General features: G+C 38.5%; 1 protein-coding gene across 2 annotated transcripts; it reads left to right on the top strand.

Moving 5' to 3' along the window:
* Positions 1-35,533: 35,533 nt before the first annotated feature.
* On the top strand, positions 35,534-38,292 carry LOC104226076 (heavy metal-associated isoprenylated plant protein 39-like). 2 transcript variants are annotated; one of them, XM_009777960.2, is made up of 3 exons: positions 35,534-35,893; positions 36,304-36,379; positions 37,527-38,292. In XM_009777960.2, exons 1-3 carry the CDS (start codon positions 35,888-35,890, stop codon positions 38,066-38,068), a joined length of 624 nt encoding a protein of 207 aa, XP_009776262.1. In that variant the 5' UTR covers positions 35,534-35,887; the 3' UTR covers positions 38,069-38,292. The 2 variants fall into 2 exon arrangements, with proteins under 2 accessions (XP_009776262.1, XP_009776263.1); XM_009777961.2 differs by having other exon boundaries at positions 35,684-35,893; positions 36,290-36,379.
* Positions 38,293-72,089: the final 33,797 nt, after the last annotated feature.

The raw sequence follows: 72,089 nt of genomic DNA, 5'->3' as shown, positions 1-72,089 counted from the left end.
TAAGTGGTAAGGGGGATTTGAAAACAGTAGTAATAAAACTCAAACTACACAGAATCAACAGTTACACAAAGGGGTCAGGGGTTTTGGGATTACATTGCATGAAGTATATGACCCCAGAAAGGGTCAGGTTTGGTCATGTACATCAATAGATGATGTTGGCTTGCCCACAAACCAGCCAGAGAACACAAACACATAGGGGGATATGGGGGTCTGGGATTCATATGTCAGCAAATCACATAACAAGTGACTGACAGAGTACATACATAAGGGAAAACATTAATTTAGAAGAGGAGGGAGCAGATTACAGCATGCTTAGTAATGTAACTTGATTGCATAAACATAAATAGAAGCATGCAAGAGTGAAGGAAACTGAAACAGCTAAAGAAACATGTTGTTATTGATGCTTGAAAATTAACTAGGACATACCAGTAGAGAAGCAAAGTGCGAAAAGAAAGAATAAGCAAGATTCCACAGTCTACCTTTGGCTTTCAGCTGGCTAGACAAAACAGTAGCACAAGTAGTAGTAGAGAAAAGAGAGAAAGTTTTGAGTGTAAGTGTGTGTTCTTGAACTCAATTGTTCGCGTCCTTGAAAGAAGAGGGGGTGCAGGGTATTTATAGCTTTTGAAAATGAGTGAAAAATAAGGTAATAAGTAAAGTCTTAACACAAACAAGGAGACAATCACAAGTCAGAATCAATTACCACAAGTGATTCCCTTTAATTAAGGAATCACTGTTCAACAAGTAGTAGCAGGTTTAATTAAGGAAAGAAATCAATTTGGAGACAGATTGATTATTGCCATATAAGGGGGCAATAAAAGTATGAAATAAACAATCAAGTCTAAGTACAAAATAGGCTTATTTTGGGAAAGGATTCAGCAATGTAAAACAACAGAGTAAAGGAAAGGAATCAATTAATTTAAACAAGTGAGTGAAATTAAGGTTCCTAAAAGAAAAGCATTTACAATCAGTCACAAGATCAAAATCAATCAAGGAAGAAACATGATTCTGTACTTTAGTATATAAATAGAGTGAACAGAAGCATCAGACATGCGAGGCCAAACACATTGGCAAAAGAGATAACACAAACATACAACAGTGACAAAAATAAGTTAGGATTCAGTAGTAAGGAAAATATTCGAAGCACAGTAGTCAAGTAGTCACATAAAATCAACAGTGAAGAAGATCATAGTAACAGGTAAAGAGGGTTAGAAAAAGGTAAAGGTCTCACAGTAGTAATAGGTGAGAAAACCCCTTTTAAAAAATTAGGGCTTCGATAGTAGTCGAGTTTAAGAGATGGTACGAACTCAAAATCAAACAAGTCAGACAAGGAAAAGAGAGTCAGAAACAAAGAACAAGTACACATTTAGGCAAACAATTTTAGAACTTGGATAAGACTAAGAGGAACTAGGTTTTTTTTAACATGCTGAAATAGATAGAATAACAACATGAGCAAATCGTTTCAAACATAGCAAAATCACAAACAATAATAAAATCAGAGAAGGGATCTTTTTTTAAAAAACTTAAAGGAAAACCCTAATCGTTGAAAAGTGAAGAGTCGCTTTGAAAGAAAATCGGAGAATCTTTGAGAAAAACACTTAAGAAGTTCATAGTAAGCACAAATCTAAGGTAGATCTGAAGAAAAATGAAAGATCTTAAAGATTAGGGTTTCGGAAAACCCAGAAAAGGTGAGAAAGACCTTGAAAGTTACCGATCTAACTAGGAAAGTCAAGGATCTGCCTTGAAAGGCCATGAATGGTCGGAGAAAGGTCATGGATGGCCGGAGAAAGGCCATGAACAGAAATCGAGCAAGGACTGGACCAGATTCCCTCGAGGTCTGGCCATGAAACCACATAAACAAACACACAGGAGCCCTAGGAAGCCAATACACATCTCCAATGGCCATGAGGGGCCATGGATTAGGCAGGGGTTGAGGTAGATTGGGGTAGAGTTAGATGTCAACAGTTAGGGTTCATGTGAGGTTTCAGAAAGAATAAAGAGAAGAAAGATTCAAGGGCGGCATTTGGTGAAGAATGAGGTAGGGTAAGGGGTCGTTTAAGGTTAAAAATGGTAAGGGCGAATATTGGCCGTTGATCTGAATGATCAACGACCTGGATTAAAGAGGGTAGGTAGGGGAATCTGGGTTGGGTCATTTAATTGGGTTAGGGGTCGGGTTTGAATGGAAATTGGGCCGGGAAAATTTAGTTAATTTGGGGTCAGATTTAGGCTACAACTGAAATGTAATTGGGCTATTATTTAAATAACTAATTTTTCCCTTTTAAAATTATAAAAAATAGTAAATTAATTTTTGGAAATAAATTGAAAGTACTAAAATAATTTATAACATATGATTAACAATTTAAAAATATAGAACTTAATTTTATGAATATAAAACACAACTGAATCTTAAAGGGGCTAATATTGCAATTATATGCAATTTAGCTTAAAAATACTAAATAGATTTGTAAAAAATATGCAAAAAATTACATTAGCTATATCCTATCATAAATATAAAAGTCCAACAAATGAATTACCAAAATAATAAATTTGGAAATACTTATTGGGTTTTTTGTGGATAAAAGAGGAAAATAAATTAATTTTAAAACCTTTAAAAATTATGAAAAATAATAAAATACTTGTATATGCTTACATATGCATATATATACTATTTTGAAGTTATTTTGCATATTGAAAATATATAGGGAAAAATTGGGTATCAACACCGGGCATGCCGCCGGATAGGGATATTGATTTTGGTATTGATCTGGTGCCGGGCACTCAGACTATTTCTATTCCACCGTATTGTATGACACTAGCGGAGTTAAAGGAGCAGCTTCAGGAACTCCTTTATAAGGGGTTCATACGGCCTAATGTGTCGCCTTGGGGTGCACCAATTCTATTTGTGAAGAAGAAGGATGGCACTATGAGGATGTGCATTGATTACATCAGTTGAACAAAGTAACAATCAAGAACACGTATCCTTTGACTCGTATCGATTATTTTTTTGACCAGCTTCAGGGAGAGAGAGTGTTCTCCAAGATTGATCTCCGTTCAGGTTATCACCAGTTGAAGATCAGCGACTCGGATATTCTTAAGACAACTTTCAAGACCCGATATAGTCATTATGAGTTCTTGGTGATGTCTTTTGGGCTGACCAATACCCCAGCAACATTCATGCATTTGATGAACAGCGTGTTCCGGCCTTATCTCGACTCGTTTGTCATAGTTTTCATTGATGATATCCTGGTATACTCGAGTAGTCAAGAGGAGCACGCGGAGCATTTGAGAGTTGTGTTGCAGAGGTTGAGGGAGGAGAAACTTTAAGCAAAGTTCTCCAGGTGTGAGTTTTGGCTCAGTTCGGTGGCTTTCTTGGGGCACGTGGTGTCCAATGAGGGTATTCAAGTTGATTCGAAGAAGATAGAGGCAGTTCAAAGTTAGCCCAGACCGTCCTCAACCACAGAGATTCGCAGCTTTCTTGGTTTGGCAGGTTATTACCGCCGGTTTGTTCAGAGATTCTTATCTATCGCATCGCTCTTGACCAAGTTGACTCAAAAGGGTGCTCCTTTCATGTGGTCGGATGAGTGTGAGGAAAGTTTCAGAAGCTCAAGACTGCCTTGACCACAACTCTAATGTTAGTATTGCCATCAACTTTTGGTTTATATACCATATATTGTGAAGCTTCGAGAGTTGGTATTGGGTGTGTATTGATGCAGGAGGGTAGAGTTATTGCTTATGCTTCTCGTCAGTTGAAGCCCCATGAGAAGAACTACCTTGTTGATGATTTGGAGTTGGCTGCCATTATTCACGCGTTGAAGATTTGGAGGCATTATTTGTATGGTATGTCTTGTGAGGTGTTTACTGATCATCGTAGCCTCCAGCACTTATTCAAGCTGAAAGATCTCAATCTGAGGCAGCAGAGATGGTTGGAGTTGCTAAAAGACTATGATATTACTATTTTATACCATCCGGGAAGGCCAATATGGTGGCCGATTCCTTGAGTAGGAAGACGGTGAGTATGGAGAGTTTGACATATATTCTAGTTGGGGAGAGACCTCTTGTAGTTGATGTTCAGGCCTTGGCCAATCAGTTCGTGAGGTTGGATATTTCGGAGCCCAGTCAGGTATTGGCTTGTGTAATTTCTCGGTCTTCCTTATATGATCGCATCAAAGAGTGACAGTATGATGATCCTCATTTGCTTGTCCTTAAGGACAGAGTTCAACACGATAATGCCAGAGATGTGACTATTGGTGATGATGGGGTGTTAAAGATGCAAGGCCAGATATGTGTACCCAATATAGATGGGCTTCGAGAGTTGATTCTGGAGGAGGCCCATGGCTCGCGGTATTCCATTCATCCGGGTGCCACGAAGATGTATCAGGATCTGAGACAACATTATTGGCGGAGGAGAATGAAGAAGGACATTGTAGGATTTGTAGCTCGGTGTCTCAATTGTTAGCAGGTGAAATATGAGCATCAGACACCAGGTGGCTTGCTTCAGCAGATGGATATTCCAGAGTGGAAGTGGGAACGGATCACCATGGACTTTGTAGTTGGGCTCCCGCGGACTTTGAAGAAGTTCGATGCTATTTGAGTGATTGTGGATTGGCTGACCAAGTCCGCGCACTTCATTCCTGTGTGTACTACCAATTCTTCAGAGCGGTTGGCAGAGATCTATACCGGGTGATTGTTCGCATGCATGGTGTCCCAGTTTCCATCATTTCAGATAGGCGCGCTCAGTTTACTTCGTAGTTTTAGAGGTCTGTGCAGAGAGAGTTGGGTACTCAGATTGAGTTGAGCACAACTTTTCACCCTCAGACGGACGGGCAGTCCGAGTATACTATTCAGATATTGGAGGACATATTGCGTGCATGTGCCATTGATTTCGAAGGGTCATGGGATCAGTTTCTACCGCTCGCAGAGTTTGCTTATAACAACAGATACCAGTCGAGTATTTAGATGGCTCCATATGAGGCTTTGTATGGGAGGCGGTGTAGATCTCCAGTCGGTTGGTTTGAGTTGGGTGAGGCTAGGCTATTGGGGACAGACTTGGTGCAGGATGCTTTAGAAAAGGTAAAGGTAATTCAGTAGGGACTTTCGTACAACGCAGTCGAGACAAAAGAGTTATGCTGACAAGAAGGTTCAGGATGTGTCATACATGGTTGGTGAGAAGGTTATGTTAAAGGTTTCACTAATGAGGGGTGTTATGATATTTGGGAAGAAAGGTAAATTGAGTCCTCAGTTCATTGGGCTTTTTGAGGTGCTTCGGAGGATTGGGGAGATGGCTTTTGAGTTTGCTTGCCACCCAACTTGTCGAGTGTACATCCAGTATTTCATGTTTCTATGCTCCGGAAGTATACTGGGGATCCGTGTCATGTTCTAGATTTCATCACGGTTCATTTAGATGGTGATTTGACCTATGATGTAGAGCCAACAACTATTTTGGAACGTCAGGTTTGAAAGTTAAAATCAAAGGATACAGCTTCAGTGAAAGAGCAGTGGAGAGGTCGGCCCGTAGAGGAGGCTACCTGGGAGACTGGGAGGGAGATGCGGAGCAGATATCCTCACCTATTTGAGGCTTCATGTATGTTTCTTGACTTGTTAAAAGACGGGCATTTATTTAGGAGGGGGATGATGTAATGATCTGGCCGGTCATTTCATGAGTTACCGCTTCGTTTCCCGCATTTTTGCTTCTTATTGCCTTGTTCAGCTGTATTGTGTGTTATCGGGTTGGTTGGCTCGGGTTCGGAGAGGTTTTGGTAAGGTTTGAGACACTTAGTCTCTTTTGAGTAAGCTTAAGTTGGAAAAGTCAACTGGATGTTGACTTATATGTTAAAGGGTTCAGATGTGAGTTCCGATAGTTCTGATAGCTTTGGTAGGTGATTTGGGACTTAAGAGCGTGATTGAAATGTGTTTTGGAGGTCCGGAGTAGATTTAGGCTTGAACTGGCGAAATTGGAATTTTGGCATTTTCCGGTTGATAGGTGAGATTTTGATATAGGGGTCGAAATAGAATTTTAAAAGTTGCAGTAGGTCTGTTCTGTCTTTTGGGATGTGTGTGCAAAATGTCAGGTCATTCGGACATGGTTTGATAGACTTTTTGATCGAAAGTGGAATTTGAAAGATTTTGGAATTCTTAGGCTTGAATCTGATGCAAATTTGGTGTTTTGATGTTATTTTGAGCGCTTCGAAGGTTGGAACAAGTTTGAATGACGTTATGGGATATGTTGGCATGTTTGGTTGAGGTCCTGAGGGTCTCGGGTGAGTTTCGGGTGGTGAAACGGACCAAAATGCATAGTTGAGAAGTTGCAGATTTTTTGGCTTTAGTTGTTGCAGGCTTTTGGCCTTCGCATTTGCAAGTGGTCCCTCGCGTTCGCGAAGGGTCAATTTTTGAGGTAGGATTCTTGGCCTTCGGGCTCGCGAAGGAGGTCCCACGTTTGCGAAGGGCTAGGGTCTTTGAGCATCGCGTTCGCGAGATAGCAGACGTGTTCGCAATGGTTTGAGCTGCGGAGTCATCACGTTCGCGAGGTGGTCATCGTGTTCGCGTAAGAGGGATTTTTGTCAACTTAAGTTTGTGCTTCGCGAACGTGAGGCATTGACCGCGTTCGCGAAGAAGGATCTGAAATGACTGGGCAGAATGTTTAAAAGGCCTATTCTAGAATTTTAAGCCTAAGTTCCTCCATTTTTGGGCGATTTTGAAGCTTTTTAAAGAGGATTGAAGAGGGAATCAAGGGGGTGTCACACCTCTTTTTTCTACCCGCGGAAGGGGTATACGAGAGTTTTTTCCAATTTAAGTGACAATCAAAATGGGATTATTTATTTAAAATTCAGAGTCGCCACTTGGGATAATTTATGGTGTCCCAAGGCACCGGTTTAAAATTCCGAATCGAGTAAGTTGACTCTATTTACGGTTTGTGAACACAGAAATCCGGTAAGGAATTCTGTTAACCCGGGAGAAGGTGTTAGGCACTCCCAGGTTTCGTGGTTCTAGCACGGTCGCTTTGATCACACTTGGCTTAAACAAATTATCTAATTACTTATTTTAAAACCTATGTGCATTTGCCCCTTTTTATTATTAAGGAATTATCTTAAAACATGTCATGCATACGTGTACCCATTTGTTTGGCGCGTCAAAAATCATGTCACGCGAACATGTCCACAATTAATAACGCTTTATTATTAAGAAAGTTTGGCCGAAGTTGCGCGAAAGCATACTCTTGTTTGTGTTTAGAAATCGTAATAATGTCACGTGAACGTATCCATAATCACAATGATATATTAAACAGGCCTAAAGCAACTAGGAGAATTTGTCATTTTTATCTCTAGGTTATGAAATTAATACAAGGGTAGTGTATGGTTAAATCGGGGATGGCACACCTCGGACTAAATTAAATTAGTAGCCTATGAAATCCAATTTTATTATTAAGGAAGTTTGATCGAAGTTGCGCGAACGCATACTCCGAATTAATTTTTAGAATCGTAATTATGTCACGCGAATGTGTACACAATCACAATAACAACCTTTTGTTACTATTAAGATTGTTTGGCCGAAGTTGTGCGAACGCATACTTCGGTTTACATTGTCACTGAGAGAGCCCCACAACTATATTTAAGAAAGTATTTAACCTATATTGTGCGTATATAAAGTGACAATGTAAAAGAAAATTGACTCTATTATTGTCTGTATTACCACATCAATTGCAATTTACCAAGTTATACCCAAAAATGGTCACTTGTACAGTTTTGTTCCTTGATATAGGATAATGCACATATTCAATCAAATATATTGCTAATTTAGCTCCTAGTCTCCAGAATAGAGCACAACAATCCACTAGAGAACTAAATCAGTGCATCAGTGCAAAGCATTAACAAAGAATCATTGTAAATATATACTGCTCACTATAAAAATATTTTTACCTAAAAGCGTGTGAGAAATTAGCTTCATAATTATCAAATAACTACTGCTTTTCCAACAATACTTTTCAAGCTCAATCAGATTTCTTATGGATGCAAACAAACATTTTGTTATGCCATAAGGAAAGAAGAAAAAAAACGTCAGCAAATACTTTTAGGGAGTCATAGCCTATTTGGAAGAAAAATGAAGTACCTCAACCTAAATTGAATATAATTCATCTTTATGACCGATTCAGCCAAGTAACAATGTCAACAAAATAAAGGTCAACTGAAAAAATTGAAAACCGGTTTTCGAAGATCGATGTCAAGATAATTAGTACATTAAACTATGCACACATCAATGAAAAGGAGATCTGAAATAACAAATTTTCAAAGTTGGAATATAACTTTAAATAAAGCAAGGAAATCTGAAACATGGACCACAAACCAGAAAAACAACTCACCAGTGATGAATATCATCAGGATTCATTTGTGAAGATTCAATTAAAATCATAGCCATTATAGGAATCAAACAAAGAGTCAATAAATTAGAGATCAAATAATGGTAACCTAATTTAACGTACTTCAAGTTTACACTCTGAAGGAAATTCGGCAACCTCCGACTCTGCTGGATCTGAACTCCGACTGGTTCAGCAGCGGATTGCCTCCCAGGTTTCCTAGGCGTTACCCATTTAGGTTTTAGCTACCCCTTTCTAGACTTAGGCATTTTTTCCTGAAGAAGATGAAATCTGATGAGGGTCTGCCTGATTTTTTTGTTCTTCGTCGCTGCTCTCTGTTCGCCTGGGTGTGTGTGTGTGTGGTCATTTAGAGGTGAGCAGTGGTGCTATGTTACAGGGGTGGTCGTTTGGTGGTGTAAGGACGGAGAAGAAAACTGGCGCGAGGGGGGGCCTTTGCTTGTGCCTTAGCAATGAAGAAGATCAAGGAGCAGGGGTCCGTTTTTTCTCTTCTTCTCCAAGTGAAGAAGATGAAGTTTCGAGGGGGGGTCTTGTGTTATCAGCGGCAGATCTGATTTTGAGGAGTCTAGGGTCTTAGAGTCTAGGTTATTTTTAGACTAGTTTTTGGTTGTATAGACAGATTTTTAGGTTAAAGGGGGTATGAGTTTGGTATTATTGGGCCTTAAAATTGGGCCAAAAACTAAGAAAAATGGACTAAAAGATTAAGATGGGATAAACTAACCCAAAACTAACTCTTCCTTCTAAATATACAATAAAAATATAAAACTAATCTTAATTAATTGAATTAAACTATATTAAAACATGAAACTACTTTTGTGTTTTCAAGATTATATAAAAATAAGAATAAGGTACTATTTCTTGTATATTTTTTATTTAAATTTATAAAAGATATATAAACTAAAAGCAACTAAAAAGAAGAAATATTTTTGTAATTTTTCTCTTTGTGACGAAATAAAGTAAAAGAGTCAAAATTAGTTGAAATAGCTATATTAGACCTAAACTAAATATTTTATACTAAAATGGGCAAAATCTCGGTTAGGGTCAAAAATTACATGTCTACAGCTGCCTCTCTTTGACTAAAAATATAAAGTATTTTCAGACAAAGAACGACTAGACAGGTTTTTTTTACCCGACCCTTATTTAGGGAGACCAAGAACTAAGAGAAAAGAGAATGTGACCGAGCCTTGATATCTGAGCTGCCTACATATCCTTGGATATAAAGGAATCAGACCACGTGTAGTTTAAAAGTGAGTGAGATGATGGAGTATACCGAGGTAGAGAGCCGGTCGAGGTGTCGTTCCGTCGTGGTTCTGGTATGCGGTCCTGTTATTACATCAAAAATAAAAAAATAAAAAAGACTAACTATGCCTGTCAACTATGAGTTATAAGATTCCTATCTATAAGTATTCTGAAGCTTGATCTTGAGTCTTGAATGGTTCTTTATGCAGACTTTGGATTTGAACCTGGACGCTTGCTAGTTGCAGGTGTTAATTCATTCTTCTTCAGCTTTTCGGATCAAGATCGGACATGTGGTGCTTGTGACTTCAACCACATCTTGAGCAGTTCACATCTTTCTCTGCTTCTGTATTTTGGATTCACTTCTCTTTTTTTTCTTCTTTTTCCCCTTCTTTTTATATTTTGGATTGAGACTACTTCTGTTGGTTATCTCGAACTGTTGGCTCGCATTCTTGCCGCGAGCTTCTTTTGTTGCTGACTTGAATTGCATTCTGAAGTGAATTCCCTTATTTTTCAGGTGGGTGCCTGATTGCCAAAACTTGAACTGTCTTCCTTCGAAACTTGAACTACCTTCCCTTGTTCTCCAGGCGGGCGCCCGATTGCTGAAACTCCAATTGCTTTCCTTGACACTTAAGCTGTTTTCCCTTGTTCTCCAGATGGGTGCCTGATTGCTGAACTTTATTCTGTCTTCCTTCGAAACTTAAGCTATTTTTCCCTTGTTCTCCAGGTGGGCGCCTGACTGCTGAACTTGAACCGTTTTTCCCTGAAACTTGAGTTGTTTTCCCTTGTTCTCTAGGTGGGCGCCTGATTGTTGAAGTTGAACCGCTTTCCTTTGAAACTGCTCTCCTTCGAAACTTGAACTGTCTCCCCTTGTTCTCTAGGTGGGTGCTTGATTGCTGAAACTTGAACGGTTTTCCCTTGTTCTCCAGGTGGACGCCTGATTGCTGAACTTGACCTGCTTTTCCTTGAAACTCGAATCATTTTCCCTTGTTTTCCAGGTGGGCGCCTGACTGTTGTACTTAACCCATCTCCTTTTGTTACTTGAAACTATTTTTCCTTGAAGCTTGAACCATTTTCCCTTTTTCTCCAGCTGGGCGCCTGATTGCTGAGCTTGACCCGCTTTCCTTTGAACTTGTGCCATCTTCCCTTGTTCTCCAGGTGGGCTCCTGATTGCAACAAAACAGACAAAACAAAAGAAATTTTTCTTCCTAGTTTGATATTGGGAACATCTGTGAGTGTTAACAAATTCTTGTTTTCAAAATAAATTCTAAGCTAAATTCCCTTATCCTGAAAAACTTCAAACAAAGTCTCATCTCAAAAGTGAAAAACTTAAATGCTAAATTATACTTCCCAAAAGTTAAACTCTAGTCTATAACGACCCGATCGGTCGTTTTGAGCTTTTGCATCTTTGATCGCCAGTTCTCGGGCATGACTTGCCCCGTATGGTGTATTATGACTTATGTAAATCGTGGTTTTGGTTTTCAGAGTAATCAGAATGAAATTGGAAGAACAACTCTCAGTTTAAAACTTAATATTTGAAATGTTTGACCAACATTTGACTTGTTTGTATATGATCTCGGATCGGAATTTTTATGATTTGGTTAGCCCCGTTAGGTGATTTGGGACTTAAGAGTGTGATCGGAATGCATTTTGGAAGTCCGTGGAAGGTTTAGGCTTGAATTGGCAAAATTGAGATTTCAGCATTTTCCGGTTGGTAGGTGAGATTTTGATATAGAGGTCGGAATGAAATTCCGAGAGTTGCAGTAGCTTCGTGGTGTCATTTTGGATGTGTGTGTAAAATTTCAGGTCATTCGGACGTGGTTTGGTTGGGTTTTTGATCAAAAGCGTAATTCGGAAGATTTTAGAAACTTAGGCTTGAATCCGATGTGATTTGGTAGATTTGATATTGTTTGAGGCGTTTTGATGATTTGAACAAGTTTAAATAAAGTATTGGGTTATGTTTGTGCTTTTGGTTGAGGTTTCGGGGGCCTTGGGGTGATTTCAGATGGTTAACGGAGAAATTGAAATTGTGTTGCAGCTTCAGATTTGCTGCTTCTGGTATTTTTCGTATCTGCAGTTTATGGACCGTAGATGTGGCGCCGCAGATGCGGGTGATTCATCGAAGAAGCGAAAAAGGGTCAGATGGGCAGAGACCGTAGAAGCGGTATGGTGATCGTATCTGCGATGTCGCAGGTGCGGGAGTTTAGTCGCAGAAGCGACTTTGGTCCCTTAAGTGATTCCGCAGAAGTGGAGATTTAGACCGCAATGCGGTACCGCAAAAGCGGATTTTTTAACCGCAGATGCGGAAATGGATGGACAGAGCATATATGTTATTTCATTTCGCGAGTTTGAGTTATTCCACCATTTTTGACTTCGACTTGAGAGCTTTTGGACGATTTGGAAGAGGGATTTCAAGGGAACTTCGTTAAGGTAAGAATTTTGGACCTAAAACATATTTCTATGGTAGTATTTCATGGATTAATACTGAAATTAAAGGAATTAAAGGGCTAAAATTGAAGAATTAGGGTTTGAGAAATTGGACTTTTGATTTGGGATTTGGAGGACCATTTGGGGTCGGATTTGAGAACTTTTGATATGTATGAACTCGTGGAGAGATAAGGAATCTATTGATGTGAAAATTTCTGATTTTTGAGAAGTGGGCTCGGGGATCGGGTTTGCTAATTTCGGGATTTGTGCTCTTTATTGATTGTTTTCGCTTGGGCTTCGTTCCTTTAACATATTTTGATGTTCTCGTTCTGATTTTGGATAGATCTGATGCGCGTGGAGGCCGATTTGAGGGGCAAAGGCATTGCGAGCTAGAGATTTAGCCGGTTCGAGGTGAGTAATGATTGTAAATGATGCTCTGAGGGTTTGAAACCCCGGATTGCACATCATAGTGCTATATTGAGGTGAGACACACGCTTGATGACGAGCGTGAGGTTGTGTACTATTGGAGATTGTGACTTGGTCCGCCCTGATTGATGATTTTACCGCGTATTTGATTGAGAAACTATTTTCTATCATCATTAATTGGACTGAATGCCATATTTGGGCCTAGTGCCAGCTATTTGAACCATTTGGGATTTTTTTTTGATATTTTCCCACTGTTTTGACTTTATACTTGAACCCAGTCATGTATTTTTCCATATTTTCAAAACTCAGCCAAGTTCATTTTGCTTTAACACTTGAAATGATATTTCAAATAATATTTGGGTTGAGCATTATGTTTTATTGTTGCCCGAGTGGCTTATGTGATTTTGACTGAGTAAGGCCGAGGGCCTATATGGTGAGGATACTTTTAGATGGGGCTGTACGTCGCAGCGGTGAGATACTAATTTGATTATGAGGCCGAGGGCCTGAGATATGTACGCCACGAGGTGGCTTGTTGATATTGATATGAGGCCGAGGGCCTGTTTATGATGCCACGAGGTGGCTTGATATTGCACTTGGGCCGTAAAGGGGACCTCCCGGAGTCTGTACACCCCCAATGAGCGCGGGTACTCATTGTGATGTGAGACTGAGCCCGAGGGGCAGATATTGTCCTATGTGATAGCCCGAGGGACTGGTATTGTTCTATGTGATTTGCCCGAGGGACTGGTACCGTTCTATGTGATTGCTCGAGGGGTTGTTATTATTCTAAGATATTGCCCTAGGGGCGGATTTGTTGACATTGTGCTGAGAGGCGAACCTTTATGTGTTTATCTTTCATATTTACTTGTCATTTACCTGTTAAACTATGGGATTTTTGTCCGAGGGGCGGATTTTTGTGCTTATCTGCACTAAATATTTTGCATTCATTTGCGTAACTGTTGAAAAAGTCATTTTCAAAGAAGTTTAAACTAAGCTAAGATGTTTTAGAGATTTTTACAGCTTCAGTGCTTTCTTACTGTTTATTGAACTGCTTCTATACGGCACCTTGATATGCTTTACGTGATTTCTTACCATTCAGACTTTAGTTATAATTATTACTCATTGTGTTGGAGTACTCACTTTACTCCCTGCACCTTGTGTGCAGATTCAGGTATCTATACACCCGATAGCGGGTTTTGGCTAATCGGAGGCAGAGTCATCGGAGTTTAGCAAGGTAGCTGCTGGTGTTTGCATCACTACTTCTCTCTCTCTCTCTCTCTCTCTCTTCAGTCATTAGTCTATATTTGTACACTTTAGACTTTCAGTTGTATTTATACCTTAGTAGATGCTCGTGACTTGTGACACCCCAGTTAGGGCTATGTTGGGTTGTATTTCCGCACTTTATTGGCATTATTCGCTACTTGGTATTGTTATATCATGTTTTAGACTGTTTTTATGTCATTTAACTGTTTTTAAAATGAGAATTTAGGTCAATTGGCTGGCTTTGTCTTCACGAGAGGCGCCATCACGACCGGGTTCAGGGTTAGGGTCGTGACATCGTCAGACCTTGTCACTTGCGAGGGTCTCAGAACTTACTAATCCCATTGTCTAGGAGGGTACTAGAAACTTACTGCCGAGCCTGTCTGGCACCTGCTTTCCTCACGGAGGGTTTCTCCGGAACAAACAAAATTTCTTGTCCCTATTTCAATCAAAGAAAACTTGTGAGTTTAAATATGGTAGTCGGTTTGTGGCCTTGACTTTGAGGGCGATTTCTCCTTCACTTCCCATGATAACTGCAATTTCAACTCGAAAGACCTTGCCTGTTTATTGACTGACCACTTTCTTTGTCACTCTTATCACGGAAAATACCTCTGATCCGTTCAAACCCAATACCATTCATCTGTTGCATTGTGCTTATGCATTGACATATACTGAACCTTTGTGTTTCATATGAATCCCAAAGTATGTCAATTGCCACCCACTCAGTGCGCATGCTATTCTTTCCTGACTTAACCCACTGGACTTGGCCTTGAGGTCTATTGCTCATTCACTTGCCATGATAACTTTGATTTCCGCTTGGAAGACCTTGCTTGTCATTGGTTAACCACTTTCTCTGTCAACCTTATCACAGAAAATATCTTTGATCTGTTCATCCAACATCCTTTATCTGTTACATTGTTCATGAATTGACATATACAAACCTTTGTATTTCACATGAATCCCAAAGCACGTTGATTGTTACCAACTCAGTGCGCACACTGTTCTTTCCTGACTTGTGCCACCTTGATGTGCTAGCCAGATCCCATTTGTGCAATTGGAAAGCTGCTGGAAAATTTTGAAGTCATTTCTCACTTGTTCTGACCAAACAGACTCAGGAAGGGAAAGTAAACAAGACAAAAGGAACAGAGTAAAGGACAATGGAAAGAGATGATTCCTAACAAGAAAACTACAAAGTAGAACTTATTAGATGTGGATACCAACTCTAATGACCATGACATGCACCTTTGAATTAAGTGGCCTAATCTATCAAGCAAGTCTGATATTCACCTCTTGTTATACCCCAAATCGTGAAACTGGGCTTCAATGCTCCGATTATCCTATCTGATTCGTGGTCCTTATTCGACTTATATTGCCCGAAGGGTTTTCACCATCAAGCTCCTCTCATTTTGTTCTTTCTCTCAACTCACCATCGCCTTATGGTGCCTGTGAAAGTTTTCACCGATAAGACTCTCTCATTTTGTTCTTTTTTCTTCCTATTTCCTTTGATTCTACAGATGACAAGGCATTAACCATGGTAAAAAACATCATATACTCTTGGCATGTCTAAACTCAACACTCTCAAAGATTATCTGGGAGGTCTTTTTTGGACTGTAATATAGGCTTTTGGATAGGATTAGAAACAAAGAGTATCATAAAGGCTCAAAAACAGCTTAAAATGGCTCAAAATTACAAGTTTTTGGAATCAGATCTCTTACAACAACCACAAGTTCTACCCCAATTTCTTTGCTTGGGGACTTTTGAAATTTTATTTTGATAGGACTGAACCGTGAAGCTGCCTATGTATCCTTAAAAGGAATCAGGTCGAACGTAGTTCATGAGACTACTTTTGTTACTATTTTCCTTTTTCTTTTTTCTTGTTTTTTTCTTTTTTTCTTTTTTCCTTTTTTTTTCTTTTTTTAATCTCTATTTTTCTCTTCTTTTTTTGAATTTTCCTTTTGGAATGAACTTTCTAAAATAAACCTATGGCGACATGATAATTTTTTTTGGCTCTAACTTGATTCTAAAAAAGGGGAGGTCAAAGAAATCAGTACAGACTCAAAATGGTATCAAATGGTATAAGTGTTTGGGTAGCTGAAGAGGGCCTCCCAATCCCTGAAAATGCCAAGTACAACACATGCAACTTGAAATGAAAAAGGAAGAGCACACACAACATTTCTTTTACAATTTCGACATTGATATAACTGGTATGATTTCCACTTTTCTTTAGCGCCTTGTCAAGTACAGAACCCTCGTTGGGTGATTCCTTCTTCACAATGGATATCCTTCGTCAATTCGGAGAAAACTTTCTTGACTTTATCTTGTAATTTGAGATGCGCTTGAACTCAAAGTTGCTTGCTTCAAATTGTGTGGGTTGCACTCCCTTGTAAGAAATTCTTGTCATCCTATTAACTTCCCAAATCATCTGCCCCAGTTTCACACAATTCGGGCTTTAAATAATCTCAAAACATCTAAATCTTTACTTATTTCCCTCAAGTGCCCTTATCATCTTCAAAATTACTTCATTGCTTCATGACTAAACAAAATTTTAAGACCAGGCCTAGAATTATGCGCACATGTCATGCCACTAGAACCAGCATAAAAAGAACTATAAAAGGAGAAGAGAACTAAACAAAAATGACTACAAATAACAAAAAATAGAAAATTGCATTAGACCAACGGTGAAAGGGTTTGAACAACAAAACAAGCAAAATAAACCGGGGTACATCCCTGGAACAAACCTAGATAACACTAAATGATTTACTACGACTAAAGGAACTAGGCAAAATAAAAGGATAAAAGTGTTTGAATCACAAGATAATACCCGGATTACAACCCTGAAATAACCCGGACAACAGAAATGACAACAAAATGAACCACTAAGACTCCTTCCTGGCTAGCCAAGAAAGGAGCGTCTTTCCAATTACGAGGCTCGACATCTTAGTCACTGAGTTCCACATCATATTACCAAAACCATTACCAATTTCAATATCATTAACTTCACCAAATGGCTCATTGACTCCTTTGACCAACCCTTCTGCATTGCAAACCATACCAACAATCTGTGTGTTATCATGTACCTGTAGAGGATTATGTGTGACACTTGGGGTATTACTGCCTTGGACCACAATTATTCCTTCTTGAATCATTATTTTTATTTCCCTTTTCAAAGCACGACAATCTTCAATGCTATAACCTTGGACATTAGAGTGGTACATGCACCGTACAATAGGATCAAATCCTTTTGCATATGGGTCCGGCGTATAGCCGAGGGGCAACTTAATCAGGCCAGTATATTTTAACTTTTCAAACAAGTTTGTGTAGGATTTTCCGATTGGCGTGAAATTATGTTTTTGCCTTTATTTCTCTCCATGCCCCAGTTTTCTAGAATTGTTGGATGCTCAAAAATGTTGTGAAGGCGCACGAGAATTTTGGGATGCTGGTGCTCGCCCTAGGGAGTGACCTAATGGTTGGACAGATGGCCGAATGTTGTTCGGAGGATAATACTGTGGTGGATTATGTGGAGTTTGGGGATGTTCATAGGGTCGGTATTGAGGTTGAAGGCGTTTAGCAAGAATGCCCACTAGATCCTGTCGTTGGCAGGGCTCAAATACATCTTTTCTATCAATGGGAGGATTGTCCCGAGCAACTTGTTCATTCCATCTGAACCAAAACTCCCTAAAACTTTCTTTGGGTTTCTTTTCCATCTGAGATAGGGAGGAGCGGTCTGGGATAATGTCTTCATTGTGCTGATAGTGCCGAACAAAATCTTGAGTCATGTCACCCCATGTATGCCACTTACTGACATCTTGACGAGTATGTCATTCCAAAGCTGCCCCAGTCAGGCTCTCACTGGAATGCGCCATCAGCAACTCATCTTTCCCGCCAACATCTCTCATTTTGTTGTAATAACCCCTCAGATGGGCCACGGGATCTCCACGTCCGTCAGACAAATCAAACTTTGGCATCTTAAACCCAACAGGTAGTTGGATGTCAGAAAACAAGCACAAGTCTTCGTAAGACACGCTCATCTGGCTCCCTATCCCTTGCATGTTTCTTAAAGACTGCTCTAAGATTTTCACTTTCCTGGATATCTCTACTTGCTCCACTGTCTTAACAGGCTTTTCAGTTTCATCGGGAGGCTCAAAATGAGTAGTGTAAGAGTATGGACCCAAGACCTTGAAAATTGGTTCTGGAGCATAGTGTTGGGCATCGGGGATTCTGAACACAGTCTAGCTAAAGGATCGAGGAAAGGTAGCAGGTGGATGAGATACAAAAACATGAGTGGTCAAAGGAGCGGGATATGAGGTGGTTCTGGGGGTGGAGTGTGAAAAGGTTGTGGAGAGATGTCAACAGTAGTATGAAGTTGGATTTGTGGCAGGGGCGGAACGGTGATGAGGCTTTCAGTGTAGTCAACGGGAACTGATGGCGGAGGACGCCCACTAATCCAGGCTTGGTATATTTTGGTCGTCTGTCCTTTCAACCTTAAGATCTCTTCTTTCAACTCAGATTCTGATTCGACAATCCACTTAGACGGATCAGTAACACCTGTGTCCAACTTTTTGCCAGCCATGACTACCTTGCTCTTTGACCTTGTGTTGTATGAATGAGTTAGTTAAGAACCACAAACCAACCACCATTCTGCTCAATGGAGATAACAAAAAAGAACAAAATGAGGTCATCACATTAGCATTAGGGCGTTAACAGCTACAAATATCACATTGTGTGCAATGTACCTAGCAACAATTAACGGTTCAAAAATGACTTTGAGGGTCACAAGATTACTTGGCATCATCCCAATTTGTTTCATTCAATCTTTTCTTTTCTTTTCGTTTATAACATTTCTTGGCTTGCTCATTTTCCTTCCTTTTTTTTCCTAATTATAACTCTTTTCTTTCCTCTCATTTCTCACATCCCATAATTTCATCTCTTTTTTTTCTTTTTTCTTTTTTTTCCTTCTTTTTTTTTTCTTTTTCTTTTAATAAAATAAAAAATGATTCAATCGAACCCTATGTAGGTTGCCTACGTATCATGACGCCGCATGAATCAGATCTTTGCGTAGTTCGAAAAGATAGAGAATAAAGTAAACAAACTAACGTTCTCTTTTTCTTTTTTTTTTTCTTTTCTTTTTTACCTTAATGACTACTCTAATGAAAAGAGAAATAAAAGAAGCGGATCCCCCATTTTTTTTGAATTTTCTAGACTTAATGTTCTATAACCTATTCGAAACTCAAGCTTATCGAGCATATAATATATATATATATATATATATATATATATATATATATATATATATATATATATATTTACTTTTTGAAACAAATACTCTATGGGAAATTATTAAGGAAAAAAACTCTGCAAGAGAAAAATATTATTTTTGATTCTTTTTTTAGGAAGGAAATCTAAAGAATAAACCAAACAAAAATATTTTGAATTTTCATTTAATATCCCCGAAGAAAGATTTCGAAACGAGAAATGAACAAGATAAAAAATGTTTATGGATTTCAATTTTTGATTACCTAAGGAAGAAACTTTAAAGATAAACAAAAGATAAAGTATGTTTTTTTCTTCTATGTACTAATCCTAAAGTTCTAGTGAAAATAAAAGATTTTTTTTCTTCATTTTTTCGTTAATTTCCCAAAGAAGAACCTCAAAAGAAAATCTTTTTGAAATTTTGCAATTAATATCTTAAAAGAAAACTTTTAAAGAGGTACTAAAAGAAAATTGTCTTTTTTTTTGAATTTTAGTCTTAATATACTAAAGGAAATATAAAAGCAATTTTTATCTTGAGTTCTAGATATTAATTTCCTAAGGAAAACCACAAAAGATTTTTTCTGAACTTCAAGAGTTAGTATTCTAAAGAAAAAATCTAACAGAAATATAAAAACGCAAAATCTTTTTTTTTTTTGATTTTTTATTTATTACACATCTTATTTCAATACAAAGTAGGAAATACAATAACAAAAGACTCGACATTACTGTACAAAACTAGAAGGTAAAACACGACATAAAAGAAAAAGAGACTCAAAACATAAAAAGAAAATTCTCCTTAAACAACTCCTGAATGAGCGATCCTGACTGGATGGTCCTAGGGCGTCTGTCGTGCTCAAACTCTGGTAAGTAAATCCACACTTGTATGAGAAAATTTAGGCCAAATAAAGTTAAAGACCTAGGACGCTATGTGAGACAATAACCCTTCCTGTTGGACACATGCAAGACATGATTGTGACTATTTTTCTAAAATTAATCTATGTGGCTAAAAGTGGCTAAAAATGCAAGATTTGGCTAAACCCCGTGAAGTCGAGAACCTAAGACACACTAGGAAGACCAGACCCTATGTGGGATGCTTATGTATCATGCCCCGAAAGACGAGAATCAGGTATGCGTAGTTCAGGCAGATTGAATACGGGAGAGAATTAAAAAAAATAACTAATTTAGAAAAATATGTTTTTTTGGTCTTTTTTTAAAAAATGATGAAACATGTAAACTCTTTTTGGATTTTCTTTTTCCCTTTTTTGATTTTCGGAAAATGATGAAAAAGTGCAATTTTTTTTTTGAATTTTTCATTTTTTTTCTTAACAAAAATGTGAATTGTGCCCGACTTGCTTTATTTTCACACTTCACCCTCTCTTTTTTCTCTTTATTTTCTTTATTTAATTTGCCTTCAACTATCATTGGTCCGCCAAATGACTCTTTTACCCTTGAAAAATGTAACATGTAACACATAAGATGCCTCAAGATGGTCTGTTATTTTGGATACACTTGTCCTAGACGGACCCAACCCCTGTGTTGAGTCTCCAAAGTCAAATGCACGTGATGCAAACAAATGCTCCTACTAGGGATCCGACATGAGGTTATGTTATTCTAAGTTTAAACCTAGGTTGTGTTCTTGACCTGGCTTACCAGAGCGGACAACTCGAGCCGAAGAGGGGGCAACGTACCGGGAGCACTAAAGTCTACCGGCCTTGTTGTTGGCCCAGCCTCGTTCTATTTGGTAAACTTCTACAGAAAAAGCGGGTCACGCGAACGTGTGCACTATTTTTAGAAGACTCAAATGGGTGGCGTAAGAAGACAGTTTAATATAATTCAAATAATATCAAAGCGGTAAATAAACAACATTTAGCACATTAGGTCCACAAATAAGATAATATGAACAATAAATAAAGCCAAGTAAAAATCATAAAAACAAGCTCGAATTCTTGAACCCTGAACCAGAAGTTCTGGGTTATTATCCCCAGCAGAGTCGCCAGAGCTGTCATACCTCATTTTCTACCCCTGGAAGGGGTATAAGAGAGTTTTTTCCAATTTAAGTGACAATCAAAACGAGATTATTTATTTAAAATTTAGAGTCGCCACATGGGATAATTTATGGTGTCCCAAGTGACCGGTTTAAAATCCCGAATCGAGTAAGTTGACTTTATTTACGATCTGCGGACACAGAAATCCGGGTAAGGATTTTTTATTAACCCGGGAGAAGGTGTTAGGCACTCTCAGGTTCTGTGGTTCTAGCACGGTCGCTTTGATCACACTTAGCTTAAACAAATTGTCTAATTACTTATTTTAGAACCTATATGCAGTTACCCCTTTTATTATTAAGGAATTATCTTGAAACAGGTCACGCGTACGTGCACCCATTTGTTTGGCGCGTCAAAAATTAGGTCACGCGAACGTGTCCATAATTAATAACGTTTTATTATAATTAAGAAAGTTTGGCCGAAGTTGCGCGAAAGCATACTCCGGTTTGTTTTTAGAAATCGTAATAATGTCACGTGAACGTGTCCATAATCACAATGATATATTAAACGGGCCTAAAGCAACTATGAGCATTTGCCATTTTTATCTCTAGGTTATGAAATTAATACGAGGGCCATGTATGATTAAATCGTGGATGGCACACCTCGGACTAAATTAAATTAGTAGCCTATGAAAACCAATTTTATTATTAAGGAAGTTTGATCGAAGTTGCGCGAACGCATACTCCGAATTGGTTTTTAGAATCGTAATTATGTCACGCGAACGTGTACACAATCACAATAACAACATTTTGTTACTATTAAAATTGTTTGGCCGAAGTTGTGCGAACGCATACTTCGATTTACATTGTCATTGAGAGAGCCCCACAACTATATTTAAGAAAGTATTTAACCTATATTATGCGTATATAAAGTGACAATGTAAAAGAAAATTGACTCTATTATTGTCTGTATTACCACATCAATTGCAATTTACCAAGTTATACCCAAAAATGGTCACTTGTACAGTTTTATTCCTTGATATAGGATAATGCACATATTCAATCAAATATATTGCTAATTCAGCTCCTAGTCTCCAGAATAGAGCACAACAATCCACTAGAGAACTAAATTAGTGCATTAGTGCAAAGAATTAACAAAGAATCGTTGTAAATATATACTGCTCACTAGAAAAATATTTTTACCTAAAAGCATCTGAGAAATTAGCTTTATAATTATCAAATAACTACTGCTTTTCCAACAATACTTTTCAAGCTCAATCAGATTTCTTATGGATGCAAACAAACATTTTGTTATGCCATAGAGAAAGAAGAAAAAAAACGTCAGCAAATACTTTTAGGGAGTCATAGCCTATTTGGAAGAAAAATGAAGTACCTCAACCTAAATTGAATATAATTCATCTCGATGACCGATTCAGCCAAGTAACAATGTCAACAAAATAGAGGTCAACTGAAAAAATTGAAAACCGATTTTCAAAGATCGATGTCAAGATAATCAGTACATTAAACTATTCACACATCAATGAAAAGGAGATCTGAAATAACAAATGAACAAAGTTGGAATATAACTTTAAATAAAGCAAGGAAATCTGAAACATGGACCATAAACTAGGAAAACAACTCACTGGTGACGAATATCATCAGGATTCATTTGTGAAGATTCAATTAAAATCATAGCCATTACATGAATCAAACAAAGAGTCAATAAATTAGAGATCAAATAATGGTAACCTAATTTAACGTACTTCAAGTTTACACTCTGAAGGAAATCCGTCAACCTCCGACTCTGTGATCTGAACTCCGACTGGTTCAGCGGCGGATTGCCTCCCAGGTTTCCAAGGCGTTACCCATTTAGGTTTTAGCTACCCCTTTCTAGACTTAGGCATTTTTTCTTGAAGAAGATGAAATCTCATGGGGGGTCTGCCCGATTTTTTTGTTCTCCGGCGCTGCTCTCTGTTCGCCCGGGTGTGCGTGTGTGTGGTCGTTTGAAGGTGAGCAGCGACACTAGGTTACATGGGTAGTTGTTTGGTGGTGTGAGGACGGAGAAGAAAACTGGCGGGGGGGGGGGGGGTCTTGGTTTGTTCCTTAGCAATGAAGAAGATCAAGGGGCAGGGGGCTATTTTTTCTCTTCTTCTCCAAGTGAAGGAGATGAAGTTTCAGAGGGGGGGGGGTTATGTTATCAGCGGTGGATCTGATTTTTAGGAGTCTAGGGTCTTAGAGTCTAGATTATTTTTAGACTAGTTTTTGGTTATATAGACAGATATTTAGGTTAAAGGGGTTATGGGTTTTGTATTATTGGGCCTTAAAATTGGGCCAAAGACTAAAAAATGGACTACGAGATTAAGATGGGATAAACTAACCCAAAACTAACTCTTCCTTCTAAATATACAATAAAAATATAAAACTAATCTTAATTAATTGAACTGAACTATATTAAAACATGAAACTATTTTTGTGTTTTCAAGATTATATAAAAATAAAAATAAGGTACTATTTTTTGTATATTTTTAGTTTAAATTTATGAAAGATATATAAACTAAAAGCAACTAAAAAGAAAAAATATTTTTGTAATTTTCCTCTTTGTGATGAAATAAAGTAAATGAGTCAAAATTTGCTATCATCATGTTTTGGGCTGAATGCCATATTTGGGCCTCGTGCCAACTATTTGGATCCTTAGGAGATTTTTACTGCTATTTCCTCACTATATTAATTTTATATCTGTGCTCAGTCATGCTATATTATATTGTTTTCATAACTCAGCCATGTTTACTCTATTTTTAACATTTTAAATGATATTTTGGGCTGAGCATTATATTTTACTATGCCGGAGTGGCTTTTAGAGATTTCTGACTAAGTAGGGCCGAGGGCCTGTGTTGTGAGGATTATTATGGGATCGGACTACACGCCGCAGCAGTGTTGTACTGATTATGGTTATGAGGCCGAGAGCCTGAGTTGTATGCCACAAGGTGGCTTGATATGAGGCCGAGAGCCTATTGATTATGCCACTATATGACTTGATATTGCGCTTGGGCCGTAAGAGGCCCCTCCCGGAGTCTGTACACCCCCAGTGAGCGCAGATACCCAGTGTGATATGTGATATAGCCCGAGAGGCTGATTCTGTTGACATTGTGCCCGAGGGGCGGATTTTATGTGTTTATCTTCTCTCGCTGCTTTTCATTTACTGGTTTAACTGTTAAAAAGGTGTTTTAAAGAAGCTTATACTGAACTAAGGTGTTTTTATAAGATTTCACTGTTTATTGCATTTTATTGGTTTTACTCTGCCACTTTATAGCATGTTGTGGCGTTTTACGTGATTTCTTATCGCTCAATCCTCATTTATTGTTATTACTCACTGAGTTGGAGTACTCACTTTACTCCTTGTACCCTGTGTGCAGATTCAGGAGCTTCGTGTCTCGCCAGTGAGGGTTCATTGCTCCCAACAGGCCATTCGGAGTTCACTAGCTGCTCGGCATTCACAGCGCAGTGTTTCTCCCTCCTATCTTACTTTCTGTTTCTAGTTCTGTAATAGACTGTATAGACTCTTTCAGACTCTTAGACTTATGTTAGATGCTCATGACTGGTGACATCCTGATGTCGGGCTATGTTGTCTTTTCGCAAATTGTACTAGTTCACTTTTATTTTGGGATTATTAGCATGTTAATGACTTAGATTGTGTTATTATAATTGTTTAAAATGAACTGGGTGTTGTGTCGGCTGGCCTTGTCTTCACGAGAGGCGTTATCACGACCGGATCTGAGTTTAAGGTTGTGACACACGTTGTTCATATAATTCTTATTTTCTAACTTTGGAATCAACGTAAAGTTATTGGACAAGGTAAAGAGAGTATCAGTACAACTTCAAAATACTGATTCATAGAATTCCATAATTGTACACCTGGACAAGTTGTATATGTGACTCAAGCACCTAATAGTTTTCTTTCTATCCTCCAGCAGACCCTTCTCGTCGCTTCCAAACATATGGATACATCTCGCAGTACTAACATACTCATCACATAGCCATTCAGCCATCACTTCCACTAATAGGGACAATACCAAACATATAAGTTCAAAAACACTTGCTCACACAATCAGCACCTCGGTAGCTATAGGCAAAATCCGGCCTCAAGTACTCCCGACTGGCCCAACATCAACTTACAGAGATCACATCTCGCCTCTCGATCAGGGAAGCACAAGCCATCAAGGCACATCTGATGCTGAGTGCTCATGCGTGCATACGAACGCGTGGAAGGAATTCAAGGAGTTACATTTCAAGCTGAATCAAAGAACGCACGACAAGAGTTCAAGAATTTGAAATTTTCCTAAAGGTTCTGCAGCCTCTCGAGGATAAATACAGACGTCTCCGTACCGATCCGCGAGTCTCTACTAAACCTGCTCATGACTCGTGAGACCTATGTAACCTAGGCTCTGATACCAACTTGTCACGACCCTACCCCGAACCCGGTCGTGATGGCACCTCTCGTGAAGACAAGGCCAGCCAATCAAACACAATTCGCTTTTTAAAACAGTTCAATAATATAAAAGCAGTTTAAACATGATTTAATGATAATAAGTAGCGGAAATACAACTCGACATAGCCCAAACCGGGGTGTCACAAGTCACGAGCGTCTACTAAGGTCTAAAATACTAGGTTCTGAAATAGGCTAAATACAAACTAATGAATGAAGAAAAAGAAAAGCAGTGCTGCGAACACTGGCAGCTACCTTGCTAAACTCCGATAACTCTACCTCCAATCAGCCAAAACCCGCTACCAGGTGTACAAATACCTGAATCTGCATACAAGGTGCAGGGAGTAAAGTGAGTACTCCAACTCAGTGAGTAATAATCATAACTAAAGTCTGAATGGTAAGAAATCATGTAAAGCATATCAGGATACTATATAGAAGCAGTTCAAAACCAGTAAGAAAGCAGTGAAGCTGTAAAATCTCTTTAAATATCTTAGCTCAGTTTAAACTTCTTTGAAAATGACTTTCTCAACAATTGCGTAAATGAATACAAAACAATTAGCGCAGATAAGCACAGAAATCCGCCCCTTGGGTACAAATACACAATTAAACAAGTACATGACAAGCAAATAAGAAAGACAAGCACATAAGGTTCGCCCCTCGATCAATATGCAATACCAGCCCCTCGGGCTATATCTCACATCACAATGGGTACCCACGCTCACTAGGGGTGTGCAGACTCCGGGAGGGGCCCCTTACGGCCCAAGCGCAATATCAAGCCATCTCGTGGCATCAAATCTAGGCCCTCGACCTCATAATCAATTCAGTATCTCACTGCTGCGGCGTGCAGCCCGATCCAAAAGTATCCTCACAACACAAGCCCTCGGCCTTACCTAGTCAAAATCACATAAGTCACTCGGGCGACAGTACAACATGATGCTCAGACCAAAAATATTATTGGAAATATCATTTCAAGCGTTAAAGAAAAATAAACTTGGCTGAGTTCTGAAAACAATGGAAAATACATGACTGAGTTCAAGTATAAATCAAAACAGTGAGAAAATATTAACAACAATCCCCGAAGGGTTCAAATAGCTGGCACGAAGCCCAAATATGACAATCAGCCCAAATCATGATGATATCAAATAAGTTCAGTCAAATACGCGATAAAAATCATCAATCGGGACGGACCAAGTCACAATCCCCAATAGTACACGACCCCATGCCCACCATCTAGCATGTGTATCACCTTAATATAGCACAACGATGTGCAATCCAGAGTTTCAAACACTTAGAGCATCATTTACAATCATTACTTACCTCGAACCGGCTAAATCTCTAGCTCGCGATGCCTTTGCCCCTCGAATTGGCCTCCATGCACGTTGAATCTATCCAAAATCAAAATGAATATGTCACAATATGCCAAAGGAACAAAGCCCAAGCGAAAACAATCGAAAAATATCAAAAAATCCCGAAATTAGCAAAACCCGAGCCCCGGGCCACTTCTCGAAACTCAGAAATTTTCACATCATTAGATTCCTTATCTCCCCACGAATTCATACATATCAAAAGTTCTCAAATCCGACACCAAATGGTCCTTCAAATCCCAAATCAAAAGCCCAATTTCTCAAGCCCTGATTCTTCAATTTTAGGCTTAGTTTTGATGATTTTCTAGGTGGAATTCACAATATAATCAAGTTTTTAGGTACGAAATTCTTACCTCCAATCGATTTTCCTTGAATCCCTCTTTAATCTCCTTCAATAATCTCCAAAAATGAGCAGTTATGGGTGAAAATAGACCCAAAATCGCGGACAAGACGACTTAAAAACATTCTACCCAGGCCTGCCGCGATCGCGAAGAACAAATTTTCAACTCCCAAAAATTACACTACGCGAACGCGACAAGGCCTACATGGACGCGATGCTTCTTCCTCCTACACCTTCGCGAACGTGCTTATCCCTACGCGAACGCGATGAACAAATGACCTGGAACCCATCTGACCCCACTTCCTCTACGCGATCGCGAATGCTCTCCCGCGAACGCGATACACTGCATCCAGCCCTCCGCGAATGCGAAGCCCCTCTCGCAAATGCGAAGGCTTAATTCCTGGCCTTCCTCAATCCTTCTACGCGATCGCGATACACCCTACGCGACCGTGAAGGGCAAATTTCTCTGCAACCTGAACATGCATTTTCTGCAATCTTTTAAGGCACAAAATGGTCCGATTGACCATTCGAAACTCACCCGAGGCCCTCGGGACCTCAACCAAAGGCACCAACACATCCTAAAACCTTATTAAAACTTGTTCCAATCATCAAAACACCTCAAACAATATCAAATCCTCCAAAACACATCGGATTCAAGCCTAAGTTTCTAAAATCTTCCGAAATACGCTTTTGATCAAAAACCCAACCAAACCACGTCCGAATGACATGAAATGTTGCACACACATCCCAAATGACACAACATAACTATTGCAACTTCCATAATTTCATTCTGACCTCTAAATCAAAATCTCACCTATCAACTGGAAAACGACGAAATCTCAATTTCGCCAATTCAAACCTAAACATTCCACGAACTTCCAAAATGCATACCGATCACGCTCCTAAGTCCCAAATCACCTAACGAAACTAACCAAATCATAAAAATTCTAATTCGAGATCATATTCTAACAAGTCAAATCTTGGTCAAACCTTTCAAATTTTAAGCTTTAAACTGGGAACTGTTCTTCCAAATTCATTCCGATTTCCCTGAAAACCAAAACCAATGATTTACATAAGTCATAATACATCACACGGGGCAAGTCATGCCCGAAAATTGGCGATCAAAGTGCAAAAGTTCAAAACGACCGGTCGGGTCGTTACAAAGATATAATAAAATGGGAGCGGGTGGTATGCCTACCACGAGGTACAATGAAATGGGAGCGGGTGGTACGCCTACTACGAGATACAATGAAATGGCAGCGGGTGGTACGCCTACCACAAGATACAATAAAATGGGAGCGGGTGGTACGCCTACCATGAGATATAATAAAATGGGAGCGGGTGGAATGCCTGCCACGGGATACATGAAATGGGATCAGGTTGCACGCCTGTAACAAGATGTGAAAAGAAAGTGAAATCTGCCTTTGTTTTCCTTATTCTTGTTAGTGGTTGGGTTTTGATTCTTTTATAGTTCTCTTGATATTCTATTTTTACCTGTTATTCCACGAAGCATGTTTCCCCCTCCCATCTTTACTTGTTTATTCCTGCTTCACTTTCCATTGTATATTATATAACTGCACAGGTTTATTTGGTGGTCTGGTCCTAGCCTCGCCACTACTTCGCCGAGGTTAGGCTAGACACTTACCAGCACATGGGGTCGGTTGTGCTGATACTACACTCTGCACTCTTTTGTGCAGACCCCAGTGTTGTGGACTTCGGACCGTAGTGAGATTGCTGATTCTTGATCATTAGGCGACCCGAGGTAGTCCTGCATGCGTCCGCAGGCCTTGGCGTCTCCTTCTATCTACTATTTCTGTTTCTCTCATGCATTTCTAGAGACAATGTTGTATTTATTTCTTCAGACCCTTTATTTGTAGCATTCTTAGACCGTCTGTGAAACTGTGACACTAATTCTGGGTAGTCAAGACTCAAACAATTGTACTAGATATTTATGTTCAGATAGTTTGTTGTTTTTCTTCCGCTTATGTTAAATTTCGCTGTTCAAGTGCTATTACTTCGAAATTGTTAATGAATATAAAATGGGTAAAAAGGTAAATTGTGCAATTAATTGGCTTGCCTAGCTCGTATTAGTAGGCGCCATCACGACTCCCGAGGGTTGAAATCCGGGTCGTGACAATATACTAAAGTGGTATACATGTATACCATTTTGTTATATAGTATAAATCCATTTTCTTCGCTAGTTCAATTTAATTTCAATTCAATCATAACTCTACTGCAAAATCTCCACCAAATTGGTTCAAGCTTTTGCTACAACTTCTAATTAACATTTCAAACAAACCCCAAGCAGCATCAGATCAAACAACTACATACAAACTCAACAAGCTCCATTACATGAGTTTCCATCTTCAAGGTCCTTCAATTATGTATTTGATTTTTTATAATAATAAATCTCCAAAAATCTCCAGTATGAACTTTCTAAAGATACTATAAATAACTTTTTAAAATATCTATTTTTAATCAAACAATGAATCTATTCAAAAGCTTCAAGCTCAAGAATGACGGGTCTTTAAAAATTTAATCCCAAGCACCTCAAATAAGCTCCAAATAAAATCAAAATTCAGTATGATTAATATCATTTCTTTTACTATAGCATAGCATCCTACTTAAAAACCACATTCGGGTTACAAGTATAAATGCTTAAGCTCAGACCATTCGCTGTAAGAATCCACAAAAAGAAAATATTCTCATTATATATTTTAGGAAAGTAGTGATTTTTACATATTTTTCTATAAATAGTTGTACTAAATAATGAGTTAAGCACATAAGTGAGAAATGGGGGAAGATGGTCATAGCAACAATGATGTCGTGGTTTGTGAATGCAACGCCTTGGCAGAAGATAAGTGAAGGGCCGGGTAATTATTTTTAATCGTATAGGTAGTCTTTTTAATTAGTTTGAGGGTAGAAAATTAGTTTATATTTTATGGATACTTTGTGTAGATTCCCCAATACAAATACCAGTACTTAGTGATAGGGATCCCTGTTTCTGTGAATTTTTGGGCCATCGCATCGATATTTGGGCCTAAAAACTCATCTGAGTTGGACTAAATGAATACGAATCAGCGGGGGAGAAGTTCAAAAATAGCCAAATTTACAACTAGTCGTTCAAAAATAGCCAAATTTCAAAAGTAATCGAAATTTAATCACTTTTTATGTAAAGATAAATCTGAGCGAAAATACTGTTCAAAACCCGAAAAATACGCCAGTATATTATACTGGAGTTCGGGATAATATACTGGAGTTCCAGCAAGTATAATTGTCCAGTATAATATACTGGAGTTTGGAGCACCGACGCTCCAGTCTCTAGTATATTATACTGGAGTTTGGAGCACCGGTGCTCCAGTCTCTAGTATATTATACTGAAGTCAGCAAAATATACCGGTCCAACATAATATGCTGGAGTTCATACACAGGTGCACCGAACTCCAGTATATTATGCTGGACTGGTCTCTATTGCAGCAAAATCGTGACTATTTTTTATTGACTTCGTAAACGCTAGCTATTTTTGAATGACAAGTTCAAAAACTGACTATACCGTGCTATTTTTATGATCAGCGCGGGCCAAGATAGACTACGAATTCATTGTTGAAACCGAAGGTTCCGATCCCAGAATGGGCCGATTCCCCACATGGACAGCGTGTGTTGTTTATGAGGCCCAATTCTAAGGTAGGCCTTTGGCAACCATTGGTAGAAAATAGGAATTTTTATCTTTCTATACTACATGAGGTTCAATTACATTTGCATATATAATTTAGCATTTATATACAAAAAATTATATTAGACTCCAATATTATCCATTTGGGCTTCATTCTTCTCTATATAGATAATTCTCTCTCAGTTTCTCTTCGGTTCGACTTTTGCAGATGTACATGGTTAAAACTTTGAAGAATAGTGAAGAAAAATTATTCAATTGGTTCAACACCAAAATGGGTTACCAAAAGTTTTTTTGATGAATAAACAAGACACTATCTACAGGAGTGGCGCTTGAAACTAAACTTAAACTAAATGACGGTATAATTGAAATTAAACTAAATTAGACTGTGTATACATGAGCTTAAACTCAATGACAACTATTAGAAAGCTAACAAGCTTTGAATTTGAACATCGAATTTTGTGACATTGTTATTTGTTTGGATTAAGTGTTATTGCAAATTATTCGAAATATCCTTTGGAGTTTAAATATCAATTGTAAGAGAATTTGGTGAAGATTCAAGGTGGTTTTGGTTGAAATTTCAGATTGAAACTTGAAGAAGAAGAAAACGTAAACAAAGTGTATATATTTTGTATGTGGGTTGCAGAAACGACGTACAAAATATATACAACTAATATAATTGTATATAAATTATAATTTTTTATCGGATTCTGTACTTTAGTTACTTTACATAAATAGAAAAATTTAGATAAACTGGGTAAATAAATTTAAAATATCGTATATACATATGAAAAAGTCTCTAGAAAATAGTCCTTTTGGACCAGAAAGCACATATGGAATTGAATTGCTAAATAATTTGGAAAATTTACATTGTGATAGCCGCCCTCCAAAATAATAGTCGGTAAATGTATATTTTTTGTATAGTGAGTATTACTGTGTGTGTATACATATACATATATATTCGACTGACGAACTAAATGTGTTAAAAGCCCAAATAATACTCCATACATCCCAATTTGATCACACAAGTGTAAAGCAAATTACACTACTAAAAATCTGGTAATTAGAGACCGCAAAAATCGACCAACGTTGGTCGGTTTTAGCAAATTACCGATCAAAGCGCGTCCAAACACGCTTGGTCGCTATTTTGGTGGTCGTTTTAGTATATCGACAAAGGTTGGTCGCTAATTAACGACCAAGGTTGGTCGCAAAGGTAAAAGGACCAAGGTTGGTTGCAAAAAAAAATGAACAAAGTTGGTCAATATTTTAATTATGTAATCTAAAGATTCACCATCTGGGAATCGAACCGGTGTGTGTGTTGTGGCAGGATACTGTTCTATCATTAAACCATTGGTGCATTTTGTTTTAAGATTGTCTTATTTTTTATTTATACTCTTTAATTGTATTTTCGCACGAAAATAACCGACCAAAGTTGGTCGGTTTTTAAAATGACCGGCCGAATTTACCGACCAAAGTTGATCTTTTTTTTAATATTAATTTTTATTTATTTTAATTGCAAAAACCGACCAAAGTTGGTCGGTTTCTTGAAAAATAAATTTCGCGGGACTTAAAAATAGTTTCTCGCATTTTAGCGCCAAAGAAAACTGACCAACGTTAGTTTTCGTAAAAAAATAATTAAAAATTAAAATATTTTAAAAAACCGACCAAAGTTGGTCGGTTTTTGCCGAATTTCTAGCTGTGAAACACAATTAGGGATCATGTTGCCAAAATGATACTACTACTATTATATATTCCAACAGGAATTTCTTTTAATTCGTGCTTTAGTAGTTGTACTTTGATGGTAACCACAAATTTCTAATCTCCATCATTCAAAGTAAGAAAGCAGAAATAATGAAAGAAATAAATGGATGGTGTAAAGGAAGAAAACCCCTTGAAGGAAAAGGGAAACATTCCAAAAACAGAAAGGAAAAGACATATTGGATTTGATTGCTTCTCTCATTCAACAGAATAAACAAAAGTCCTAACATTGGCAATTCAAGGTCCTTAGTCGTAGTTTACATGTATTCCTTTTTCCATCCTTTTTACCTGATACAGGTTTTAAACATTAATTTAATTTATTAATCAATATTGACGATAATAATATATTAAATTATTTTTAAATAGTTAGTTCTATAAAACAAAATGTCATCACAATATTTAAATGTTAAATAGTTTAATGAATTTGAATTCTCGATTTAAAATCAATATAAAATATACTCACCCCAGACTGAAAATTAAGAATTGCAGAATTTAATTTATTAGTTTTCTTACAATCAGGAGATCAATTTTCTTAAATTTTAGTAAATCAAAATTTCAAAATAAATAAACATTAAAAAAAAGTTTATATTAGTTTTTAGGATGAAAAACATTTAAATATTTGGAGAAGTCGTAATAACAAAATTTTCTGACTTTTCAAAGAGTAACTGTATAATTTTATACGAAATGAAAGAGATATTATGTGAAAAGTAATGCAAAAATTTTGAGATGTCCAAAAAGAGGTGACAGATTAATCGGTGAGGTGGAATAATACATAAATATAGGAGATTGTAATACTAACCAAGTGATGTTGATTCTTGATTATCATGACACATGGACCAACATCCATTTCCTACCATACAATTCAACTTTAATTTAAAGCTAATAGCAAGTAAATCATATGTGCCCCCATATATGAATATATAGGCCGGTTATAGGTTCTGTCCCAAGTCCTACAATGAAATAAAACCCTAACTTCAAAACTCTAATTATATATGAACATGAAAATCTTATGTGAATGAAAGATATGACAGATGGGATTGGTTTTTATCATATTTAATTATCACTCCTCATTGCTCATTGGCACATTTTATTCAGCTGTTTTTTTTAATATTATGCATGCTCAATGATTTTTATTTTATCGGATAAAATGTTAACTTTAGAACGAATTATACCTTTAAAAGTGAAAATTGTAAAGTGAAGGAAGGAGTAACATTGGTGAGGCTGAAATTCTATTCTTTAATTGGATGGTTTAAGGAGAGTACTTTGCTTATACTGATTCAAGTTTTATTTATACCATATTGTTTAAAATAAAAAATGTTTGTCATTTTTCTTGTTCGGAATTTTGTATTTGGGAAAATGCTTCGCTAAATAGTCGCAAATTTAAGACTCATTATGTTAGGCGTACTTCAGGCAGTGGCGGACCCAGGATTTTGTGCAAGCGGGTTCAGTCGGAGAAGTCCATAATTAACATAAGCGGTATAAGCCGTATAAGTGAGTTCAAAAATAATTTCTATACAAAATTTACCTTGCTTTAACCATAATTTATACATATATACGGTATTATTTTTTGACGAAACAGGTTCAGTTGAACCCACTTCTCACCACTTGGATCCGCACATGACTTCAGGTAGGTACATTTTGGTACGAGTCCGAGATCAAATTGAATACCAGGTGGTAAATTCCCTACTAAACTTCAATATATGAAACAGTGATAAAATATTAAAAAACTTGTTCGGAAGTTTTGAAATTAAAATAGCTTTTTTTATTCTCAACTTCTTAACTTTTTGTTAATATTAGTAATATTCATGTCAAATACAACAACTTTTAAATTCTCTTTTTTCCCCCCTTCCAATTCAACTTAAGAGCTGTAGTTTAAGACTTTATTGTTCAGGCGCTTGTCTTTTATGACCAGAATGACAAGTAGGAATTTAGCAGCCAAGTATGAGAAAGATCGAGCCCCTTTGGCTCTTTATTTTTACAGCCGTAGTTACTGCATACCACCTTATCTTCGATTGTTGGAAACCACTGCATTTTTCCCTACTTTTTTTTTTAACTCCCGACTGATTTAAAAAATTACTGTCAATCGATACAGCAAAATTAGATTAGTATCAGGGTTATGTAATAATCACTTACTCTATACGTAACACAAATTCAAAAAAAAAAAAAAAAACTGTTGTTTTTTATATGAGGTTGTGTTTTGGACTGTGATCTAGAGACCACTCAAATAAGACTTCTAGAAGTATAATAGACCACAGAAAACAATAATATCGTTATTGCTTAAAAATTTATTCAATTTACTTTTGATTAGATTTAAAAAAAAATTTAAATATGTTTTAACTGTCAAAATATCTGGCGCATATTATCTTTTATGCAGTTTTATTCAATGTGTACATTTTTGGCTAATAAAAATAATTAATCCTTAAGTTCACAGACATAGGAGTAGTATCTTTATGCAGTTTTTTACCATATGTAATTTTAGGTAAAATAAACTAAAAAGTTCAGTACTAAACTCTAATTTCGTATAGACGTTTTGACTTTGGTACACATTCTACCTAGAGAAAATGCATATTGGATTATGGAACATATATTAACTTCAACCAAACGTCAGGATCATATAAATAATACTATTTCAATTTCTAATTTGTATAACTACTTCATGAATATACTTTTACCACTTAGATTTTGTAATCAGTTTTAATACTCAAAAATACCAAAACATTATTCATTTCTTAATATAATGATCAAACTTTTGACAAAAATAACATTTATTTCGACTCATTAACAAGACATCCAAATTGATGTTTTGATATTCTTTAACAAATATTTAAAAATCAAATTTTGGTTGTACCAAAAACGGAAAAACGTTGGATCTCAAAATACTACTCTAATTGAACTGCTGAACGCTCAACGCCTGAACCGAATTGCATAGCCAAGAGGCACGAGGCAATATCAGCAAGCATGCAGAGATCCAAACATTTCAGAATAAATTTAACAAATGTTACATGTACCCTCCTCCCCCCCCCCCCCCGGACCTACCTTTGTCTACAACATGCTACTATAGTCACCTTTTCTTTTTACTCTTCTCTTTAGCTCCAAATATAATACCACCATTGCCCATAACCTCCTTTTACTTTCTCTCTCTTATTCTGCATCTTTTGTTCTGATTCGGAAATCTTTTCCTTTTTATGGGTTTGTTTCTACCGTCAAAACCTCTCTCACGTTCTCTTTTGAGCTAGATACATATATTCAGTTTCTGTCTCTTTCTAAGCACTACTCTTTCACCATTTCTATCCTTCTATCTCTACAGCTTTTTCTTCCGATCCTGCCTGCAAGATGAAGGTATCTTTGATCATTTATTTATTCCCCTTTGATTCTTTTTTTTTTTCCTTTCTTTTTCTCGGTGTCCTCACTTGTGTTCAAGACTTTGCTTTTTCGCTATTCCACTTTTGGAATATTTCACAAAAATGCTCTACTTTTGCTTTGAATTGCTTTTGGATGTTGGAGTTTATAGTTTACGTTGATTCCTGAATATTCTTTTGCTTGTTTAATTTTGTCGGTGGTTGATCCTTTTGCCTAATGATTTGTTTACTCTGTTTTGTTGAGTCTAACACTGCTAATTTGTACTTTGATCCATAATTTCCCAGTCATGCTTCCCACTTTTTCCCCTATTCTATGTCTATGGTTGTTGGTTCTGTTTTTCACCTTTTATTTTGCAAATATTTTAATTTTTTTTAGAAAAATTTATGCAGAAATTTATCTTGAACTTGGAGGTGCATGATGTCAGAGACAAACGTAAGGCCTTGAAGACGGTCTCTGCTCTTCCAGGTATTGAAATATTATGAGTAAATTTCTTACATCTTTCGCCAATCAGGTTTTCAAGCTAAAGTGGAATAGAAAAACTACTGATCTTCCAGAATTTTCCTGCATTTCTTTTTTCAAAGTAATTTTTTTTGACGTTACAATGGCGATTAGGACACAAACCCGTGATCCTATGGTTCCAATTGTCGGCTGTTGCCTCCACGCGTCTCTTACTACCAGTGGCAAGACACATTTTTTTTTTATCCCTCTATAATACTTTCGTTTACGTGAACTTAATTCTTCTTTGGTCCATTTCAAAGAGAATAACACCTTCTAAATTTGGAAACAATCTTTTATAACCAAACAAATAATCTAGAACCCTTCCTTTTTCCTGACTTGTTTAAAACCACAAGTAATATTTTGCCTTGAGTTGGTGGTGACTCACTATTGAAGGATTAGGAGGATCCAATATTGAAACTTTGGATTAGGTATTAGGCCATTCACTTCCTACTAATTTGAAAAAGTAAAAAAAGAAAAGGTCACTTTTTTCATAAGAGAATTCTGATGTGGCGCCACGTCAAGTGGGTCCACCATGTTTGTAAGCTGTTTTCCATTTCAGCGTCCTTCTTCTTTCTTTGGCAAGATAAGTGATGAATGAGTGGTTATTGTAGGTTGGAATTCTAGTCATGGTAAGTGCCCACATTGTTGATCTCTGTGATGGGACTTTAAAATAAACTTTCTTTAATTTTTATGTTGTTTTTTTAGTTTCATGATGATTACGAAAGCACTACCTAATATTGTCCTAAGAGATTTTGCCTTGAGTAGTTGTTCTATCAACTTCATTGCTGCACTGTTTTCGGTAGTAGTCAATTTTTAATTTGGTGTAATGGCGTAATGCTCGTTGGAGAAAATAATTTGCTACAGAACTAACCAAAACATGAAGAAACAATGATGGTTGTGCAATAACAGTTGAAATCTGGTGACAAAGTTGTTACAAAAGTTTGTTTTCAATATAAAGAAAATTCAATTAGTTAGAAGTCCCTAAAGCGCTTCTTTTCTTGTTTTCTTTTGTACGCTTGGTGAAGGGCACTGGAGTTTGATTGAACTATTTTGTGTGACATCTAAAAATTGCAAAATGAGATTAAACAGTGGATGTTCTGATGAGATATTGCAGGAATTGATGAGATCTCAATGGATATGAAAGGTAGGAAATTAACTATCATCGGGACGGTTGATCCAGTAAGTGTAGTGAGCAAATTGAGGAAGTTTTGGCCAGCGCACATAATCTCAGTAGGACCAGCAAAAGAGCCAGAGAAGAAAGAGGAACCAAAGAAAGAAGAAGGGAAGAAAGAAGAGGCTAAGAAGGAGGGCGAGGGCAAGAAAGAAGACGCTCCGAAGGAGGAAGGAAAGAAAGAGGAGGCTAAAAAGGAAGAAGAAGGTAAGAAGGACGAAAATAAGAAAGACGAGCCCAAAAAGGAAGAAGAGAAGAAGCCAGAAGCACAACCACATCCAATGCCAATGCCAATGCCAATTCCATTCCCACAACAACAATATCATCCAGCTGTGGTTGGCATGGTACCGCCTTATCGACCATATTATCCTCCTCCTCATATGCAGGCCATGCCCTACCGGCCATATTATCCTCCTCCCGCGCAAACATACTACCAGGTTCACCACAGCATGGAAGAGAATCCTAATGCATGTGTTATCTCTTAAATTGGTTACATAAGTGGAGTCATATATATTATATATATACATAGCTCTCCGTTCTTCTTGTTTTTAGTTGGTCTTGGGTTATTCTATTAGCATGAAACCGAGACTAATATTCTGAGAACAGAGGAAATCTATTGTGAATACACAATGATGCCATATTTGTCTTTTCAGATTCAAGAATTGTGTATAGAGAATTGAATAAGAGTTTTGCTACCCCTTTTTGCTTATTGTTACAGAGAAATTCAGCTTGATCCCATGTGCTCCATCTGTTCTTGGACTAACTAGGAAACTAATAGATTGTTTATTAGTACAAAGATCTTACACTTTGGGGTAAGGAAGTAGCTAAAAGTTTGAATGATTTTGCTGGCAAGTTGCTTTATGCATATAGTTTTGCATCTCCCTTCTCCCACTCGTGGCTGTTTCCAGACCTTACCCCTACCATGGGTAGAGAGGCTGTTTCCAAATAGATCCTCGACATCCTTCTCACCAAGGACTCCCCACCTTGCTCTTGGGATGACTCGAACTCACAACTTTTTGGTTGGAAGTGGGGTCGTTTACCATTAGAGCAACCCCTCTTGTCTTGTTAGAGTACAAGTTGGTGAGGCAAATTTCAAAGGAGCATGCTCTGGCATTTCTTTACTTTTTCAGAGAAACAAAAATTGGTGCTAGCCATGCTTCATTCCACATGAAAACTAAGCCATTGATTTGTTTTCTTAGATGTTTATTCTACAAACATGTGATTTATAAAAAGAATATACCTCATTATGGTGTACTTTGGGCCATACTCTTGTCAATTAGTCAATGATGGGATTCTCTTTTTTCTTATTAGCAGTTTGGTTTAAGATGAAATAGTACCAAACTTTTATAGTGTATTTAATTTTGTTGAAGACTGTGAACTATAGAAAAATCTTTGACCGCAGGCTTCTATGAAAGTGGAGTACTAAAAATTAGCCATCTTAAAGTTTGAACCATAAATAAATAGAGGTCCGTATTCAAAGTATATACTTGCTTTTCAATATTCTGGATTTTCCAATCTTACTTTAAGCAGGCCCCCCACCATTAGGATATGACTTTAGAACAAAGAGTTAGCCATTGAGACGAAAGATGCGAGAAGGATTACGGATTAAATTGTGTGATGTAACTTGTCACTTTTAGTATTTCACGTTCTTGTTAGTAAACTGTATTTGTAAAATAATTCTGTAAAAACATAAATGAACATAAACAGAAATAGAAACTAATTCGAGCCCACTAAATTTACAGTGTTTCCTTAAGGAATTTAATTCCCTCATAATACCCAAGGTTATGGATTATTTCCTCCCAGGATAGAACGAATTACACACTGGTGTAGTGATACTTCAAACCCTAGTGTTTCAGCGAACATAAAGTTCGGTAGCAAATCACACTTACTGTTGCTTTGTTTGATGTTAAAAGTATGCAGAAGAAGGAGGAGAAACTCAGAAAATCGTATGGAAATTCTGAGCAGAATAGTCATATATTTATAGCCAAAGTTGAGCTGAAATCTGAAGAGGTGCAACTCTTCAGAATGGCTATTTATGCAAAACGGCCACAACATAAATATCATAACATAAATGATTATTTACTCAACAATAAAGAGGGAAAATTGAAGAGGGTAGTTTAATTTTCAGTTACACAACTGTAAAACGGATTGGAGGATTTAATATTAATATTTATTTTAATATTAATATTTTGTTATTAAAACAAATATTTAATAATATTTCTGTTAATATTTTACTATTAACAAATAAATTTGGTCCAAAAAATCAAAGCCGAAGCCAAAGCGACAACGGCGCGAGGCTTGCCTTCTTCTCAACTCTTTAAGAGCCAGAAGAAGAGCAATTGTTTATATACCCATAAAAAACATCTTTCTCTTCCAATATGGGACAATCTTCTTTCATCAAGGGGAAACTTAAAATTTTATTTTCCTCCATTTCCCATTCACCCTCTTTTTAAGCCTTATTAATACTTAAAAACCCCAACAATTCTAATTTAATTCTAGCCGCAAACTTTATTTTCTAAAAAATATTTCTTCTTAGGTGCAGATGATGGATTTCCCTAAAGCTTCTGTTTGAATAAATTAGTTTATTTTTGGTTATAATTTTATCTTACATTACTGCTAGAAGCTTGTAGGTTTTAATTCTACCAAATGTCTTTCCATCCAATATTTGCAATTCACCTTCATTCGATTTTTTTTTTTCTTTTCTGTTAACAAAGGGAAGGCAAGATCGCTGTATGTATGGTTTACTTATCGCACAATGGCATTAAACGTGGTCTCGTTGAATTAATTATTGTTGCGGCCAGACACTCTTCACATTTTTCGAGGAAAAACAATATTTTAATAAATAAGTTAAAGGATATGATGTGATAAACCATTACTATTTACTCTACTTTGTTAAAGTCAGTCCTGTACAATGTTTGTACTACTTACTTTTTTATCTTTTGAAGTGGTCACGTAAATGCATCGATCGGCTTTTTGACTTTTCTATCCTTTCAATATTTGATTCGTTTTCTACTATATAAGAAGTGCGAAGGAGCTGATGCAGGCAGATTTATTTATTTATATATTTATTTTTCGCTTCATTTTGTAGTCGACTGGCCGGGTGCTGGAAGTTTCAATTATATATTGAAATTCTTTGAGATAGCTGAATAATAGTGAATATGTTGACAATTGCTTGAAACTATTGAGATCCCTATTCGAACCTCTTAATAAGAAGTGGATTATTTTTTATTAGTCCTATTAAGCGCGAATTAGAATTAATCAATTCGGTTGAACACCTAAATCTACTTGAACGACCTTACTTTTACTTCTATAGTATATCCACAAAATTACGTATGGGTTTTATATCAATAGATTAGACATTAAAGTAAATAATGTGAGAACAAATGTACGTACTAATAGTCATTCTAGTCGATAATTCTTTGCTCTGGCTGCCCATGTGTTAGAATGATCAATGATTGCTGTAATTGTGCGTCAGCAGAATGTTTTGGGCGGCATGTCTGGACAAAACCAAACGTGACTCTGAGAAATGTGTTTGTTTTGATCATTAAGGGATGTGGATGTTTGACTCACACGTATTAAAATCTTTTTGAACAAATCAATCAAAAATAAAAAAATAAATCTTAGTTGAGGTTAATAATTTCTAGAAAGAGTAGATAGATCACGAGTTTTCTTTTTATTCGTGAATAGTAAATGTTCCAAAATTCTCTCCCTTCCTTATAAGGTTATTATCCCCTATTTATACTAGGAGAAAAACTCTTCTAAGCTATACAAGAGAAAAATACAAGGAATATTCCCGATGTCCCCTAATGGCTATACATTATTACAAGGGTCGTTCAGTCTCTAGTTTGTTTCAGGGTCGTCTCCTTCAGGGCATCGATTCAGGGAGGCCTCATCAATCGTCGTACTCGTCGTCGGTTGTGGTCGGACAAATTTGGACCCATACAGTTAGTCCCTCCACTTGTCGGGGTCGCGTCTGGGTGCGTCCTCGATGAGTGGACACCATGCGTTCTTATGGAGAAATTTGAGCCATTGTGACGTTACGAAATGGCCAATGGGGAAAGATCAGCGTGCTGAGCAAGACACTGGTAATATACTTTACCGGGAAATGATGTCATCTTCACGTGCGTCATCATCACGCATGTTTTCGAGGCAGGATTTGATGGCTCGACGCTTCGATTCTAGCGCTACTATGTGATTTTTTTACTTCGATTCTGGCGCCACCCAACCCTATAAATAGGTGAAGGGTTTATTTTTTTGAAAGTTTTTGGCCATTCCTCTCTTGATATCCTTCTTCATTCTTCCGAGCTTTCCTTCATACCTTCCTGTTTCTTCTTACGTTCTTCATTCGAAGCTTTTTCCTTCTTCTTTTTGTGTTGATATCTCTTTGAACGATATTCTGCCAAGGTCTCGTCGTTCTCGTGAAGAGGTTATTGAGGCCACCCAATTTTTCACGACACCCCTTCTAGCGGTGAAGATACAGTGGTAGAGGAGGGTGATAGCCTTCCTACGGTGGAGGAGCTACTGCCGAGGCATCCCTTATCTCGAAGTGACTTCCTCAAAGATCCCCCTACTCCGGACCCCATATTCTCTGAGACGGAACAAGTTCATATTGATGCTCTTCGTGTGAAGTACGATATTCCCGCTCATGTAGACATGGTTCCGGTGGGGAGAAACTACATAGAGGTCCACAAACTCGAGTACTGTGCTTTCTATGAGTACCCTTTTATGATTGGCTATACTCTTCCTCTCTTCCCCTTAACGGAAGAATTCTGTAAATTCTACCAAGTTTGTCCAGCGCAACTTTCTCCGTATACACTCAAGATACTTCTGTTGCTGACCAAGTATGCGGAATTGGCAGAGTGTAACGTTTCCATCCACCACCTTTTGCACCTGTTCATGCCAGGCTTTCACAGAGGTACCATGGTGCACTTGAAGCTCCGTGGTACGAAAGGGCTGGTGGTCGGGACAGATGACTGGGCAAGTCGCAAGTTTTGGCACAAGTATTTCTTCGTCAGAACCGAACATGTCATTTTTGACTCCGCCAGGTTCCCAGAGCGATGGAATGAAGCTCGTAAGTGTCGCAACTCATTTTACTCTTTTTTTGTGTATTCATTATAAAGTTTGTTCGCTTCCTATCTGCAGCTATGGGACGTCCACCTCGCCCTATTACGGATACCAGGGATTGGGTAGCTCGTCTGTTGCCTCACGCAGCAGAAACTCGAGATTGGCCCGCCTTCATGAAGCGTTACGGCCCTAAAGTCCCCTATGGTAAATGTCTTCCTTACTACTTCATTGGCCGTATGACCTTGTTTATTGATACGACCCTTCGTGATAACAGGTCGAGGAGCTTCCAGGCGAAGGGCGCCAGTCCCTACATTTCGACAGACAGTTGCTACTATAGACATGCGGTTTGTTTTGAGTGAATCTATTCGAGAGGGTCGTCCTCAACCTATTCAATTTGAAGGTCCATCTCGAATCGTAGTCGTGAGGGATAAGGATTCTTTGGTGCCGGCCTCCCACCCTTTGGATGAATCCTCTAACGGGGACGAGCCGTTGTCGAGAAAAAGGAGAAGACTAGAACTTGGGAAGGGTGTGTCCATGGACGCTGATAGAAGCAAGGCGTCGCAGACAGCCCCTGTGCCCGTATTTATGGCTGACGCCATTTTATCAGGGAGATCTCCTCAAGTGGAAGGAGTTTACCCAGGAGTTGGCTCAGTGCGCTCTACTAAAGGTGGTGAGTCGTCCAACGTTGGAGGACGTCGTGTTGAGGGTTCAGGTTCAGGTTCAGATGTCGACCAGAGGATGTCAATGAGTTTGTAGGTCGCCATACCCATGTGGAGGTCAGAACGGAAGGGTATGATCATCATATAGTCATCCGGGGGGACTACAACTTGCTGCTGAACTGCGAGCAAGTGGCGGCTGCCCTAGCTCCTCTATGCGCCGCTCTTAAAAACTAGGTGCTTAGAGCGATGAGCGACGTGGAGTTATCTCAGAAGGTCGTTGGTATGGCCCTACAGGTAGGTATCTTTTCTTCCCTTTTCGTCATTGGGTTTGTGTGATGATCGTCGTTCTGCATTTTGTTTCTAACTTTTCCTTTTTTGCCAGACCCTCATCATGGAGATTGATCAAGAGCGTCGGGAGAGGAGAAGGACCGGTCTTTATGAGAAGATGTCGTCCAAATATCAACAGTATCGTGCTAAGCATAATGCGTGGCCGACATTTATCATCAGGACCCTGAGTTTCAGTTGTTTCGCGAGGGGCTCAAATAGTGGGAAGATCAATTAGAGCGTAAGATCGAAGAGTTGAAGGAGCGGGATGAGGAGCTCATGAAAACTGTCGCTCGTAACAGTGAACTCGAGACTTCCCTCAAGGTAAAGGGACGACGAGCTTGAGTTGAGTAAGGGGTGATGGGCTCATGAAAATTGTCGCTCGTTACAGTGAACTCGAGGCTTCCCTCAAGGTGAAGGACGGCGAGCTTGAGTTAAGTAGGGGGTGATGGCCGAAAATGCCGACTTGTAGGCAAAGGTGGCTAATTTGACCACTAAGTTGAATGCAAAAGCGGTGGAGGTAGAGGGGCTTAAGGGCGAGCTGAGCATTGGTACTGATAAGTTGGCAACAACTATTTCTGGAATCACATCTTTGGAGAATGCCCTCCGCGTTTGGAAGTCGGAGCTGGCTGAAGAGAAGGAGGCCTCTAGTCGTAAGGTTGCGGGGCTCGAGGGACATGTCAAAGAAGTGGAGGTGGAGTTGGCTGCGTTAAATGGACAAGTGGCCTCGTTGAGGGAGGAGGATGCAAGTCGACATTCTCAGCCTTCTACGTCTCGTGCCTTAGCCGATCCGATCGTGCCTCGTCGTTTATATGAGTTGTGGGTCCATGCTGAGGCTCGGTTTGATGTGTACAAGGCTTTTCACTCCGAGGGAAGGGCAACTGAGGTGGAGCTTCAGGTCGTGCACACCGAGGCTCGTGCGACTCGTGAGACTTGCGGGTATGACCCCCTTACACTTGACGAGGACGACATCAATTCTGATAATGCGAACCGTCTTGTTTCGGACTCATGGTACGAAGATGCTTACCCCACCGGGGATGATGTGTAGTCTTTGTTTGTACTTTGCTTTTGTTTTGGGATTTTTGCAGAGAACGTACTTGAGCCCGTTCAATGTAAATAACATTTTGATGCAATGTAAAATATATTTTGTCGATTTGCTCTTCTTTGCAATGTCTATAGTATCTGTGGTACCTGTCGATGGCCTTGGCCATTGGGATTTTGCTTCGAAATGTCATCGAAGTAGTATCCCATTGTAGTTCGAAGGAGGTCAAACTCATGTTTTTTGTCGATGGACTTGGCCATTGGGATGTTGCCTCGAACTGTCGTCGAAGTAGGATCCCGTCGTAGTTAGAGCGAGGTCGAACTCATGTTTTTGTCGATGGCCTTGGCCATTGGGATATTGATTTGAATTGTCATTGGAGTAGGATCCCGTCGTAGTTCGAGCGAGGTCGAACTCATGTTTTTGTCGATGGCCTTGGCCATTGGGATGTTCTTCAAACTGTCGTCGAAGTAGGATCCCGTCGTAATTCGAGCGAGGTCGAACATATGTTTTTGTCAATGACCTTGGCCATTGGGATGTTGCTTTGAACTGTCGTCGAAGTAGGATCCCGTCGAAGTTCGAGCGAGGTCAAACTCATGTTTTTGTCGATGGCCTTGGCCATTGGGATGTTGCTTCGAACTGTCATCGAAGTAGGATCCCGTCGTAATTTGAGCGAGGTCGAACTCAGTTTTTTGTCGATAGCCTTGGCCATTGGGATGCTTCGAACTATCGTCGAAGTAGGATCCCGTCGTAGTTTGAGCAAGGTCGAACTCATGTTTCTGTAGATGGCCTTGGCCATTGGGATGTTGCTTCGAATTGTTGTCAAAGTAGGATCCTATCGTAATTCGAGCGAGGTCGAACTCATGTTTTTGTTGATGGCCTTGGCCATATGGATGTTGCTTCAAACTGTCGTCGAAGTAGGATCCCATCGTAGTTCAAGCGAGGTCGATCTCATGTTTTTGTCGATGGCCTTGGCTATTACTTGGAGATTTGGTCGTATTCCCGTAGGAAGACATGTTGATTTTATTCATGCAATGGATGTTTGATTGAATACTTGCAAGGATCACATGTCGACTAATGGAGATTTGATTCTGCACATACAATGGAGATTTGATTCTGTACACACAATGGAGATTTGATTCTGTACACACAATGGAGATGATTATCTATATCCAGTTCCTTCATTACTTCGCCCCGAAGGCCATGTCGATGGGTCGGGGTAATGAACAACACTTCGATCCTCGAGGCGCCTCCCTTGCCGCCTCATTAAAAACCTCTCCGGGAAAACCCGATTAGGACAAAACCTGGGTGAGGGAAAAAGAGTACGACTTAGGTGACGCCTTCTTCTAGAAGTGGAAGTACTTGAGATGAGCTACATTCCAGTTGTTTTGGAGTAGTTTTCCTTCCATTGTTTCTAACTGGAATGCTCCTTTGTTTTGCTGTGGCTGTGATTTTGTACAGTCCGTCCAAGTTTGTTTCTAGTTTTCCCTCATTAGGGTCTTTTGATTCTTGTGTTTTAGCCTTGAGGACGTAATCTCCGACTTTGAGTGGTCGCACCTTTGCCCTCTTGTTGTAGTACCTTTCCACTTGCTGTTTCTGGGCTATAATTCTTATGTGGGCCATGTCTCTCCGTTCTTCGACTTAATCTAGATCTTGTAGCCTATTTTCATCGTTGCTTGGTCCGCTCTCGTTAGAGTATCTCAAACTAGGTTCTCCGACCTCGATGGGTATAACTGCATTAGTCCCGTAGACCAGTGAATATGGCGTCTCTCCTGTGCTTGTTTTTGGCATAGTGCGATATACCCATAATACTTCCGGTAGTAGTTCAGGCCATAGCCCTTTAGCATCCTCGAGCTTCTTTTTCAATATATTCAATATTACTTTATTAGAGGATTCGGCTTGACCATTGGCGACATGGTGATATGGCTTGGAGAGTATTCGTTTGATGTGCCATTTTTCGAAGAATTCAGTCGTTCTCTTTCCAACGAACTAAGGTCCGTTGTCGCAACTGATTTCTTTGGGGATGCCAAAACGGCATATTATGTTTTTCTATATGAATGCGATGACCTCTTGCTCACGTATCTGAGTGTATGCACCTGCTTTTACCCATTTAGAAAAGTAATCAGTTAAAACCAAAAGGAAACGTACCTTACCTCGTCCTGCTGGGAGGGGGACAACTATGTCCATTCCCCACTTTATGAATGGCCATGGTGAAGTGACAGAGTGAAGGAGTTCCCCCGCTTGGTGTATCATAGGGGCGTATTTCTGACACTGTTCGCATCTCCTGACATAGTCCGCGACTTCTTTTTTCATGGTGGGCCAGTAATATCCGGCGCGGATGAGGCATTGGACGAGGACACAGTTTCCTGTATGGGCGCCACAGTGCCCTTAGTGTACTTCTTCCAGTACTCTCCTTATTTGATTTGGCCCAAGACATTTAGCTAGGGGGATGCCGAACGTTCTTTTGTAGAGATCACCGTTTACGAAACTGTATCGGGCTGCCTGTACTCTGAGTTTTTTTGGCTTCTTTTTTATCTTGCGGGAGTGTTCCATCCTGCAAATATGCTACGAGGCAATTACGCCAGTCCCAAGTTAGGTTTACAGAATGTACCTCGACGTGGTCTATTACGGAATGGAGGAGGGTGACCACGTTTTCCTTGTTGATATTTTTGGTGGCCGCAGCTAGTTTGGCGAGTCCATCAGCTTCGATATTCTCCGCCATGGGTATCTGGTCAAGGAGGCATTCATCGAATTCCAGTAGTAGTTTGTGAATTTCTGACTGGTACTTCTGTAGTCTCTGTTCTTTGATTTGGAAAGTCCTAGTGACCTGGTTCACCACGAGTTGAGAGTCGCAATGGAGGACGAGCCATCGGGCACCGTATTTGAGGGATAACTTTAAACCTGCAATTACGGCCTCATACTCGGCCTCGTTGTTAGTCATCTCGGGGCATCGTATGGACTGGCGAATTACTTCGCCTGTAAGGACTTCGAGGACAAGTCCCAGTCCCGATCCCAAGGCGTTAGAGGCCCCATTGGTGTAAAGAACCCAAAGATCAGTATGCGTAGAAGCGTTGAGCACTTCTTGTTCTACTTCATGCAATATTTCTGCGCTAAAATCTGCGACAAAGTCGGCGAGCACGTGTGACTTAATGGCAATTTTGGGTTGGTATATTATGTCGTGCTCGCTTAATTCTATGGCCCATTTGGCCAGTCTACCCGATAGTTCGGGTTTGTGTAGGATACCTCTGAGGGGGAAGGTTGTCACTACCTTTATAGGGTGACATTGAAAATACGGTCTGAGCTTTTGTGAAGCTACGACTAATGCCATGGCTAGTTTTTCAAGGTGAGGGTACCTCGTTTCGGCATCGATTAAGGTCTTGCTAATATAGTAAAAATCGGAGATTACGTACCTTCATTTTCACGGACCAAGACTATGCTTACCGCAACTTCGGAGACTGCTAGATACATAAGTAGACATTCTCCCGGGTCCGCTTTGACGAGTGGTGGTGGCGAGGATAGATACGCTTTGAGTTTTCTTAGGGCGTTGACATATTCTTCATTCCATTGCAGTCCGTGGTCTTTCCTTAGGACATTGAAAAATTTGTGACATCTATCCGAGGACCGCGAAATGAACCTTGACAGGGTGGCTACTCATCTTGTCAGTTTCTACACCTGCTTTTTGCTAGTCAGTACCTCCGGTATTGTGTCGATGGCCCTGATTTGATCCGGGTTGACCTCGATACCCCTTTGTGATACCAGGAAACCAAGGAACTTTCCTGAAGTTACGCCGAAAGGCACACTTTTCGGGATTCAGTTTCATTCCGTATTGCCTTAATATCTCGAAGGCCTCCTTCAGATGGCCGATATGGTCCTCTTTCTTTGTTGACTTTTCTAGCATGCCATCGATGTAAACCTCCATGGTCTTGCCGAGCTGTTCCTTGAACATCTTGGTAACTAGTCTTTGATATGTGGACCCTGCGTTCTTGAGTCCGAACGGCATTACCTTATAGCAATATGTCCCTCGGTGAGTGATGAAGGTTGTTTTCTCTTAATCTTCTTCGGCCATTAGAATTTGATTATAGCCGGTGTAGGTGTCTAAGAAGCTCAACAGTTTGTGCCCCGCTGTCGCATCGATGAGCTGGTCGATGTGGGGAAACGGAAAGGAGTCCTTCGGGCATGCTTTGTTCAGACCGGTGAAGTGTTGACATCCAATTTTGACCCTCCTTTCTTCCAATTTATTTCTTTGAGCTTCTAAGTTAATAATAAATTGAATACCCTATTTTTGCTACTATTTTTTAATTACTATTGTTATTACGACTATCATTAGTATTAGTGTTAGTATTGATATTATTCTTATAATTACTACTTTTACTATTATTATTATTACCACCACTACTACCATTATTATTATTACTACTACTACTATACTACTTTTAGTATTATTATTGTGGTTATTATTATTATTATTTTATTATCATTATTAATACTATTGTTGCAATTAGTATTGTTACTACCTCAAACTATCTACTTAATATTATTCATGTATAAAATTATCAATTTAGGAGCCTAAAGAAATACCCAAGAAGAAAGGAGGCTAAAAGCCCAAATGTTACATTCTAAAATCAGTTAGCCCAACCACATAAATAGCCCAAATCGTAGGCCTGCTCCCACCAGTCCACTTACTCTAATATGTGCCATCATCTCCACATAAGCTTCACGTAACTACCATGTCAGTGCCAACTGTGCGCCAAGAGTAAAAAAAACACACGCCAAACTCACGCTTACACACTAAGCCACACGCTACCCCCACTCTTTTGTCCTCTTCTCCACTTCTTCAATAGAACATGCCTTCTTTCACCAAAAGAAAAAAGCAAACGCATCCCTTTCCCTCTTCCATGTCACTTTTAATCTCTGTCATCTTGACTTTTCCTCCATTTGTTTGGCCAATTCTTAACTTTCAAATCCCTGCGTGCTTCAGGTATAACCGGAAGCATATCAATAAAGAATCACGCGGATGTTGAATCCACCCTAAGGTTCCAACGATAATTTAATAAATCCGTTTGACTTCTTTTGAAATCCGAATTTCAAATTCCCGCTCAAATTAAGCAAGAGCCTTAGTTTTACACCTATAAATACCAGACTTGGTGACTATTTTCAGCACCTTGGTAGCCGCAGCTCGATGACTCATAAAAGCTACTGCTCTCATTTGTTCTCATAATTTTGCCTTGCCAAAAATCTTCTCTTTTCTCTTGCCTCTTGATTCTGTTGGTTTTAAATACAATAGAGGTGCTGCATTTTGTTGACGATTGCATCGTTTAAAAATCATTTGAGTTAGCAAGTTCGAGGTCGAAGTTCAGTAGATCCAAAGCTGACACCTCAGTTCATGCCCCGCAACAGGTCAGTGACTTTAAAGATTTTTCCTCTTCTTCTCTTTATTATTTTTTTTCGGATTCGAAGTTTTGTTTGTTACAGCTTAAAAATCTATTTAATCTGAATGACTTGGCAAATGTGATACATAATGTTATTTTACTGCTTACTTACTTAATTGTTATGTAAAATGAAATTTTTTTTTCTGCTAAAGAGGGTTAAAATATTAGTTGTCCATCTTTGAACTGGTGTGTGATGATTATGTCTTTATTCATCTAAAGAAGATTCATGATTTGCTTACATGAAGTAAGAAACTTGTTTGGATATTCAAAGTGAAGTCTCGTTGTTGTTTCTTTTGAGATTTTTATGTGCTGAGGATGTGATTTTTGTTTTTCCTTTAAAATCATCTACAATAATTAAGGTCATATAGAAACTATGCCTACATGCTTAATAGATTTTTATTTAATTGAAAAGGGATGCCTTTAGAAATCATTTCTGTAGAATACTTATTTGGCTTTCAAATAATTGATTAGAGTAAATCCAGATTTTACTAATTATTATTTTATAAAAATATTTGTTGTTAGGCATAGTTACATGCTCTTGCAATTTGTTAGTATGAGACTGAGTGATTAGAAAGATGATTCTTGAAGTTTCAAATGACATAGAATGGACCATCCTGAATGCCTATGGATAATAAAGAATATAGACTTGTTTCTGATTTGGTATTGATTCTCGTAGTTGCGTCTCTTCACATATTTTATGAATAGGATAATATTTCTTTTCTCTAATTCTATTTTTCTCTCTCTTTGCATGTACACTCCGGAGCAAATGGGGTCTTGATTCGAGACTCTCGCAACGGAGTCGCATAGAGACTCTAACGCTACTACCACCACATGGAGTCATTGCATAACATATCCCATAAATTCATCGTATAGCCAAAAAACAAGCGAATTGCTTGGGGTCACCTATGACGGCTTTTATTTTTACTTACTTTGTCTGATGTTGTTAATTTATATGATTTGTTTCGTTTGAACCTATGATTGATGATTAATTTTAACATTTAAAATTACAACTTTAGTTTTAAGCGAATTTTTTTTAATAAAGACTTAAAAGGATACAATGCACTTAGCGATTTGGGGGTAGTATTTTTTATATATGAAACCTAAGGAAGGAAATTGATTTCTCCTCATCATGTCTTAATAAGTTTGAAAACTTGAACTGCTTTCCATAAAAACGTGAGTCTTCAAGAATTGGAATTTGGCCAGCTTTTTTTTAAAGTTATTTGATTTAGAACTTTATCGCATTTGGAGTTAAACAAAACTGTTTGTTTCAAAGTTTAATTCTAAAGGCGGTTTTTTGCTTATAAATTTATTTAGGCACTTACTTAATAATGCTTTCAAAGTGAATTATTTATTACGTCTCAAATACTTTATTTTCCTAATTAATTAACCTAAGTTTGGACGGTTAACCATTATTTAATGGATCATATAGAGTGCTTAATACCTTCTCTATAAGATTAATTAGAACCCTTATCCATAGCCTTAAAGGTTAAGTAGACCATAGAACAGAGTTAATTTTAAGCACTATTTAGCTAAAATTGGTGTCCTAATTCACCGTTAAAATAATTAGGTGGCGACTCTCTTTAACTAATTAAACCCGCATAATTATCAATATGTTATACTCTAATTTGACCCGTGTTAAAATGAGGTATAACATGAAGTCGACACACATTCGCCATTTCCTGTTCTTCTTTTTGACCATGGCCACATTGGCGACCCATTGGGGGTATTTTAACTCTCTGATGGAACCGTTAGCGAGTAGTTTATCAACCTCTTCGCTGACCGCCTCATTGATGGCGACATTGAACTTTCTCCTTATTTGCCATACTGGCAGATGAAGTGGATCGACATTCAGCCTGTATGTGGCGATCTCCCTTGGGATTCCTGACATATCTGAGTGGGAAAAGGCAAACAAATTGGCGTTGTCAGTTAAAAACTCACGATATTTACCTGGTTCCGTGAGGTTGTGTCTAACATAAGCCCTTTTTGTGCTGTCGATATTGTCCAACTGGACGAGATCGAGATCCTCTACGGTTTCCTTGCAAGCTTCTACGATGTCCGGGTCTTTGATGGCTTCTACTTGTATGTCGGGTCTGGTTCCCGACATGACTGATTGCTATGCCTCCGCACTAGCCCTTTTTAGTTGTTTGGTGTGTGCGCAATCTTGGGTGATCCAGTAGCATTCTTGGGCAGTGCGTGGCTCGCCTTGGATGTTGAATATCCCCCATGGGGTGGGAAATTTGATTACTTGGTAAAAACTTGACAGGATGGCCCGCATGGCATGTATCCATGGGCGTCCTATGATGGCATTGTAGGCTGTTTCTTGATTCATGACGTGGAATGTTGTTTCCAGGGTGACCTCTCCTGCCAGGACGGGTAGCATTATTTCTCCATATGTTCGCTCTACTGCATTATTAAAACCTGTTAGTGTTACGCAACGCGATATTATTTTATCCTCGAGTCTCATCTGCACGGGAACTCGCGGGTGAACGATACACGTGCCGCTTCCGTCATCCACCATTATTCTTTTTACATCCGTATCCGCGATGCGTAAAGTTATAACCAAAGTATCATAGTGAGGGAAAGACAAACCGTCAGCATCTGACTTATCGAAGATGATATTGTCTTCGAGGTCATCATACCATTCGTAGGCAATTGTCCATTTGAGTTTATGCGTGGTGGTGAATTTCACATGGTTGATGTTGCGAACAAAACACCCACGCAAGTGTATGCGATCTTCAAGTAATATAGTAATAAGTAGAGTATCGTTCCCACGAGGACTTGTTATTAACTTAACGACTGATGCAAACTCAAACAATTATCGATTCAAGCTAATTCATCACAAAATACATAAATAACCAATTTACAATTTAACTAGTAGACAAACAATAATACAACGCAAAGTTACTACGCCACTTATAAATTTTTCTTTTAACAATTAATAAAAGAGATATCCCGGGGTTATGGGCTTGCTAGAGATCATGCTACGTTTTTAGCTTAAAAATAATTTATTGAATTATCTGGGTTACTGATTATAGGGTTGATAATATCCATAAGAATTTGTCGATTTCTTATGCGCCTATTCAAATTAAATTAATACCTATATTTCTATTGTATTAATATTAACTCAAATGCATTTACAAATCCTATTTCTCAACCAAACAAGGCAATTAAGTATATTTCTATCTTAATCGCGAATCTTTCACCCGATGCCCAGGATCCAGATCTTGCTCTATTTGATTCTATATGCAATCAAGAATTTTCTTTTTCAAGTTTAACTCAAGATTCGTAAATAATATTTTACTGTTAGCTACGCAGTAAAATAATTAACAGCAGAATCAAATAAACAACCCTTAACGATAAATTCAAGATCATCAATCTAAGATTCAAACAACATAATCATCTAACACCCATAACCCTAGAATATTTGGGTTTTTAGCCACTCATATTTATACAAACATCAACAATATAAGTCATAAACATAATACGAGTAAATACTAGGAGAAGTTTTAGAAAAACTCTTTTAATCCTTGCTCCAAGTTGATGCTCCTCCTTGATTCTCTTCTTCAAGATGAATCTCCTTCCTCTTTTTCTTCTCCAAAAACAGGTCTCTCCAATAATGGCACTTCTTTTGCCTTTTTAATCGTGTAGGAAGGGGTTTTGACAAGTATGTCCTTTTTAGTCCGAAATAGAATAATTTTGTGATTTTTACACACCCGCGACGCGCCCCGTGGTGCCCCGTGCGACGCGTACATGGATTGGACAGAGGCAGAATGCATTTTAACGGAGCAAAATAATGCAGCGAAAATATTTGCACTACCGCGGTGCCCCACGCGACGCGACAGTGCAAAATTTTGCGCTGCTTCGTTTTTTCATTTCTTTTGCTATCCGGGCTTGCTTTGCGACCCCCGAACACGACCCCGACTTGATTTATTTAGCTTTTACTCAGACTTCAAAGCCCCAAATCAATCAAATTCATCCCAAAGTTAGTTCTTAAGTCGGATTAGCTTCCTGCAAGGCATAAAACATGAATTTAGTACAATTCATTATCATTTAAGCTCAAACCTTTGTAAAATGCAATAATTAAAGTGTTGTTACAACGACTAAAACACGAGTTTTAGCCTATGATCAACACCCCACACTTAGACCATTGCTCGTCCTCGAGCAATTAACATACATTTCACATAAGGATGACCTTTTTATCAAACAATTTCTCTAACAACACATGCCAACACTTAAGTACCAATTCATAATAGTTTAATCCTCAAGACATGACTCACAAGTGCTACGCATTTTCATAACTTGCTCACTTACTCTAACACAAAGGTCAAAACGTTTCCTTACTTTCACAAATCATGTGCTCTCCCATAACTAATATAGACTAGTTCCTCTCAACATAGTATTCACAAATATTTAGAAACTCAAAATAAGAAGAATTAACTCACTCTCAGAATTGAAATTCATGTGCAACAGATGACATACCATATGCTTGCCCCTAGTGTAATACTCTACTAATTTAGCTTATTCAATCAAGGATCAAATAAGACTTTAATTGGTTGTAATACAGGCCGAGGAAGGGTGTGATAAATATAGAATGTAGTAGCTACATCTCTTTGAGCACTTCGTATATACACCATTTCATTTCACAATTTCAGCATTATTCTTATGTTAAACCATCTACAACCTTTTTGAGATTTTTCATACTAACAACAAATCCCTTTTTCTTTAAGCACCATAAGTTAGGAACTGTTACATACATAAAATTCACCCCCTATATATATACATATATACACATATATGAATTATTCTTCACTTTTTTTTTAAACTCATTCAATAAACCAACAAATCTCTTCTCAACTTTAACAATATTAAAACAAGACTAAGTGCTCATAAGAGATAGAGGTTCAAACAACTGATATATTTACATAAATTGGTAAGGTTTATAATGCGGATGCCAAAGAAATAGGATTAACAGCTCAAAAGGTTTGACTAAGATATATACAATTAGGTGGAGATAATTATCTCCTAAACTGAATAATGCTACTATTTCGCTTTGCAAAACACTTGAGGGCAAGTTCCAGATATCAACTGTTATGCATATAATATTTCAACAACCTCACTCACACATTGGAACACAACTCATTCAAGCTTGGATCTTTCTTGACTCTCTAGTCAAAGCAGTTAAGCATAGTTATAAATACACAATTTAAGGCACTTACTTTAGAATCAAGAACTGAGATTTGAACATCACAAATAAGGTACATATAACCTCTAAAGCATGTGCATTTGAGCAGATCAACTCTGTAAGTTAGGAACTTTTTATTCAATTGAAATAAAAAATTATACTATACCCGGTTCAACTACACCATTGGAAAAGAATCGTGGTGTAAAGAAAAACTAAGGGGAAAGTTTTAATTTAAACCAAAACTAGCACACACTAAACTGAAAATAAAACAAAATTGCAAACTCAATAATTTCGAATTTTTCTGATGGATTTTTTTAAAGCAATTTTTCGACTTGAATTTTTTTTTCAACAAGAAAATCCAGGAGGGATCTATACCGAAATTAGGATTACTTACTATCTATCAACACTATATTCTAACAAAACAAACTAAAAACAATTTTAACAAACTAAACAAAATCAAACAAAATACGAAAAATATAAAAGTAAGTACATTACAATAGGGGCCAACCACCCCACACTTAAAAAATTTGTATTGTCCCTAATGCGAAAAGATAAAAAATAGATCAGAAAAGACTCCCTGAGGCCATTGGCCTAAGCATCGTCATCCTCAAAAGTGCGCAAATATTCTTCGTCATCTGAGGGAATAGAGTTCACATCTTCATCCGGTGGGATTTGTCCATGCTGAGCCATTCCTAACCACTGTTGTGTGAAAGGAGATAAAGGGTAATTTTATTGCAACTCTTCCAAGTTCACTTCCCTTCTAGAAACGTGAAGGCGCAGGTCAACAAATAATATCTGCAAAGTCTCTTCCACTCGGATAAACCTTTGATTGGGGTTAAGTGCAGCTGCAGGCGGATCTATCACAGTCGTGATATCAAGCGTCCTGATAGGATATGTTACTTCTATCCGCCGATCATAGTGATACTCTTCTTCAATGAAGTGCGTTCGCAATAACCGAGTAATCATACTCAGATAGTGTAAGTGGCATCCTCGAAAAGGTCTCACCTTTGACATATGTTCCAACATGATTTTCCCAAGATCCACCTGCATTCCTGTTAAAAATGCATAAATCAAGCAAAACTTTAGTTTTGATACGTCTGTATCACTTTGTGTTGGCATGATTTTGGCATTTATTATCTTCAAAATGACTCGTGCAGGCCGCTGGAATGTTCCTTTTTTTATTTCCTTGTGACACTCATTTGTATCTCTAGTCCAAAAGGCAAAGGAATCTTCACCACATAGTTGTGTGCGGATGTCTGGGTAATCTGGTCTACGCACGAACCTCTGGAACAGCTTATGTGAATGTTTAATGAAACCTATTATTTGATTTATGACCTTTGACGAAAATGGGATCACTCTATTTCTGACCCTGACTTGATAGCTGGCATCTAAATCACCGCCCGGTTGCCAATTGGCATAAAATTCTTTTACCAAGTTGATGTTCACACTATCACCTTAGCGAAACAACCCTTCAAAACCCAAAGCTCGAATGTTAGTATATATGGCATTATACTTACGGGCAAGCTTTGCTTCATCTATGGCAACTTCTGAGGTTGGTGGCACAGCAGGGACGAAGGATTGGAACCATTGTATTGTATGAGCTGGAATAGCCCTGATGCCATATTTACACTTTGGCACCTCATCTGCATCAGGGTCAAAGTGTTCCTCTTCCTCCTCCATTGGTGCCGGAGGTGGTGCCCTTCTACCTCCACGCCGGCTAGTAGATGCAGCCTCAGTTAGGCCAGCGTTTGATATTTTGCTTGGGCGCCGAGATATTTTACCTACACAACATGATATATTAGTTAAAGATACACAAAATTATTTTAAGAGCAAGTGGAGTAAATACCCCACACTTATGTTATATCATGTTGACACTTAGGATGTATAACAGGGATTCAGACTATCCCGTTCTTCAATTAGAATGATATAATGCTTATTGGCCTACCCGATCATAAAAGAGACTTGCAATAATTAAAAATAAAATAAAAATAAAAAACTAAGCTAGATTTTACAAGCTAAATTAATATTAAACATAAACATAAAAAGAAATTTGTCTATTTTACAAAATTCAAAATTTATATACAAAATATACTACATAGGCACATTAGCATGAATCTTACATCTCATTTTTACATAAAGAAAGCGAAAAAATCACGGCTTGGCCTAATGTTATACTCCCTCCATTTCAATTTATGTAAACTCATTTGACTGGGCACGGAATTTAAGGAAAGAGAGAAGACTTTTGATCTTGTGGTCTAAAATGAAGCACATATATTATGTGTGGCTATAAATCTTTGTGTAAAGGTAAATTGTTTCCAAATAAGGAAAGAGGTCATTCTTTTTGGCACGAACTAAAAAGGAAATAAGTTCACATAAATTGAAACGAAGGGAGTAGTTGTTATCAATAAGAACATCTCACAATGCAATTTATTTCTCAATTTCAAACATTACTCAATTTTATATCACTTAGACATTTTAACAAACACATTGTAAGCATGTCTTTTTTTTCTTAAAATTTCAACTTCAAAAGAGGCCTAATCACCATATAAACAACACCAATATACCTCTCATCACAACTATAACATCACCACATCTTCATAATAATATTCAATACACAATTTTTCACTTTTTTATATGTATTTTCGGATTAGTACACTCCTTAATAATCTTCAACAAGAAACTCAACTCATTTCACCTCAACACACCTTCAAATCCTCCATAACCCCATAAAGAATATACAAGCTAAGTTTCTAATACTATTTTTAACAATATTAACAAAAGAAACTAAAAGAAGATTATGAACACAATTATTGCTAAGGTTTATACAAATATACTTGAAAATAAGAAAGAAATACAAAATGAAATACTACTAGTTTGAAGGAAAAGAGAGAAGAGAATACTTACCTTGCAAGAAGATGAAGGATTTGTGGATGAATCCTTGAATGAATTTGTTTGGTTGGGGTGCTTGGGTTTGGTGATAGATAAGAAGAGAGTTTGGGGAGTGAAATAATGAAATAAAAGGAGGGTGTTTCGGATAAGTAATTTTTTTTTTTTTTTATAAAACTGGCCTGCCGCGGCGCGGTAGGCCAAAAATTTTTAGCTGCTCCGAAAATTTTGTATTCTGCCTCATCTATGCAATTTTGCCTGGCGCGGTGTGTGGCACGACGCCCCATGCAACGCGGTAGGCCAAATTTTTACAGAGTTAGCATATTTTTTGATTTTTTAGCTCACCATTCACCCCGTACATCATTGTACACTGATTTTATGCCAAATTCATGCTTGCTCCTGACTAAAAATATTATACATATAAAATCTAATAATTCTAAACTACAATTAAAAGTTAGTGATGTTAGTCATTGGGTTGCCTCCCAACAAGCGCCTAATTTAACGTCACGGCATGACTCAACACGTCATTATGCATCTACCAAATCTATCGAGGTCTTGTGATGTTTAATATCACCACCCCAATAGTGTTTTACTCGCTGCCCATTCACCAAGAATGTACCACTTGAATTTATATCTCGCAATTCAACTATTCCATGAGGAGTCACATTTACCATAACGAAAGGGTCTGCCCAATGGGACTTAAGCTTTCCAGGAAAAAGCTTTAGCCTTGAATTAAACAAGAGAACTTCTTGACCCGGCTCAAACTTACGATGTTGCATGTGCTTGTCATGCCACCTCTTGGTCTTTTCTTTATATAACTTGGCATTTTCATAAGCATGCAACCGAAACTCATCAAGTTCATTGAGTTGTAGCAGTCTTTTTTCACCGGCTAAGTCCATATCCATATTTAGCTTTTTGATTGCCCAATAATCTTTGTGTTCTATCTCAACGGGTAAATGACATGCCTTTCCATAAACCAACCTGTATGGAGAAGTACTTATTGGAGTCTTGTATGCAGTTCGGTAAGCCCACAATGCATCTTCTAACTTACCAGACCAATCTTTCCTATTTGCCCTCACTGTTTTCTCCAAAATCCGTTTTACCTCCCTATTTGACACTTCAACTTGACCACTCGTTTGAGGGTGGTATGCAGTAGCAACCTTGTGTCTTACCCCATATTTTGCTAGAATATTTTTCAACAACTTATTGAAAAAGTGTATTCCTCCATCACTTATCAACACCCTTAGAGTTCCAAAACTGTGAAAATGTGCTTCTTTACGAAACTTATCACTACCTTTGCATCATTAGTAGGAAGAGCAATGGCCTCAACCCACTTAGACACATAATCGACTGCAACCAAAATGTATCTGTGCCCATTAGAATATGGCAATAGTCCTATGAAATCAATTCCCCAGACATCAAAGAGCTCTACTGCCAAAATATTTTGCAAAGGCATTTCGTTCCTCTTCGTGATTGTACCTGTTCTTTGACACCTGTCACAATTTTTAACAAAAAGCATATGCATCTTTAAATAATTTTGGCCAGTAAAAACCTGATTGCAAAACCTTTTGTGCAGTTCTATCTCCACCATGATGACCTCCATACAGAGAACAATGACAGTCATGCAATATTGCATTCATCTCCTCCTCAGGGACACACCTTCTTACCAATTGATCTGCACATTGCTTGTATAGAAAAGGCTCGTCCCACATGTAGAACCTCACGTCATGAAAGAATCTTCTTCTATGATCAGCTGTGAATTCTGGTGAAGTCACCCCACTTGCAATAAAATTCATATAGTCAACATACCACGGGGTTTCATCTGAAGTGATGGCTAGCAAATGTTCGTTAGGAAATGTTTCTTTGATTGATTCTCCTTCAGTGACATGGCCTCGATTTTCCAGACTGGATAAGTGATCTGCAACCTGATTCTCTGTCCCTTTTTGATCTCGAATCTCCAAATCAAATTCCTGCAAAAGAAGAACCCATCGGATTAACCTTGGCTTGACGTCTTTCTTTGCAAATAAATACCTGATAGCTGAGTGATCTGTGTAAACTATGACTTTGGTTCCCACTAGATAAGACCTGAACTTATCAAATGCCCATACTACTGCGAGCAACTCTTTTTCAGTAACATTGTAATTCATTTGAGCTGGATTAAGAGTTCTGCTCACATAATGAATGGAGTAAAAGATTTTCTCCTTCTGCTGCCCCAAAATAGCTCCAATGGCTATATCACTTGCATCACACATCAACTCAAATGGAAGTTTCCAATCTGGAGCAATGATAATTGGTGCAATAACTAATCTTCTTTTCAGCTCATCAAATGTTTTCAGACAAGCATCATCAAACTTGAAGGATGTATCTTTCTCAAGAAGCCTGCACAAAGGAGATGAAATTTTTGAAAATCTTTAATGAAACGACGATAAAAACCTGCATGACCCAAGAAACTGCGATTGCCTCTAACTGATGCCGGTGGAGGTAATTTTTCAATTGCTTCCACCTTTGCTGATCCACATGCAATCCATTCTTGGACACTTTATGCCCTAGGACTATGCCTTCTCTTACCATGAAATGACATTTTTTCCAATTTAGTACCAAATTTGTTTCTTCTCACCTAGGAAGTACCTTGTCAAGATTCATTAAACATTCATCAAAAGAACATCCAAATACAGAAAAATCATCCATAAATACTTCCACAAATCTTTCAACCATATCAGTAAAGATAGCCATCATACACCTTTGAAAAGTCGCAGGTGCATTGCAAAGACCAAATGACATTTTTTTAAATGCATATGTCCCATAGGGGCATGTAAATGTGGTCTTCTCTTGGTCCTCTGGGGCTATAACAATCTGATTATATCCCGAGTAACCATCCAAAAAATAGTAGTATTCTTGCCCAGCTAATCTATCAAGCATTTGGTCAATAAAAGGGAGAGGAAAATGGTCTTTTCGGGTGGCATTATTCAATTTTCTATAATCTATACAAATCCTCCACCCAGTAACAGTTCGAATGGGAATCAGATCATTGTTTTCATTTGTCTCTACGGTCATTCCTTCTTTCTTTGGAACACATTGGACTGGACTTACCCATTTGCTATCAGAGATTGGAAATACAATATCTGCATCAAGCCATTTAATCACTTCTTTTCTTACCACCTCTTTCATGTTCGGATTTAGGCGGCGTTGTTGTTCTATGCTCGACTTGTGTCCTTCCTCCATGAGAATTTTATGCATGCAAAAAGCTGGATTAATACCTCTTATGTCAGACATTGTCCACCCAATTGCTCTTTTATGCTCACGTAGTACTCTCAACAATTTTTTCTCCTGCAATTTAGACAAGTCAGAAGAAATAATAACAGGTAACGTATCATAACTACCCAAATAAGCATAATGAAGGTGAGAAGGTAAAGGCTTTAGTTCCAATTTTGGAGCTTCTTCAATTGATGGCTTCGGAGGAGGACCATTTGGTCTGTTAGGTTCAAAGGGATTTAAACCTTTCATATATTCACATGATGCATTCAAAATATGCTTCATCTCTTCAACCTCATCATTAAGCTCCAAATTCTCGAACAACACAATTGCTTTCTATAAAGAATCCTTCAAGTATACACTTGGGGCAATAAGTTGCTCATCCATCTCCATGACAGATATCATAGACAATTCTTCATAATGGCGAGGAAGTTGAATTGCTTTGTATACATTAAAAACAGCTTCCTCGTTGTCAACTCTCATGATCATTTTTCCCTCTCTTACTTTAATTATAGCATCACCTGTAGCCAAGAGAGGTCTTACCAATATAATAGGAACTTTTTCATCTACTTCAAAATCTAAGATAATGAAATCAGCCGGGAAAATGAATTTCCCAATTTTCAGCAGCACATCTTCAATCACCCCTTCCGGGTAAGCTATGGACCTGTCTGCTAGTTGCAACATCACAGTGGTGGGTTTTGGAGCTCCCAAACCCAATTTTTTGTACAAGGACAATGGCATCAAATTTATGCTTGCTCCCAAATCACAAAGTGCATGGCCTACATCAACATTGTCTATTCTCACAGGGATAGTAAAGCTGCCAGGATCCTTAAGCTTTTGAGGAAGCTTATTTTGGACCCTTGAAGTGCACTCCTCAGTAAGTGCAACTGTTTCAAATTCAGTCAATCTCCTCTTGTTAGCCACAATATCTTTTATGTACTTGGAATACATTGGAATATCACGAATCGCATCTACCAACGGAATATTCAATTGAATTTAACTCAACATAGAGAGAAATTTGTTGAACATGCGATCATAATTCTTTTTCTTCAATATTTGTGGAAAAGGTGGTGGTGGCCTTGGAACATTCACAGGTACTGAAACTGTATCATCTTTCTTTGCTTCCTGTGTTGCTTTGGGAATCAATTCACCCTCAGGTATAGGTTTGTCTTTTCTCTTCTTTGGAACTTCTTCTAATTCCCTTCCAGTTCTAAGTGTAATTGCACTAACTTGCGGATCTTTTTCTATATCACTTGGTAGAGCACCTGCAGGTCTAGTGTTTTGATTTGCAGCTAGCTGTCCAATTTGCCTTTCAAAATTTCTGAAATCAGTTCTGAGTTATTGATTGTCATGCAACAATTTCTTCAACAAATCATTTGTACTTTCTTCTACCTGCTGGGGTGGCCTTTGAGGTTGATTAAAATTTCCTTGGGGTCTATATTAATTCTGATTTGATTGATTTCCACCCCAAGAGAAATTAGTATGATTTCTCCAATTTGCATTGTAAGTGTTCCCATATTGTGCCTGTTGGTTCATCGGACCTCTGCTTTGTTCTCCCACATAATAAATAGATTCAGGATTCATAGGGCACATGTCACTTGTGTGATTGTCACCACACATTTCACAACAAATCGACATTTGTTGAACATGTTGCAATTGTTGTGTCTGGTTCATTGTTATTCTATTAATTTGATTTGCCAATTTTGCTATATCTGCTCTCATGGCTGAAAAATCATCCAGTTCAAGTACCCCTGCTGCTTTCTGTTTCATTGCTCTCATTGGTTCTCCCTCACCTTGCCAATTATGATCATTATCAGTGAAGTTGTTTAGTAGAAGTTGTATTTCACTATATGGTCTCGCCATGCAACTACCTCCACAAGATGAATCAAGATTCATCTTTGAAGTCTCATCTAATCCATCAACAAAAGTATGGCCCAATACCTCATCAGTTTGACAATGATATGGACAGTCTCGGAGTAGTTTCTTGTATCTTTCCCAAGCTTGGCTAAGAGTCTCACCATCCCGTTGTTGAAACCCAAGAATCTGGCTCCGCAAAGACTTTGTCTTTTTAGGGGGAAAAAACTTGATTAAGAATTTCTTTGCTAAATCATCCCAAGTATGGATTGAATTAGCAGGCTCCTTCTGCAACCATTCTTTAGCTTCCCCCAACAATGAAAAAGGAAACAAGGTTAGCCTGACATAGTCCTTAGAAATACTTTGATAGTTGTAAGTATCCGTGATTTCCAAAAAATTTTGAATGTGCCTCTGCGGGTCTTCATGAGATAGACCTACATATTGCCCATTAGACTGAATCAGCTGTACCATGTACTATTTAAGCTCAAAGTGACCAGTGATATCAGGCTTGACAATAGCCTGGGTCATATTAGCAAGATTTGGCCTTGCAGCTTCTATCACCGGACGCCCTCCATTACCTGCCATCACTGTTGGCTGTGGTTGAACTAAAATGTCCAAATCTTTTTCTATTTTGTATCTAGCTTCCAACTCCTTCCTCGCTCTATGAAGTGTTCTTTCAATTTCAGGATCAAGATGGAAGAGACTGCTTGTGCTTCTGCTCCTCCACATTCAAGAGAAGAGCCTGCGTGACACAAATAAAGTGAACTAAAAATTAATACTTAAACTAATAGCTGATAAAAGCTTAACTTAGTCACGTATCTAATTTCCAAGTCCCTGGCAATGGCGCCAAAACCTTGTTGCGACCAAAACACTCATGCAAGTGTACGCATCTTCAAGTAATATAGTAATAAGTAGAGTATCGTTCCGATGAGGACTTGTTATTAACTTAACGACTGATGCAAACTCAAACAATTATCGATTCAAGCTAATTCATCACAAAATACATAAATAATCAATTTACAATTTAACTAGTAGACAAACAATAATACAACGCAAAGTTACTACGCCACTTATAAATATTTCTTTTAACAATTATTAAAAGAGATATCCCGGGGTTATGGGCTTACTAGAGATCATGCTACGTTTTTAGCTTAAAAATGATTTATTGAATTATCTGGGTTACTGATTATAGGGTTGATAATACCCATAAGAATCTGTCGATTTCTTATGTGCCTATTCAAGTTAAATTAATACCTATATTTCTATGGTATTAATATTAACTCAAATGCATTTACAAATCCTATTTCTCAACCAAACAAGACAATTAAGTATAGTTCTATCTTAATCGCGAATCTTTCACCCGATGCCCAAGATCCAGATCTTGCTCTATTTGATTCTATATGCAATCAAGAACTTCCTTTTTCAAGTTTAACTCAAGATTCGTAAATAGTATTTTACTGTTAGCTACGCAGTAAAATAATTAACAGCAGAATCAAATAAACAACCCTTAACGTTAAATTCAAGATCATCAATCTAAGCTTCAAACAACATAATCATCTAACACCCATAACCCCAGAATATTTGGGGGTTTAGCCACTCATAATTATACAAACATCAACAATATAAGTCATAAACATAGTATGAGTAAATACTAGGAGAAGTTTTAGAAAAACTCTTTTAATCCTTGCTCCAAGTTGATGTTCCTCCTTGATTCTCTTCTTCAAGATTAATCTCCTTCCTCTTCTTCTTCTCCAAAACAGGTCTCTCCAATAATGGCACTTCTTTTGCCTTTTTAATTGTGTAGGAAGGGGTTTTGACAAGTATGCCCTTTTTAGTCCGAAATAGAATAATTTTGTGATTTTTACACACCCGCGGCGCGCCCCGTGGTGCCCCGTGCGACGCGTACATGGATTGGACAGAGGCAGAATGCATTTTAACGGAGCAAAACAATGCAGCGAAAATATTTGCACTGCCGCGGTGCCCCTGGCGGTGCGGCAGTGCAAAATTTTGCGCTGCTTCATTTTTTCATTTGTTTTGCTATCCGGGCTTGCTTTGCGACCCCCGAACACGATCCCGACTTGATTTATTTAGCTTTTACTCAGACTTCAAAGCCCCAAATCAATCAAATTCATCCCAAAGTTAGTTCTTAAGTCGGATTAGCTTCCTGTAAGGCATAAAGCATGAATTTAGTACAATTCATTATCATTTAAGCTCAAACCTTTGTAAAATGCAATAATTAAAGTGTTGTTACAACGATTAAAACACGACTTTTTAGCCTATGATCAGTTGATCACCGTATCATCGTCGCCGCTAATGATCATTTTTATGGTACAATCTGGTGATGGTGGCTTTGGAGGTCCTTGAGGTTGATTGCCCCTCGAGCGAAGTTGGCCCGTCCTTTATCTCTCAGCAATTCTTTCAAGTACCCTTGGTTTAACATCCTCACCACTTATTGTCACAAACCTATGCAGTCTTTTTCCTCTCTCCTGGTGGAATTCACACAGGACGTTCGACCTCCTGGTACTTGGGTCCGATATCATCTTTTGCGGCCACTGCACCTTCGTGCCTAGCTTTTCCAGTGCGTACACTATCTCTAAAGGGGAAACACAAAAATTATGAGCAGATAGTAGTGGAGGCATACGTCTTTCGTTTCGGAGGGATGCAGAGTGTCGGGGCGCGCCATCTGCGTATTGTGGAGGGGGCGGATTGGATATTCGGATATAGGGCTGATGCCTTTTGTAAGCACGTGATTTTTGCTTCACGGGAATTACTCCAAAAGAAAAGAAAATCAAAAATATATGCATAAGTGTGTTTGTCATTGAGTGATTTTTATTTAATGTGTGGTAATTATTGTAAGGTCTTAACCAATGTGTGTGTAATTGTATTTTTAATTTTTACAATTTATTTAGGGTTTAGTTCAATTTTAATAATTGAAGAAAAGAAAAGGGTTGTGGAAAATCGGATTGGGCCCCAAAATGAGGCCCAAAACCAAAGCAAAGACCCAGTCCAAACCAGGCCTGCCCAGGCACGGACCCAAAACGACGTCGCATAGGGCGTCTGATCTGAGCCGTCCATTCAAACTCATCCAACGGTCCACACTCACACCCATAACCCGACCTGTTTACTCGGGTCAACCCAACCCCTCACTTAAACCAAAACGACCCCGTTCCCATACTAAACGACCCCGTCCTGTCACTCACCAATAGATCCAAGCCGTTGAGATCACTTGATCTAACGGCCCTGATCTATCTTCCCCTTCTGTATATAAACCCTCCATCACACCCCACGCCCCCTATCCAAACACCCCCGGTTCCATCGTCCCCAAGAGCCCAACCCTAATGTCCCAAACCCTAACCGCCCCCCTTCACCTTCACCGTAAAGCCGGCGGCAAGGACGCCGGTGACCACCCCCTTAACACCCCTGATGCATCTCACCACCCCGAACCCAAATCTGTTACCCCCTGGCCTCGAATCACACTCCATCATCTCGAATCTTGATTTGACGATTCGAGACTAAAACCCGATCTACACCAAACCAACCCAGATTCACACTGGACAACCCCCTGACCTACCTCGTGACCAAACCAAGCTTGCTTTGGTCCGAATCTACCCACAAATCCTAGAATCTCAAATCTGAAGATCCAAACCCTAGAACACAAGAACCTGGGGAATCCGGCCAGTTTTAATAGAGGTTTGAGGTCTAATAGACCTTAATCAAGGTGTTCTCGGTTGAGAACACCCCGATTAAAGTTTGTTCGGCCTCAAATGGTCAAATCTAATTCGGACCTGGGTCGGCTTTGGTTGAACATTTTCAGTAAGTTTTCCTTTTTCTTTTTGTTTTATTTGAGTACTGATTGAGTTTGTTAGCATGTTCTGTTGTGATTATTTGGTATTTCTGGTATTTTCATTCCAATTTCTTCCGTCTTTGTAAGGCCTTTTATTTGGTCGATTATTTTCTGTGCATGTTTGAATATATTCTGTGATATACATGTTCGATTAGATTAGTCATCGCATAAATAATTCATATGGCCACCCAGTATTGTGCAAAGTTGTCTGAAATTATTCAGGACCCCGTACGTGTTGTTTATTTAATCGACTGATTATACCTGGTTATAATTAGTATGGTCGACTTGATAAACGTTGTCGATTAGTTTCCTATGACTGAAGGTTCAAATATTCTAATTCATACAACTTCACATGAGTGAACGAACCTGTTGTTGTTAATTGATTGCTTGACATTGTTTGAAAGTAGTTTAGTTGCATTATAAACAACTAAAAGACTCAGGCTAGGGCAGTTTTGAATTTGAACTTTCAGAAGTTCAAAATGCCCTGATGCTGCAATGGTTCAGGACAGTAATAATCAGGGTTTAACAAGGGTAATTTGGGTGTAAAAAAGAACAGAAATGATTAGTTTAAATGAGCTGACAAATAGGGTACTGGATTAGGATTAAAATAAAGTAATAGTGGGGAGCCAAACTTGTTAGCATGGGGCTGATTGAATAAAAAAGGGGTGCCCATGTTTTTGGGCAGAAAATACAGGCTAAAGGCCTGTCGAATGGATGGGCATGGGGAATATTTTGTTTAGTTTAAAAAGAAGTTATGGGCAGGAAAGAGGGGAAGGGTTCAAGGCAGGTTAGTGCTTGCCATTTCTGCCTATAAATAGGACTGATTTAGAACATAAAGGGGGCTGGACATTTTAGTCTTCAGAGAGATTTTAGGTTGGAAAAACTGAAAGAAAGAAACATAAAGAAAATTTCAGAATATTGTAACCAAACACTGCATGAAAACTGCATAAGGGTGCAAGTTGGTCAAGTTGTCTTTGCCAATTGTTGTTGGGTTGTTTGCCGAGCTGTTTGTGATTGTTAAACTGCTGGTGCTGTTACATTAAATATTCTGGGCTTTCTGCTGTTTTCTACTCTGTTTCTGGGATTGTCCGTTTGATGCCCGATCACCTGTGGGCTTCATAATTGTTGCTGGTTGTTGTTGCTGGTTGTTGTTGCTGTGTTGTTGCTGTTTGGTTGTTGTTGCTGATCATTCTCCTTCTTCTTTTGCTTTCCCTACCAGGTACACGACTAATACACTATCAATGTAACTTGAAAGTCGAGCATGAATACAAAAGAGAAGAGTTGAAGATGTTATTTTATACATAGCCTGTTATATTAAATACCATGTGATGTATAATAGTTTACGTTTTTGCTTGGATACTGGAGGCAGCCCTCATGCTTAGTGAATGTCAATGTATGGTAGTTTGACGTCAGATTGTGTATATAGGTTGGTAGATAAAAGGATTCACAATACAGTAGGGTACATATTAGACTTTAGCCAATTTTGTTCAGCATGCCATTGAATGCCTGTCACGTATATAGCTATCCATTGTTAGCTAATTTCATTTCCTTTTGATAAACTGCCCCGTTACAACTGATAAACCACCCCTTTAGAACAAAAACACAAGTTTCCGGCCTCAACCTCACGAAGGTCGAGCCCAAGTCGACACGGGCCAAGCAGGCCTTCACCAGAAAATCAGTGGCCCAGGCCTGGCGAATCCCGCATAAGCTGGGTTTGGGCCCATGAGGTCCGATCGCTCGCCCATGGGTGTGGCCCTGTTTCTGATTTTTGTTTGAAAAGCATTCGGAATCCTGCTGTAAATAACTGTAAGCATGTAATAAACTAGGGCGATTTCTGCTTTCAACTGGTAGAGACAAATGCGACAAGAAATATAGCCGCTATAGGATATCCTTTCAAAATAAAAAGATGAGATGAGCCTCGACAAATAAAATGTACAAGCTGCGGGGCCCTCATTGAATGTATATATTAAAATACTTAGAATTCGGGACAGGCCGTTTAGCAAAATTCGCGGCCTTCCCAGGATAATAATACGAAAGTCTCTTTAGGCGCGTGTTTAATAATCTTACCTTCTTAAAATCGGGTGTGCATTTCATGCGACCCAACTCCAAATCCTAAAACATTGAATAAAAATATGTTTTGGATCGCGGGTGCATTTCATGTGACGCAATGCAAAGACATGTTTTAAACGATGTTCATATTCCTTTAAAAAATATAATAAAAGCGGTAAAGGTTAAAATTTGCACATAAGTTCGTATTTGTATAAAATCAGATAAATAAGCCGAATATGACAGTTGAGCGACCGTTCTAGAACCACGGAACTCAGGAATGCCTAACACCTTCTCCCGGGTTAACAGAATTCCTTATCCGGATTTCTGGTGCGCAGACTGTAATATGGAGTCATTCTTTTCCTCGATTCGGGATTACAATTGGTGACTTGGGACACCCTAAATCTCCCAAGTGACGACTCTAAAATAAATAAACAAATCCCGTTTCGATTGTCCTTTAATTAGAAAAAATCCCTTGTACCCTCTCGGGTGCGAAAAAAGGAGATGTGACAGCTCTGGTGACTCTGTTGGGGATTTGACCCAGAACCACTGGTTCAGGGTTAGAAATTCGAGCTTAGATAAATTGTTATATTTGGTTTTATCTGATTTTTACATGTTTGAACCTAATGTGCTAAGTGCTACTTTTACCGCTTTGATATTACGTGAACTGTATATAAACTGTGCCGAAACCCCTATCCTTTCTGAGTCTTCTAAATCATGAAGAAGGGCGTACTTCGTACGACTTCTTTTCTGTATAGTGTCAAATCCCAATTTAGAACGAGGTTCGGATAAGTTGCTAAGCCGGTGAAGCTTCTGTATTCCCGGTACGCTGCCCCCCCTCGGCTCGAGCTGTCCGCTCGGGTAAGCCAGGTCTAGAACAAACACCCAGGTTCTGAACCTAGAATAACTCAACTTCATGCCGGATACCTAGTAGGAACGCTTATTTGCATCATGTGCATTTTTTGACTTAGGGGGCTCAACACAGGGGTTGGGTCCGTCTAGGAATAGCAACCTGAAACAAAAAAGGCCATCCTGATGCATCCTGCTCACTGCTTGTGCATTTATTTGCTTCGAACATGCATGATGACCGGTTTTGAATGTTGGGAAATTTTTACAAAAAAAATGACAAAGTTCAAATAGAAGAGAAAATGGGTATATTTTATTTTAACAGTTTGTTTTACCAAAAAACAAAGGAAAAGAGAAAAGAGAAAAATAGCAAGCTGAGAATGAGGAGTGAGTTTTTCTTTTAATTTGCTTTATTTAAAAAAAAAAATAAAAAAAATAAAAAAAAATATATATATAAACTAGTTAGTTGATTACCCGAACTACGTCGGTTTGATTCTCACCGGATGTGGGATACGTAGGCAACCCTCATCGGGCCCAACTCCCTGTTTCATTTTACCAATAATGATATACAACAAAGTATATATGTATATATATATACATATGTATATATATGCATATATTGTTTTTTTTTCTCAAAGATTTTTTGTTTGGAATCAAAATAAAGACTTTTTGCTTTCGCCTAAAAAAGCACCTTAATGAATGTGCAGGATGAGCACAGGGAAAAATGAACCGTTCTCGGCCCTCAGCGAGGTCCCTCTACAACTCCACATGTGGTGGAATGACTTGGAAGCCGGTAGCAAAGAGATAGCGGGAAGAGTATTGGGAGGCTTTGTCGATTTGCTGAGTGTTAGGCCAAGGACAGATATTCTTGAAGCTCTAATACCATTTTGGGACCCAACCCGCAATGTATTCCGTTTCGTTGACTTTGAACTTTCACCAACACTGGAGGAAGTCGCCGGATATGCAGGATTGAATGGGAGGTTAAGAGGGTAATACCTGCTTTCGCCAAGGCCAGTATCTCCGTATGCGTTTTTGGATCTACTAAGCATCAGTCGGAAGATACAACATGATGATTTATCAAGAGGATATTGTGATCTCCATTTCTTGTATCAGCGGTACGGAGCTCCGCAAGGTTTCGAGGAACCAAACCTCGGACTAACTCATGGCGGGAACAGAAGCAAATGGGAAGCAAGACGTACTTTGGCTTTCATCACAGCATTCTTGGGAGTCATGGTCTGTCCAAGAAATGATAAAAAGATAGAGATAGGCCTTGTAGGGATGGCCGACATTGCAATCAAAAGAACCGACAACACTGTGGTTCCTTTGATTTTGTCCGAAATCTACCGAGCTTTGACTATATGCCGAGAAGGGGGCAAGTTCTTCCTGGGTTGCAATCTGTTACTTCAGCTATGGATGCAAGAACACCTCCATCACCGAGTAGGATACATGAACCGCGGTTTGACCGAGAGGAATTGTATCAGCGGCTTCGAGAAGCGCATGACAGGCGCCAGATTTCCTGAAGGTGTCGAAGCATGGTTTACACGGTTAAGGTCAACAACAGTTGACCAAATCGAATGGGCATTCGGTTGGTTGATTGATACTGAGGTGATCTACATGTCGGCTGAAGAATGTCATGTTCTCTTAAAGGAACTTCGCAGCATCCAGCCATATGCTCCTCATCGGGTATTACGACAGTTAGGCAGGTTTCAAGTAATCCCTACTGATGAAGATCTGAGCAAGCATGCTCTGGAGTTGAGCCCGAGAGTCATATTTCCCGAGGGGAAGATTAGAAAGCTATGGCACGAATGTAGATTCTTGGAACCCAAGACCATGGTGCGAGAACTAGCTAAAGGTGAGGTAGACCCAAAGTACGATGCTTGGTTAGAAAGAAGGTTTCAGATTCGGCAAAGACCTGCTAAAAGAGCCCACGTCCAATAGTTCACAGATGATTCGCAGGAGCAATGGGGATGGTTAAAAAGGGAGGAAGGTTACCGGGTTGAAATCGGGAAGCTAAAGCAACAAGTTGAAAGGCTTGTATTTGAAAACAACGTGCAAGTCGCCTCGGAGCAGGCTGAAAGAAA

Source organism: Nicotiana sylvestris, chromosome 1, assembly GCF_000393655.2.
Source record: "Nicotiana sylvestris chromosome 1, ASM39365v2, whole genome shotgun sequence".
NCBI classification, from domain to species: domain Eukaryota; kingdom Viridiplantae; phylum Streptophyta; class Magnoliopsida; order Solanales; family Solanaceae; genus Nicotiana; species Nicotiana sylvestris.
The sequence above is the reverse complement of the archived record's forward strand: the minus strand, read 5'-3'. Positions and strand labels throughout refer to the sequence as shown.

What these genes read in the sequence shown, in the direction of transcription:
- LOC104226076 (XM_009777960.2), top strand. An exon ending in GACGGTCTCTGCTCTTCCAG is followed by an intron (nt 36,380 to 37,526) that starts GTATTGAAATAT and finishes GAGATATTGCAG; the next exon opens with GAATTGATGAGATCTCAATG.